This window comes from Quercus suber, unplaced genomic scaffold (assembly GCF_002906115.3).
Source record: "Quercus suber isolate HL8 unplaced genomic scaffold, Cork oak 2.0 scaffold_7, whole genome shotgun sequence".
Taxonomy (NCBI): domain Eukaryota; kingdom Viridiplantae; phylum Streptophyta; class Magnoliopsida; order Fagales; family Fagaceae; genus Quercus; species Quercus suber.
In genome coordinates, this window is record NW_027069473.1 from 2,955,185 (window position 1) to 3,027,273 (window position 72,089).

The 72,089-nt window shown below is 36.4% G+C and overlaps 3 protein-coding genes and 1 long non-coding RNA gene across 4 annotated transcripts; 3 read left to right on the forward strand and 1 right to left on the reverse strand.

Annotated features, from left to right (window-relative positions):
• Positions 1–24,219: 24,219 nt before the first annotated feature.
• Positions 24,220–42,176, forward strand: LOC112036226 (uncharacterized). The gene is made up of 14 exons (XM_065774645.1): positions 24,220–24,653; positions 24,741–25,381; positions 25,676–25,836; positions 26,118–26,178; positions 26,758–26,823; positions 27,088–27,173; positions 27,459–27,522; positions 28,760–28,972; positions 39,488–39,553; positions 39,980–40,059; positions 40,139–40,262; positions 40,715–40,779; positions 41,239–41,301; positions 41,666–42,176. Exons 1-11 carry the CDS (start codon positions 24,512–24,514, stop codon positions 40,251–40,253), a joined length of 1,695 nt encoding a protein of 564 aa, XP_065630717.1. The 5' UTR covers positions 24,220–24,511; the 3' UTR covers positions 40,254–40,262; positions 40,715–40,779; positions 41,239–41,301; positions 41,666–42,176.
• A 1,241-nt stretch (positions 42,177–43,417) lies between these two features.
• LOC136068025 (uncharacterized) lies at positions 43,418–44,744 on the forward strand. Its single transcript, XR_010629420.1, has 2 exons — positions 43,418–44,011; positions 44,520–44,744. It is a non-coding gene; the product is annotated as an uncharacterized LOC136068025 (long non-coding RNA).
• A 108-nt stretch (positions 44,745–44,852) lies between these two features.
• LOC136068234 (probable E3 ubiquitin-protein ligase LUL4) lies at positions 44,853–45,200 on the forward strand. The gene has a single exon (XM_065775119.1). The coding sequence runs from the start codon at positions 44,853–44,855 to the stop codon at positions 45,198–45,200; it is 348 nt and encodes a 115-aa protein (XP_065631191.1).
• Positions 45,201–66,215: 21,015 nt separating this feature from the next.
• On the reverse strand, positions 66,216–66,786 carry LOC136068236 (uncharacterized). Its single transcript, XM_065775124.1, has 2 exons — positions 66,388–66,786; positions 66,216–66,335 (listed from the first exon to the last, which is right to left on the reverse strand). Exons 1-2 carry the CDS (start codon positions 66,784–66,786, stop codon positions 66,216–66,218), a joined length of 519 nt encoding a protein of 172 aa, XP_065631196.1.
• Between the last annotated feature and the right edge of the window lie 5,303 nt (positions 66,787–72,089).

Below are 72,089 nucleotides of genomic sequence, written 5' to 3' on the forward strand. Positions count from 1 at the left end.
GCTATAACATCTCTACTAACCAATTAACTACTTCAGGGCAACAATCTCGGTCTCTTCACTCTAGAACTTAATTGAGCCAAAACACAACAACATAACAATAACAAAAAAGGTCCATTACAAAATGCATGCAAACTTCTACATTCTCTACTTCTCTTCAGCAAATATGGCCTTTTTCTTAGCTTTTGCACAGGCAGCTAGAGCCTTTCTCTCACTCTCCTTGGCTTTGGCTTCCTCTTCAAGAGCCTTTTCTGCCATTTGCCTAGCTTCTTCTGCCGTTTCCAGAGCTATCCTTTTCCTCTCATTGGCAAGTTGGAGAGCACTTTGAAGCTTAGACATCCTCTCTAGAGCCAAAGGTGTAGTTTCATTCCCACGAGGACAAGTTGGGTTATTAAGACAAACAAAGAAAGGACAATTAGGACCAACTTTATAATGGCTACAACCTAAGAACCTCCTCCCAAAATTGTATAAACTCAAACTTGTTCTCAAAATACAAATCTGCTCATTGCACATATGCCCACATGAACCCGAGAAACTACCACTTGATGAAGACATATCAACAAAACATGATTTCTGGGAAGTAAAAATTTAGACTTTCACACAGTAAGTTCACACTTGAACAAAATCTGAAACCCTAAATCAAGAATAGACATAAATGCGTGGGTGGGTCGCGATGAACAGCAGTCACACATACCTTACCTAGCTTCAATGATGCAAAACAAGTGATTTCTCCCCTTCCAGATGCTCCAAACCACGAAGAACAAGCTGATCTCACCTCAGGTCTCTCTCTCGAAATTTTTTTGAGTTTTAGGCATTTTGATTCGCGTTATGTTCTGTTTTGGGGTTAAAATGTGTTTTTGTAACAGCAGAGACTGAGGATGGAAACATACCTTAGGTGGGTTAAGTGACACTTTTCAAACCACGAATAGGCAAAGTGATTTTCGCCCAAACCACAGGTGAGTTATGTGTAATTATCCCTAAAAAAAATGACTTTGATTTGTCAAAATATCAGACTTGCTTTGTAGTATGTAAAAAAAAAAATGGTTTTTGATGATAAAAATTCAGATCTGTTTTGTTATATAAAAAAAAAGTAATTTTTGATGACAAAAATTCAAATTTGTTTTATTGTATATTTTAAAAAAGATTTTCTAAGAAGAAAACTTCACTCATAATCTAAATTTATACAATCATGAATTAAAATAAACATAAACATAATAATACACAATCTTTTTCTCTATTTCAACAATTTGCATGTATTAAGAAAATTAAATTTGAAAAAAAATTTAGATCTGCATCTCATAAAGATGCAGATCTCTTTTTTGTTTGAGAAAACTCAGATCTACATCTAAGGAAGATGTAGATCTATTTTTATATTGAGAAAAAATTCAGATCTACATCTTATAAAGATGTAGATCTATTTTTTTTTAAGAAAAAATTCAGATCTACATCTTATAAAGATGCAGATTTGTTTTTTTTTAAAGAAAAAATTCAGATCTACATCTTAATACTGAGGTTAAGACTTTGGTGAGTAGTTGGCTATTTGTGACTAATTGGGAGACATTTATAAGCTGTGATTGTGTAAAGGAGGGAAAGAATGTCTAAGGTTAGGTGAGTGTGGGCTAAAGGGAATGAGTCATAAACTTAAGGAGAGCTGAATTGCAAGCAAAATGGCCAATAAATCAGAAAGTTTCAGAGGGAGTAGCTGTGTCTTTGTGAGCTAAGGTGCTTATGTTTTTATAATGGAGTTTAAAAAAGCATTAATTAACAAGAATCCAATAAAATGTAGGACTGATCAGAGGCAGGGAATCAGGTTTAATCAACCTAGGATTTGGCTAGAAGTAGGAGATTTACTTTTGAGGCTGCCTTGCCTCTTTGGGTAATATGCCACATGGTGGGTTTTTGGGGTGTTCTACATTAAATGTCAAGATCTTTGGAGCCGAGTTTAACCAATGGGATTAAGGCAAGTATCAAGAACATATTCTAGTGTTGCAACTGAGATTCAAACCCCAAGAAGTAGGATTCAACACCCTAAGCTAGGTGTCAAACTCTAAGTCCACTTTAGGGGGTTCCTCTGGAGATCACTTTATGCCTTTCAAACCATATGTTCCCAATTTTTCCCCTTTAGGATTCATGGGCTTGGCACATGCCACGTCTTGAATGTTTTTGACATTTATAGCATCAATTTGTTGAGATTTGGATAACTTGGTTTTAGCCCCCCCCCCTTCTGCTGGAGATATAGTTTTGAGGAAGATGATGGAGTTCCATCACCCTTTAAACTTCAGCTAATATCACAACCCTTAGGCACTGTTCATGTCAGGTAGAGGGTGACAAGATGATAATGGGACAGCCCCTAGTTCATCCTCAAAGACTTGATTCTCTTGTAGGGGACTCAGTTGTACCTTGGTCAGGGATGAACAAGGGCTAGCTGTCCACTTTCAATCCTCTGCCTCTTGCTGAGGTCTTTTGGATTGGGCTTGCTCACGTGGACTGGTTCCTTTGGGCTGGGTTGTGTGCATCCTACAAAATGGATATCAACAACACATGTTGCCATGGGTTTTCATTCCTCATGGACTTTAATTAGTAAATATTTTTTGGGGTTTCATAGATACTTGCAATGGGCCTTTAGGCAATTAGTTATAACGTTTAAAACAATAGGACAAGTTTCAAAATACCTTCATGAATAACATTTACTATGATGAATTCTATATCATAAGTAATATTCATGGTTTCTAATAATCACATCATAATTTAAATGATAAACTTGTGGGATTGAATATTTACCATGAGTGTTGAAGATATATATTACGGATGTTGTGATGCAAATGATGACCATGTGTTTCATGGGTTTATAATATGGGAACATAATCTTTAAGATAACTTCCTATGAGCTTTTATAAGACGATTGTCATGGTTTTCGCCATAGTAATATTTAAGAAATAATTATACCATGATGTTTATCTTTGCCAAGCGTTAATAATCTTGGGCTTTTTGATAAAATAGTACCAACGTAAATTGGACTTTCGATATTGCCAGCGAGAATTGTGCTTTTGATATTGCCAATAAAAATTGGGCTTTTGATATTGCTAGTGGAAACTGGGCTTTTGACATTGCCAATAAAATTTGGGTTTTTGATTTTGCCAGTGAGAACTGAGCTTTTGATATTACCAATGAAAATTGGGCTTTTGATATTGCTAGTGAGAATTGAGCTTTTTTGATATTGCTAGTGAGAATTAGGCTTTTTGATGAATAATTTGCCACAGGTTTGAATCATGGGCTTTGATTATGGGGTTGAATCCCATTGATAAAATAGTATTGCCATGAATTTGAATCATGGGTTTTTTTTTTTAATATTGCTAAGTATAAAATTCTTGGGTTTTAGAAAGAATTATATTTTATCTCGCTCAATAAATAATTTGGGCTTTACGAAAAAATATTAGGTCCTGTAGTGTTTTGCATTCGTAGCCCAATTTTGTGATAAAAAGGAGAACGGTTGTGTGCTAGCATAGCAATAGTCAAAACATATTTAGGCATGCCCAATAATTTGTTTGTGACATTTGAAAAGAAATAAATAGGTATTATTTAAATAATATTAGGTGTAAAAAAAAATGTACCCCAAGAGACATTAACCAACAACTAATCACAAAATTATTTAATTAATTTTAATTGTTTAATCAATTAGAATTAAATTAAATTAATCATATGTGGTCGGTTCCACCCAAACAAAATGCATGCAGACCGTGCAAACTTGATCATGTGATATCTTTCAATCCGACAGTCCAATTTGGAAATCGAACACACCATCGTGACCATTAGAACCTTAAGATCATTTTTATGATATGCAATGAATGAATTAATGCATGTAATGCAACTCTAAATGTCAGGTATATGATTGGTCACTCTAGCCATCTTCCTTGATTAAATTATGGGTGCAAAATCGAGTGTTTACAAACACACCCCCATGGTTGTAGATATATCTAGTCAATTGAATGGCTCTTTCCAAAGTTTTTTGCAATTCTAGGAATTTTCCCAGTGTCCTCTAATATAAGGTCAATGCAATGTGAAGCACATGTAGTCCAATACAAATTTGGCCTTTTTATTTCCAACAACTTCCCAGCCAACACATAATTAGATCCATTATCTGATACTACTTGGACTACATTAGCCTTCCCAATCTATTCTACAAATGCATCAAGTAATTCGAAAGCTTTTTCCCCAATTTTCATAAAAGATGATGCATCAATTGACTTCACAAACATGGTTCCAAATGGGCAATTCACCAAAATGGTCATCAAGGTCCTATTGGTTCTACTAGTCCACCCATCAAACATAATAGAACGACCATATTTCCTCCAAGATTCCTTGTGATCACTCAATAACTCATTTGTGTAAGCCATCTCCTTTTTGAGAATTGGAACTCTTAACTCATGGTAACTAGGAGGCTTCATATTTGGACCATATTGCCCAATAGCTTCAACTGCCCATTTAAATTCATCTAAGCGAGCAACATTGAATGGTATACCGGCTAGATAAAATAACTGGCCAATATACTGACAAGCTTGTGCTCTTTTCTCTTTGTCAAGTTTATCATTGATGTTAGTTTGCTTCATCTTACCATGTTTCCTAAGTGCAACAACTTTTTCTAGCTTTAATGTCACAAAAGAATCCATGGGACCTTTCAATTTTTTAGACTTTGACATTAATTTCACAGTTTTCACTTGGGTGCTACTACCAGCCCCTCTCTTACTAGAGCATGATTTTTTCCCTTTTTGGATAACTTCTACTTCCTCTATCTCATCATCATCTACATCCTCAATTTCAATCATATTATCTACATCATCAAAATCAAGCATCTTGTCATAGTTCTCCTTCTCACTCTTCTTCTCTGCCATATAATGCTCAAGCTCTTTTCTAACATGATCAGGACATTTTGACTTTTTAGTGTTTTTAAAATTCCCCACTTGATATTGCTTTGCTCTATGTATCCCTCCCTTTGTGACTTTATTACAAAAAAGGCAAGTCACTGAATTTTTGTCTTCAACATTAGTAAATAATTATATTTTCATGACTCTAAAAATTGAGTGAAGTAATGAGTTCGAGAAAAGGGAAAAATACAGGAAAATAAAATAAAGAAAAAGATAGGGGAAAGTTGCTAGTCTGAGAGAGAAGGGTAAAGGGAAAAAAAAAAAAAAAACAGAGAAGGAAGAGTTGTTGGAGATAGTCAGAGTCCAAGAGAAAAGGGTAAGAGAAAAAAAAAATAGAGAAAAAATAGAGACGAAAGAGTTGTTAGAGATAGTCAGAGTCCAACAGAGAAGTGTAAAGGGAAAAAAAAGCAGAGAAAAAACAAAGAGGAGAGAGTTGCTGGAGACAGAGTCCAAGAGAGCATAAAAAAGGAATAAAAAAAAAAGCAGAGAAGAAATAGAGAGGAAAGAGTTGCATGCTTTGAAAGTGTGGACATAAAGCATAGAAAAAAAATTACCTAGGTAGTGAGAGAACTCAAGAAAAAAAAAAGAGTGTAAAAAAAAAAAAAAACTAAAAGAATAGGAAAAAATTACCTGATGTTGGTTGACTGCTATCAGCCATTGGTCCATTCTCTTCCAAACCCTAGAAGAAGAAGAACAAAAACCCACTGCTTTGCTCTGAAAGTTGATGAAGTGGAGTGGTTCTCGAAATTTCTTGTTGGATCTTTTGTTTTATGCTATTTTTATTTTAATTTATTTGATATAGTGGGTAACAGCTCATCCCCACTAAGGTAACAGTTTTAAAACCAACATTGCACCCCTTTAATTTTACAATACATGCCATTAATGGCTGTAAAGTGCCAAATTTACTCAGGCGCTTGCCTCTCGCGTAACAAAATATACCTAGGTGAGCACCTAGACTCTAGAGGCGAGCGCCTCGCCTTAGTACCTTTGAGGCGCTTTTCTAGTGCCTCGCCTCACTTGGGCACCTAGGCAAGCGCCTGGAATGCCTTTGACTACACTGTATGTAACACATTAAACATTTCAATCATTTCTTAGCTAACATGTTGACTGCAAGAAAAATAGCACACAATTGATTGAAAATGACAAGAACTTTGAAAAACAACAACCAAATAGAGGGAAAAGAAATCAAAGAGAATAAGAGAGAGAGCCCTCACTAATGGAATCTTGAAACCTTCAAAAAGAAAGGACTTGAGTACCAATTCATATATCTAACTTCCAAGTTCCAATTAGCACATTAACTAAGGAAATGTTAATCAAATACAAAATTTAATACTAGCAAGTCTAACTCTAAGTTCAGTTATCCGAGGGAATTAAGCAAATGAAAGGAAATGTTAATCAAAGAAGCAACTTTCAATCATTTTCCTTTTCACATTCCCAAGAACCAAACACACTAAGAACACTATTTACTAACATAGATGAAAATTTTTATTTTGCTTTTTACTATCGGTTGGGCCAATGAGCCCAGCACAAAATGTGGGTGGTAGTGAAATCAACACCAACCCAAACCCATGTTCATGCAACCCATTGCCTCAACATAACCCACTTCAAAAATCCCAACTTTCTTTTTCTCTCAAGAACCACCCAGCAAATTCCTTATTAAATATCAAAAACCAAAGTAGATAATAAATAAACTTTTCAAAAAAAAAAAAAAATGTTGATCGAAACTCTTAGACTTCTAGGCAGTTTAGAACCAAGAAAAAGAACCCTTTAGAGCTTAGAGCCCAGGGAATTGAATATATATATATATATATATAAATAAAAAGAGGCTCTAAGGTCTGAGAAAAGTAGGGTCTTCTCCAAAAAGATAATCTAGGTGCCCATCAAAGATCTACATACAAAGCACGACATGTAAATTTAAAACCAACAAAAACCCATAATTTTTCTCATAAAGAAAAGGCTAATAGAATTAGGATTGTATTGCAGAAAATTAAGTATTATAGAATGTAGCCAGTGATCATAACTCCACCACAAGTCAATCATAGAAAAAACCTTAAAAGTCTAACACCACTAAAACAAAAACTTGATTTGCAAAATTCATCATCCAATCTCAGAAACAAAAACAAGAATAACACATTGATTATAAGAATTAACTTCTTCAATTCAGAAATATGATTACATCACTAATAAACCTTTGAAAATTAAACCTACTTGAATCTAACACAAAAATATTAATTCAATGCAAAAAAATAATTAAAAAGAGAGAGAGAAGGGATATACTTGAAATAGAGTGCAATGAGTGATCACTTTGGAATAAAAAACCTAACAAAATGAAATAATAATTTTGCACTTGAATCAACAAAAAAGGAACAAAAAAATCATGGTAATCATTTCCAAACAATAATTTCGCATTAATTGAATGTAGAATTGCAAAAAGAGTTAGATCTTGTTATGTAGTTCTTAACTTTTACCAACAATACTCCATCTATAGTTGGTTGAACTGTTAAACTATATAAAAATTCAACTACTAAAAACGTGAAGTTTATAAATCACACACCAAAGCCTATATTCACCAAACTTGACCCTAAATCACACACCAAAACCGAACCCTAATTGTCACATTCAATCAATAAAAACAAAGACAACAACAAAACCAATGCACAATATTCAATCAATACGATTGTGTTGTGTAAATCAAGATACGAATTTAAATAATGAGTAAATTGTTTTTTTTTAAATTACATCGGAAGATTCGCTAGAGGAAGTAACAGAAAGTACTGCAGTTCTCGTTAGTGCTGCTGACCTTACCGAAATATTCCTTCCTCTGATCAGAGATTCACGCAGACTCTAATGATTCATCTTTGCACACCAAATTTTTGTAGAGAAAATGCTAGAGAGAGAGAGAGAGAGAGAAATTGAATGAAAAGGAAATCAAAGAAAATAAGAGAGGAAGAGCCTAAATAATACTCTGAGATCTTAGAATCTTGACAAAAATAGAGAGGATTTTTGTTTTCTAATCTTGTTTCAAGGGATGTATTTGAAAAATCTTTAAAAAATTTAGAGTGAAAATTCGTGGGTGTGCCTGCCCATTTTACTGCAATTATTTCAATGGTGAGAAATGTATTTCAAGAGTTGTGTTAACTTATTTCAAAAGTCACCCAAATGTGCCACATTAGTGTTTGTTTGGAAAAACTTTGGTGAACCCTTGAAAAAATAAAACTAGTTATAATTTTTTTCGCTAAGAGTATTCTTCCACCTCAAAAACTCATGAAATTCCATTATATTATTGACATTTCCATCCCCAAAACCCATAATTCATCATTCAATCTCCTCCATAACCCACAATTATCACTACTTACACAATTCTAAGTATCTCTATACAGATCATTGATCATTACCACTAACGAATATATGCATTCAACAACACCATACAACTACTCCATCATCATCATAATTCATAAGAAGAGTTTGTTGGGGTTTTCACCAAATCAAGGAGTAATAACGATAGAACAAAATGAATACAGTAAGCAAACTGAAATTATGATTGACTTGGAGGCACAATTGAATGTTATCCTTAGATAATAATTGTCCCCATACACAAGTTGCTAAAAGGTTTTTACAAACTTGTCCCTACGATACAACCAATTTTATTAGGTTCTACAAATAGCAAATTTGGAGAATACCCACAGGATTTCTTGTATTTTCAAGTGAACATAAACCTCTATTTATACTCATAGAGTTATATTTCATCAAAAAGCACGTATGGAGAGTTAAAATATTTCATAAAACCATTTACAATGCTTGAAACCTTTTCAAACATTCAAGACAGTTATCAAAAAATTATGCAGAAATTCAGTTTTCACTAGTCTCGATAGATCGAGAGGAATTGAGCATCGATCAAAGTCTCTTTTCAATCAATCGAATAAGAATCGAACACTGATCGAATCAAGCCAAGACTCTATGATATTATTCCTAATCACTTCGAAGTTTTTTCATTTTTTCTAGTTTAGCTATCTATGTTTTTATGTATATACATCGTCCTTAGTACTCTGTCACTATTTCAATTAAATATATATTTTTTTTTCATTCACATTTACAATCCCTTAAAAAAAAAAATCACAACCCATCCCAACCACTTTTTTTTTTTTTTTTTTTTTTTGGTTAGTTTAAACTTGTCGAGTCTAACAATGGCCAACTTGGTGTATCATCTGGCGTATTCAACAACGCAAATGCAATGGCCAAATTTTCACTGTGATATACAGTAGAAGAGTGTGTCTTTTCTTCATCCCCATCTGTTACCTCTAACGTTTCTAGTGTGTCATTTGGTTTAAATGAATAAACCTTGTTTTTGATGTTAATCCAGCTCTAATCATTTTATTTTTTTGAGTTTCTCTTCTTTCGTCATTTTTCTCACCCTAGAAACATCCTTCGATCTACCTGCAGAGAGGTACATATTCAACACCAAGACATAGGTTTCAATGTCTTTTGGTTTGAGCTTTAGTAATTGTTCAGCAGCATAAAAACCCAATTCTGAATTGCCATGACTTCTACATCCAGCCATCAAGATCGACAATATAAACTCATTGGGCTCAAAATCATTTTTCTTCATAAAATCAAAAGCTTTATTTAACTAACCCAACCTCATAAACATATCAATCAGGCATGCAAAGTGGTCCATTACATGCTTAATCTTATATACTTTTTGCATCATCTCAAAGTAATTGAGTGCTTCCTTGACCATTCCAGCATGGCTAGTGGCTACAAGCAAATAGAACACCCATAAAAGTAATCTAGTTTGGTCTAACACCAGCCAGTCTCATATCCTTAAAGAGATGGGCTAAGAACTAAGACAAAGAAAACTCCAATTACATATGGAAGCTATTACAAGAATCTAGATGGACCAAAAAATGGTGAACATGCTCCTCTACAACAAAATCTAAAAAGTTTAGAAACACCGTAACAACAAAATCCTTACATTGAAAAAAAGGTTGCATGACCAGTTTGCTACATTGCGATAATATTCACCAATTATTCTTCTCTTGACGTTGAATGATTTCTTGGCGAAGTTGGCTAATGCATTGTTGCTGCTTTGGATCCAAGTTGGTAGTATCCATTATGGCAATTTCCAATTCTTTTGTCTTTTGTTCTAATTGAAGCCTCTCTCTCTTAACACGAATCAATTCTTCAACCTCCATTTTCTTGATCTCTACAAGTTCTTGATGCTTCATTTTCTTAATCTCTATGAGTTCTTGAGTTTGCCCTCTCAAGAACATCTTTTTTCTCATCAAATTTTTTGTTCTTCTTTTCTGCCATGTCATTCAGTACTCCTTCAAGATTCAAAATCAAACTATGATTTAAGATTAGATGCTAGGTTATGAAAATGAGAAGATATTTAATCACCCACTATACATGATTGAAGTTGGTCTTCTAGAAATTAATTGGAAACTCAAATTTTGATCATGAACATGTTAAGGTTCACAAAAATCAACATGTCATCTTGTGAAACATTTTTTAGTATATATATTATACGATTTGAACATGAGCTCAATAATAAGATAACTGTATGTCTAACAATGCCAATAACATTTACTTATTTGCTACACGCCAATGTACACTATAAAGAATACAACTAAGTTTTAAAGTACCTGATGAAGCGTAGGTTAGTCAGTCAGAATGGGCAGAGGGAATCAATCATCAACCTGTATGAATGTACCCTCAAAATGGTCACCGGTGTGGTGCCTGCCACAACATCTCCGATGCCAAAGTCAGTGCGAGGTAACTCTTTACAAAATGAAAGTAGAACTATAGAAAATAGCAATGAAATTATCTTAATATTTTTTCATACCTCGTGTTGACACTGTAAAGGCCTTTTATATGTCTTCCAAACTTCTTCTAGCCGTTGGGGGTAGTTATGGTGACCTTAATGTCTCTCTTTTGTCATTTGTTCTAATTGAAGCCTCTCTTTCTTAACACGAATCAATTCTTCAACCTCCATTTTCTTGATCTCTACAAGTTCTTGATGCTTCATTTTCTTAATCTCTATTAGTTCTTGAGTTTGCCTTCTCAAGAACATCTTTTTTCTCATCAAATTTTTTGTTCTTCTTTTCTGCCATGTCATTCAGTACTCCTTCAAGATTCAAAATCAAACTATGATTTAAGATTAGATGCTAGGTTATGAAAATGAGAAGATATTTAATCACCCACTATACATGATTGAAGTTGGTCTTCTAGAAATTAATTGGAAACTCAAATTTTGATCATGAACATGTTAAGGTTCACAAAAATCAACATGTCATCTTGTGAAACATTTTTTAGTACATATATTATATGATTTGAACATGAGCTCAATAATAAGATAACTGTATGTCTAACAATGCTAATAACACTTACTTATTTGCTACACGCCAATGTACACTATAAAGAATAAAACTAAGTTTAAAAGTACCTGATGGAGCGTAAGTTCTTCAGTCAGAATGGGCAGATGGAACCAATCGTCAACTTGTATGAATGTACCCTCAAAATGGTCATCGGTGTGGTGCTTGCCACAATGTCTCTGATGCCAAAGTCAGTACGAGGTAACTCTTTACAAAATGAAAGTAGAACTATAGAAAATAGCAATGAAATTATCTTAATATTTTTTCGTACCTCATGTTGACACTGTAAGGGCCTTTTATATGTCTTCCAAGCTTCTTCTAGCCGTTGGGGGTAGTTATGGTGGCCTTAATGTCTCTCTTGGTAACGTTTAGTGTCTTATAATGTAGTTTCAATATGCTCCAACGGATCATACAGTTGGTTCAGTAACCATTTCATGTTTAATTGGCTGCATTGAATGGCCCGGCTAACTTCGTCAGTAGCGTGGATACTTACTTCGTCTTGCCTGAAGGGGTCCTCGTTTATATTGATGGGATCGTCCATGAGAGACGGACTCGTAGGTCCCGTCAGCTGTCCCCCGATTTTGTGTTTGTCGTGTCACGACGATCATAGAATATGAGGGGTCACAGGTTGCAAGTGACTCTTAGGGTTTTGCTCCGTATTAAGTGCAAGGTGGTGGCGCTTCACAGATCGTGGCATATGTGCCACATGCTGATTGGTGGAGTTAATGCTCCAACAAATGGGACTATTGGGTTTTCCGCCGGTCTTTCCGTTTTTCGAGCCTTTGATTTTAAACTTCTCCCCTTCTCATTTTCTCTTTTCACTTTTCTCGAAAATTTTCAATAATTGCTTCTTCTCTGTTAGCCTCCTCTTGCTACCTTTCTTCGAATTGGTGTGCTGTTTGGCAATGCTTCTTAAGTCCGCCATTGTTCAAGGTACGTTCCTTTTCTTTTCTTGCTTTTCTTTTCTTCGTTTTGCTGCGATAACGTTTCTGATTTCCTTCTTTTTTTTTTTCTTTCCTTTTTCTTCCTGTTTGCTTTCAATTTCCTTGGGGTTTAGTTATATTGTTCTTCCCTGTGTTTCCTTTTGGATTTTCATGGTTGGTAACTCTGAGGTTAGAGTTGCTCGCCCTTCAGTTTCTTTTCTTTTCGCATATTTTGGGGGGTCTTTAGGCAGTTTTCCAGGCCTTGAATGCTTTGTTTTTTAGGGTAGTGGTCTGAGTGTGGTATTAACTGAGTTATTGCCTCTAATATGACAATCAATTGACTGGTTCGAAGGTCAGAAGAAAGGGAGAAAAACGATATCTGAAGTTAGATCTAGTGATCTCGAGACTAGGTTATCGTCTAGCAACGATCCAATGGAGGGGGATATAGCTGTCTCTACTCCTCGTGTGGTTAGGGCTTTTCATGCTCTTGAGGAGGTTTGTGGGTTGGATGCTGAGACAATGAGTAGATTTAAGAACAGGTTTCAGTTTCTAGAGAGGGTTCGTGTTCGTCGGCCTAGTGGCGAGGATAAAACTTGTCACTTTTTTCTGGTGAGGTGTGCTTCTACGAGGCTGCCTTCACTTGTGGACTTAGATTCCCCGTCCATCCCTTCCTAATGGAGCTTTTAAATCATTTTGGGATTGCTCCTAGGTAGCTAATGCCCAATTCGTGGAGGATAGTGGTTAACTGTATGGAAATATGGTTGGCTGCTAACGGGGATATGATCAAGGTAGGTGAGCACGTCTACCTATATCGTTTGAAAGAATCCAAGGAATATGGATACTACGAGTTGGTACCTTGGGAGAGGAGGACCATGATTGTTAGAGGGTTACCTTCATCCTTTAGGTATTGGAAATCAAGATTTTTCTTTGTGTTTGGGGATGATTTTGAGACCCTCTCTAGCTAGGATTGGGGTGATATTCCGAGGTTGCTTCGTCAGCAGGGAACCCTGACTTTAGGTGCATCAGTCTTTCTTTCTGTTGCTTTAGTTTTGCTGTATTCGTTGTTATTGTCATTAACTTCTTTATCCTTTTTCTTTCATAGTGTAAAAACGGCCTAGACTTAAGGGCAGGTACAATGAACGGGTCGAGCAGGCAATCAAGTACGCCAAGACAATTGAGAGCTGGGACGACTTGGTAGATCTGCGTACCCTTGCTTTTTACCACCTTGGTCTTGATCCGTCTTCTTTCGTCTTACGCAACATTGAGATTGAAGGAAAAAAGAGTAAGTGTTGAATTCGTTGGTACCAATCTTTTTTTTTTTTTTTTTTTAAAGCAAGTGTTCCCTTCCAGCAGAAATGACGATTAAATTTAACAAAGATCTTTATGCGAAGATGAGGTCAAAGAAAGACGAGCCTTTATCAAACCTGGGAAAGAAAACAGTGTGCATCACTGGGAAGGGTGGCCTCATTGCTCTGGCTGCCTCCGTCAATCCAATCGTTTCTGTGGGTGAGATGACGAGGACAGCTTCTCCTACGACATCTGTGGAAGAAATAGGTGGCATTCCCGTCTCCAAGAGGCCACGACTATTTGAAAAGGAGAAGGAGAAAACTGACCCTCGTTCATCTACAGTTTGGAATGATGAGAGGACGGCTGTGGACTGGGCCTACGAGGTGATAACGACTGCAAATTTAAGGACCTTGTCTGGCGTCCCTTTCAATGTGGTTGCGGCTCGCTATGTCCATAAACTCGTCTAGGTGTTTTGTCTTGGGTAACTTGGACTTTTTTTTTTTTTCTTGGCTGACGTCTCTGATCTTCTTTTCAGGTGTTAAGGGAGAGTCTTCACCTTACCTCTGAGTATTTTACTCAGGAGGCTAAGGTGGCATCCCTTACATCTAGGATAGAGGCTTTGGAGGCGGAGAACTTCACTTTGAAGAAGGACCTTATTGATTCTATGGGTGAGGCCAATACTTTGAAAGAGCAGGTTAAGAAACTGAATGACGACCTCAGGGTTGAGCGTCAATTGACTATAGAGAAGGACGAGCAGTTGCTTGGAGCCAGGGAGAGTTTTAAGACCATCGCTGCTAGGTCCGTTGAAGCCTTTCAGACCACTAACGATTACAACACTGTGCTCCTCAGTTGGCATTTTAAAGGCTTCGAGCTCCTGAGGAGATACCTCGTGAAGTACCCTTCTGGAGTGGTCATGGAGAGGCTAGATTTGGAGGAGGTAGACCAGGAGATGGCTGCCAACAAAGCTGCTCAATCTTCTGCAATTGAGCCTAACGCCCCTGGGGACGCTCCTGCTAATGATGCTCCTACTGACGATGGTGCTGCCCGAACCTGATACTTAACAAAAATTTTCTCTTTTTGGATGCCCTCTGCGTTTTGGGCAGTTATGTAAATCTAATTTCTAAACAATTTTATTTTCGTCCATTTTGGGAACAATATTTTTAGCCTAGTGTTTATGGGCATTTAGTTGTAAAAACGATGGTAATTTGCTCGTTCGTTTTGGGCTTTAATTTAATTTGCACTTACTTCTCTACACTTACCTGCACTTGTGATTACACGTTCTTTAGTTTGAGATATGCTGGTGAAATCGCCCTCGTTACGTACTTGACGAAACTTTGACTTTCCCTTTTCTCTGTTAGCACCTCTTTGCCTACTATTTTGTTAATCTCTTATAACTGGTACCTCGGCATTACCTTACATCCATCTAGGGATCCTTTAATAGTCAGTAACTTACATTCTTTAGGGACTTTTTAATTGTCAGTAACTTACATCCGTCTAGGCGGAATCTTGTTACTTAGCCTGTTTTGGCCTTTGTGACTTACATCATTTTAGGGACCTTTTGATCGTCAGTAACTTACATCCGTCCAAGCGGAATCTTGTTACTTAGCCATTGTTGGCTTTTATCCCTTTTAGGGATCTTTTGATCATCTGTAACTTACATCTGTTTTGGCGGAATCTTGTTACTTAGCCATTTTTGGCTTTTATCTCTTTTAGGGACCTTTTGATCGTCAGTAACTTACATCCGTCTTGGCAGAATCTTATTACTTAGCCATTTTTGGCTTTTATCCCTTTTAGAGATCTTTTGATTGTCTGTAACTTACATCCATCTTGGCGGAATCTTGTTACTTAGCCATTTTTGGCCTTCCTACTGAATTAGATCTGTTTGCCACAGAATCATTAGCTGAACAATTCATTTATTAATTTCAATAATGAATACATTTAACCATTACATCTATTGATGGTATTTCTTTAAGTGTTCAATGTTCCATAGCCTCGAGAGTCTTTGTCCGTTTAGGGTTTCTAGGTGGTAGCTACCCTATGGTGAAATCGCCCTCGTTACGTACTTGACGAAACTTTGACTTTCCCTTTTCTCTGTTAGCACCTCTTTGCCTACTATTTTGTTAATCTCTTATAACTGGTACCTCGGCATTACCTTACATCCATCTAGGGATCCTTTAATAGTCAGTAACTTACATTCTTTAGGGACTTTTTAATTGTCAGTAACTTACATCCGTCTAGGCGGAATCTTGTTACTTAGCCTGTTTTGGCCTTTGTGACTTACATCATTTTAGGGACCTTTTGATCGTCAGTAACTTACATCCGTCCAAGCGGAATCTTGTTACTTAGCCATTGTTGGCTTTTATCCCTTTTAGGGATCTTTTGATCATCTGTAACTTACATCTGTTTTGGCGGAATCTTGTTACTTAGCCATTTTTGGCTTTTATCTCTTTTAGGGACCTTTTGATCGTCAGTAACTTACATCCGTCTTGGCAGAATCTTATTACTTAGCCATTTTTGGCTTTTATCCCTTTTAGAGATCTTTTGATTGTCTGTAACTTACATCCATCTTGGCGGAATCTTGTTACTTAGCCATTTTTGGCCTTCCTACTGAATTAGATCTGTTTGCCACAGAATCATTAGCTGAACAATTCATTTATTAATTTCAATAATGAATACATTTAACCATTACATCTATTGATGGTATTTCTTTAAGTGTTCAATGTTCCATAGCCTCGAGAGTCTTTGTCCGTTTAGGGTTTCTAGGTGGTAGCTACCCTGTCTAGAGTAATGAATGACTTGGTATGGTCCTTCCCATGTAGGGATGAGTTTTCCTTGAGCTAGATCTCTGGTTGCGAGGGTTACTTTACGTAGAACAAGGTCGCCTATGTCAAGTCGTCTGGCTTTTACCCTTCTGTTGTAATAGTCAGTCATCTTCCATTAATACTCTGTCATTCTGCTACATGCTTTGTCTTTTACCTCATCTAGACAATCCAGGTTGACTTGCAGACAGTCATCATTGGCTTCTTTGTTGAATACTTCTCGCCTAGTGCTGGTTACTCCTACCTCGACCGGGATCACTGCTTCAGTGCGGTATGTGAGTCTGAAGAAGGTCTCTCCCGTCGGGGTCCTTGCTGTGGTTTTGTAAGCCCACAAGATATTGGGCAGTTCTTCAGGCCAGGTGCCCTTCGCGTCGTCCAGCTTGGTTTTTATGATCTTGAGTAGCGTACGGTTCGTCACCTCCATCTATCCATTCGCCTATGGGTGTCCTGGTGACGAGAACTAGTTCTTGATGCCCATGCCTGAACAGAAGTCCTTGAAGCCTTGGTTGTCGAACTGTCGTCCGTTATCTGATATGATCATCCTCGGAATCTCGAACTTGCAAATTATATTCTTCCACACGAAGCCTCAGATCCTTGCCTCTGTGATAGTCGCTAGTGGCTTTGCTTCAACCTATTTCGTAAAGTAGTCAATAGCAACTAGTAAGAATTTTACTTGACCTTTGCCTCGGGGCAGTGGGCCGACGATGTCGATTCCCCATTGTGCAAACGGCCATGGGGACGTTATCGTCGTCAGTCTCTCTACCGGAAGTCGTCAGACATTTCTGAACCGTTGACACTTGTCATACTTCTTGACGAACTCTATTGTGTCCACCTACATAGTAGGCTAGAAACAGCCTGTTCGAATAATTTTGCTTACCAAGGATCTAGGGCCAGCATGGTCCCCACAAATTCCTTCATGTATCTCTTCCAGGATGTACTTAGTTTCTTCTCCATTAACACACTTCAAGTAAGGCATGGAGAAGCCTCTCTTGTATAAGGTGTCATTGAGGATCGTAAATCTAGCTACCTTCTTCTTGATCTTCCTAGCCTCGTCTGTATTCGGGGGGAGGTGTCTGTCCTGGAGGAAGGATATGATGGGTGTCATCCAGCTATCTATGCTCTAGATTGTGAAAGTTGGAACTTCTTCAATGCTGGGGCTTTTTTGGATTTCTATCATTAAGTCCACTCTCGTCGTACTTTCTTCTGACGATGCTATCTTTGAAACTTTGTCTGCCACCATATTTTGGCTCTTGGGTATCTGTACAAACTCCACTTTATCGAACTTCTGAGCTAGGCGTTTCGTCAGCCTGAGATACTTCTACATTCTCTCTTCCTTCGCTTCATATTCTCCCTCGATTTGCCCAATTACCAGTTTTGAATCATTTTGAACTAACAAATTTTTAGCTCTAAGCATTTTTCCAGGTCTTAATCCCGTCAGAATTCCTTCATATTCAGCCTCGTTGTTGGTGGCCGAAAATTTTAGCTGAACTCCAAACTTTAGTACTTTTCCGTCTAGGGTGGTTATGACGACCCCTACTCCCCCCTTCTTTAGGGCTGACAAATCATCAATCTGTATCATCTATTTCTCGGCCTCGTTAGTGAGATTGTCCTCGTCCAGGGAAGTGAACTCAGCGATGAAGTCCACCAAGGCTTGTGCCTTAATGGCTGTCCTGGGATGGTACTTGATGTCAAATTGGCTGAGTTCAATTGCCCAGTAGACCATTCTTCCAGCTGCTTCAGGCTTGTTCATGAACTTCTTGATAGGCTGGTCTGTCATCACCAGGATTGGGTTTACTTGGAAATACTGTCTTAGTTTTCGAGAGGCAATTATTAGCGCAAATGCAATCGTCTTAATTTTTGGATACTTGTGCTCAGCCCCTTGGAAAACTTGGCTGACATAGTACACCGGAAGCTATTTCTTGTCTTCTTTTCGAATCAGAACTGCACTCACGGCTGTATTTGATACTACCAAGTACAAATATAGGTTTTCCCCTTCTTTTGAAGGACTCAAGAGGGGTGGGTTACTCAGGTAACACTTTAGTTCCTGAAATGCTGCCTCACACTCGTCTATCCACTCGAATGCCTATTTCAATGTCTTGAAGAAGGGGAGGCATTTGTCCATCGCTCTAGAGACGAACCTGTTAAGAGCTGCAATTCTTCCTGTGAGCTTTTGGACTTCCTTGATGGTCCTGGGTGATGCCATATTGATTATGGCTTGCACCTTCTCCGGGTTTACTTCTATTCCTCTTTGGGACACCATGAATCCCAAGAATTTGCCTGAGGCTACACCAAAGACGCACTTATTAGGATTAGCTTCATCTGGTATTGTTTGAGGGTGGTGAATGTCTCCTTCAGGTCATCCAGGTGGGCGAGTTCTTCCTTACTCTTGATGAGCATGTCATCCATATAAACTTCCATATTCCCGCCGATCTGTTTGCTGAATATTTTGTTCACTAACCTCTGGTAAGTAGCTCCTGCATTCTTTAATCCAAAAGGCATTACCTTGTAATGAAAGCAGTTTCTCTTGATCTTTCTTGACCATTTTTATCTAGTTGTATCCTGAGAAAGCATCCATGAACGTCAACAACTTATGTTCAGCGGTAGAATCCACAAGCTGGTTTATCCTTGGTAGAGGAAAGCTATCTTTCGGGTATGCTTTGTTTAGGTCTATGAAGTCTACACATATTCTCCACTTCCCATTTATTTTCCTCACTAGGACTGTGTTTGCGAGCCAATCAGGATAGTATACTTCTCGGATGATCCCTGCCGTTAACAATTTGTTAACTTCGTCTATAATCGCCTGGTCTCACTCTGGAGCGAAAACTCTTCATTTTTGCTTGATGGGCTTCCTTTCTAGGTCCACGTTCAACTTATGCAGAATGAGTTCTGGAGATATACCTGGCATGTCCTCGTGGCTCCAGGCGAAAACATCTTGGTTCTCTTTTAGGAACTGGATGAGCCTTGATCTCATTTCAGGGCTTAATGTTGTTCCTATCCTCATCGTCTTAGTTGTTTCTTCATTGTCCAGCTCCACCGTTTCTAGGGCTTTCATTTTGTCTCCTTCGTTCTCTTCAATCATCCATGTGTGGTTCTCCTTCGCAGCCATGATGGCCTGGTAGCATTCTCTGGCTAGGACCTAATCCCTTTTTACTTCTCCAACCCCGCTATCCATAGGGAACTTCATCTTCAAGCAATAGGTGGACGTGGCTGCCTTCCATTTGTTGAGTGTGGGCCTCCTAATAATCACATTGTAAGATGAGGGGCAATCTACCACCAAAAAGTCTATCTGATGGGTTAATTGCCTCGGGTAAGTCCCCATCGTTACCATCAACGTCACTATGCCCTTGGGATATACTCTGTCTCCACTAAAATTGACGAGAGGAGAGTCAAATGAGCGCAGCCTCTTTGGATCTAACTTCAGCTATTGAAAGGCAGGGAGGTAGATGATATTTGTAGAGCTACTGTTGTCTACGAGGATTCTTTTGGTGTTGAATCCTTCTATGGTTAGCACTATAACCAAAGGGTCATTGTAAGGTTGCTTTACTCCCCGGACATCTACTTCGTTGAAATACATATCCTGGTTCGTCCGTCATTGCTTGGACGGAGGTATCATGTAGACGCTGTTCACTTACCTTTGACATGCTTTCCTGAGGGACTTGAATGACCCTCCTATGAACAGTCCTCCTGCTATGGTGTTAATTTCCTCGATAATATCCTGGGAAGGTTAAGAGGTGTTATCTTTGTCTCTGGACGAGGGCTCCTTCTGATTTCTATTGTCGTCCCTGAATTTGTTAGGTTCCCCTTTCTTCACATATCTTTGTAACTTTCCTTTCCTTATCAACTCTTTTATTTGCTCTTTAAGGTCCCGACAATCTTCAGTGTAGTGACCATGATCCTTGTGGAATCGACAGTACTTGTTCTTGTCACGGACGTTAGGGGATGAATGCAGAGGCCTTGGCCATTTAAGGAAATGCTCGTCCTTAATCTGCATTAAAATTTTGTCAACAGGCATAATTAAAGGGGTAAATTTTACCGTTTGAGAGTTTTTATCATCTCTCCTTCTGTTTCGGTCATTAGTCTAACGATTTGGATGTTCCCTTTTCTGTCCCCTATGCTCGTCGTCCTTCCTTCCTCTGCCTCCTAGCTTCTCTACATCCTCTATGGCTGCTAATGCGTTTTCAGTATTCATGTATTTTTGTGCTTTCAGGAGCATCTCTGCCATTGTTCTCGGAGGATTCTCTGCGAGTGAAGCCACGGGTTCTTTGGATCTCAATCCTGCCTTGAAGGTCGTTAATTACACGTTGTCGTCAGCTTCGTCCACCTCTAAGGTTTCACGAGTGAAGCACTTAATGTAAGACCTCAGGGTTTCCTTATCTCCCTGCTTAATGGTAAGCAAGTAGCTTGCTGGCCTCTTGGAACGCTGCCCCCCAATGAAGTGACGTAAGAAGGCGTTGCTTAACTGGTCAAAATTGTCAATGGATGACGTTGGCAACTTTGTGAACCATTCCCTTGCAGCTCCTTTGAGAGTAGTGGGGAAGGATCGACACAGTACCTCATCAGGGGGTTGCTGGAGGCCCAGCATTGTTTTGAAAGTATTAAGATGATCCTGAGGGTCCTTTAACCCATCGAACGGCTCAATTTGGGGAAGGTGAAACTTCGTTGGTATTGGGCACTCTAGGATTGTAATAGTGAACAGTGAATCCGTGGCTTTGACCAGTTTATCTACGCTCCGGTCTGTTCTCTCCCTGATGGCATTTCTTAGCTCATCCATCTCTTTCCTCATCTCTCGGAGAAGATCTAAATTTTGTTCGTCAAGAGTAGCGGTCCTTTGCGAATTATTTCTTCTATGGCTGTCTCCCTCATCCTCTGGATTGCCCTTGGACTGATTCTCCTCCTGCTGAAGCCGTAGCTTCATTTCTTGATTTTGTCTAGTAAGTTCTTCAACGGTGGCCGCTAGAGCTTGGACTTGCTGAGCCAACGCTGCGGAATCTTGATTGGACTTCATTTGAAAAATAGGAACTGTGTTTTCAAACTGGAATATGAAAAATGCTGAGAAACGTCCCCACAGACGGCGCCAAACTGATGAAGCATAAGTTCGTCAGTCAGAATGGGCAGATGGAACCAATTGTCAACCTGTATGAATGTACCGTCAAAATGGTCACTGGTGTGGTGCCTGCCACAACGTCTTTGATGCCAAAGTCAGTACGAGGTAACTCTTTACAAAATGAAAGTAGAACTGTAGAAAATAGCAATGAAATTATCTTAATATTTTTTCGTACCTCGTGTTGACACTGTAAAGGTCTTTTATATGTCTTCCAAGCTTTTTCTAGCCGTTGGGGGTAGTTATGGTGGCCTTAATGTCTCTCTTGGTAACGTTTTGTGTCTTATAATGTAGTTTCAATATGCTCCAACGGATCATACAGCTGGTTCTGTAACCGTTTCATGTTTAATTGGCTGCATTGAATGGCCTGGCTGTCTTCGTCAGTAGCGTGGATACTTACTTCATCTTGCCTGAAGGTGTCCTCGTCTATATTGATGGGATCGTCCATGAGAGACGGACTCGTCGGTCCCGTCAGTACCTATTTCTAAAAAAATTAAAATTAAAATTAAAAGTACCTAAATAAAAATAAAAAATAATAAAAATCTTTTTTAACAATGCTTATAGCATGTGTAAGGATAAACATAACAACCATGTGTGGAGACAGATGTGGAAGGGGGTCCCTGTTTAATCCAAACCCAAATACACGGTGCATCATGTGGGTTCTTGATTCATGATAGGCAGTAAGGACATGTAAAATATAAGTAAGTGCATGCATATTTGCAAATTAACTATACACACATACGCGGAGAGAGAGAGAGAGAGAGAGAGAGAGAGAGAGAGAGAGAGTCATACCTTAATCAAATCAAATGGAGAAGAATTCTAAAGGTAGGCCCTTCTATGCTCCTACTTTGAATGTCAAAATCAAAAGATCTCAAATAAATAAAAAATAAACACCAATTAATTTTCTCTATACAACAAGATAAGAGAGATTTGCAATATAAGAGACCCAGAGATGTAAAGCCCATGTTTATTGCTGCGACTTAAATAATGCTCTCAAGTGCAAGATTGTTGTGAAGTAATAACTCAGTAAGTCTGAGGTCGAATCCACAGGAAAAAAGGAATTGACTAGCAAACCACGAGAGAAAATAAGTAAAATGTAAAATTATATTGAAGAGAAATTTTGATAGTTTGGTGAATGTAATTTTGAATAAGAGGAAGTAACAATATATTAAGGCACTACAGTTTAGGGATCCACACACAGCACATCTATTGGTAGTCTTAACGATATTTATATTATAACTCAACTAAAATTTATATGAATGCTGATCTTAGTAAGATGATTTAACAATAAGAACTCACGAATTAATTGTCTAAGTTAGTTTCATGAAATTGATTGATTTTAGGCAAAACAAAATTAGTGAATTAGTAAGTAGAGAATACTAAGCATTTAATGTGCCCAGAGTCTACGATAAATTAAAAAATTATACAGAACTAAATGCTTTTCTAAATGGGTAAATCAATCAAAAACATAACATAAGAACATACCAATAAAAACGGTTGGTTTCACCTCCTGCCTTAGCAAGGCTTCTAGCAAGCCATATAAATAAATAAAATTCTAAAAACTGTAAAGAAACTTTAAAAAAACCTAAATTACATTTTACGGCAGCTCCCCTCTGAATTTTGCCCTAAAAAGCTTTTAAATATGTTAAGGAATTCTATTACAAATTGAATTCTCGTTTGGAGAAAATCCCAGCTTTTCATGCTTCACTTAATTGATGTTTTTGGCCCATTAAAATTCAGAATTCGGACATTTAGTAAACTACAAAGTTGTAGCCCTATAAGTTAACTTTTTAGCCCAACTTAAATCATCTCAAAAGTTATGCCCAAAATACTAACTGGTGCGCAAGTTGGAATCCTAGTCCGAATTAGACTTGGATTTGGTACAAATTTCCTTTGACTCCTTATTCCAATTGGACTCAAATTTAATTGGGTTGTCCTTCTTTAAATTCATTATGGCCATTGTCAAAGTAAAGTCCATTAGCCTTGTTCTTTGCATAAATCTACTTATTTAATTCCATTCTCCTACAAAAAACAAATTCGTGTATCAAAATTCAATTAAGCATGAAATTAATTATTCAACATTATTCCAAAACTAAATATAAAATGCATGAATTAACTCAAAATATGTATAATAATGCTTTATAATAATGATATAGATATGCAAAATTAAGCTATTATCATTTATGAAGGTTATGCAAAAAAAAAAAAAAAGGGAAAGAGAAGCAATTTGAAGATGCTATCATGCAACTTTTTTTCACAATAATGTGAGTGTACAAATGATTTCTTATATTTATAATGAAATTGGTTTAAAAAATATCTTATGAGTTGAGTTTTGAGTGATGGTCCCCTTTAAAGGTCTTTTCAAGATCCTTGCCAAAATTCAAAATGTCTCTAACATAATAGATTGGGTATATATGTTTTTAATTTGAAGGAGGAGAATGGATAATAAGGATGTAGAGACGCGTAATTGTGCAGTAACTAGTTGTTATTGGTGATATTTAAAGTTAGTGGAAATGTCAAAACGATTGTGTTGGGTTGTTTTATTTTTTATTTGCTTAACTCAATGCAGCCTTCCTAATAATGGATTTCTTATTCATGAGAGATTTTACCAGTTGAGTTAACTGGAATCCATATCTATTTTCAAATTAAAAAGAAAAAAAGCTAAAAAAAATTGATTGTATCTTGTGTATCATATGCTTGCTGATATGCACACTTCATAAGATTAAGCTAAGGAATTTTTTTTTAAATTTTTTTTTAAACAAAAAAAAAAAAAAATTGAAAGAAAGAAAGGAGGAAACCCTTAAACCCTTACCCTCAAGATTGAAATTCCCCCATGAAAATGAAAAAAAAAATAATCATTACTCAACAAAAAAGAAAAAAGGAGAGAATTTTTTTTTTGGTTGTTGAGAAAAAAGGAGAGTAAATTAATAAACAGAATGCAAGAGCAAGAGCCCCGGTGGGTTGGCCCATAAAACGTAAAACCCTCGTTGTACGAGACTCTCTATTGGAACTCAGGGAGGAAGGGTAGAGAGGAGAGCGTATGCATTTGAATTGAAATCACACAAGAACAAAAACCAAATCAAAAAGAAAAATGGTGAACAAAGCATGGAGAATAATCCCAAGACCACTACTTGAAACCGTGTTAAACAACCACGCCCAGCATCATCGTGTTCCTCAGCCACTGATCCTCCATGGTCCTCGTGGTGTTGGCAAAACCACTCTCATCCTTGAACGTAACTTAAAAAAACCCACTATATCTCTCTCTCTCTGCATATTCTTTATTTTTGTAAGATTTCTTGCTCTTATTTTTCATTTTTCAGGTCTACTCGGCGAGTGGAACAAAGGTCCTCACCTCACTGGCTATATAGACTTTGCTGAATCCATCGAAGACCACCATCCACAATTCAACAAGTCATTTCCATGGGCCTCATGGTCGAATTGTCCACCACCCACTTTGTCAAGCTGCCGAACCAAGCTCGAACACACCCTTGAATCAATGGTTGAAAAGGGTGTCAAGCTTGGCACCATTAGCTCCCGCCAAATATTCACAACACTCAGCAAATGGCACGGCCTTAACACCGCCCTTCGCCGCGTAATTCAGAGTAACAATGCTGCTTCTAAGTCTGCGGTTGTTGATAAGGCCTCCCCTTCGGTTTTGTGGGATCGGGCAGTTTTCGCGCTATCTGCTCGATGTAATGCCCAAGAGATTGATGGGGTATTGGGTTTGAGTGAGAAATGGAAGGGCTTGTCTATAGAGGAGGCTTCATATTTTAGAGAGGCGTTTCTGTCGCTGAGATTGGCGAAGGAGGTGATTACAGTCCAACATGGGTGGAGGGCTAATGCCATTGCTCATTTGAATCGGACTGGTGGGTTTTCGAGGTCTTTAGCACATTCGTGTACTGATTGGCCGTGTTTGTTGCTCGAGTTGTTGTCACAAGCTGCTGAAATTGATCATTTTCAGGTGATTGACTAAAATATTAGGCACATTCTATTACATAGGCCACCAAATAATTTAACATATAGAAAATCTTCATTAATGCCATTGTCAGTGTGTGCTAATTCTAGGTGTGGTAGGCCTGTAAGCTAAATTGGTCTCTAAGGCAATTTATGATATTCTTTACTCTGTTCATGCTTGACGTGTAACTGTAAAGTTTGTGTGAAAGAGGTTTATGATGGTACATTTGTGTGGTTTTGACTAGTGGCTGGTGCTATTGTGAAGCTCTAATCGATAGACGTTTATGTCTCATATGGGCAGCCCAAGCTGGTTATCAACAATATTGATGTTCTACGCAATGCTACTCTAAATGATGATTCGTCAGTCTCTGCATCAATGTATCATGACAGTCTGATATGGAGAATGATTGCTTTGGGTGCAAATGAGCGGTGCCTGCCCATCATACTTGTTACATCAGATAGGTTAGGTCCATTTCTGTTCAGCTATGCTATTTTTTACTTGCTCTTTAAACCATAAGGCTTAAATTCTTTCATGGCGTGGTAGAAGCATTCTCCCCATTCCTTAATGCTTGTGCTTAAAGATTGATTTAAGGGCCAAATAGTTTGCCAATACATGCATCCATTTTCTTGCTTGCTTACTTCCTATTTGTTTTAACATTCTCTGAGGTTTTTGTAATACATAATATTACTTTTTGAGAATTTTTATTTCCATTTTAGAATTCTAATCCACCAATATGCCTCAGCTACTATTCATACCAAGCCTACCTGGATTTTGGATTTACAGACATATTCATCTCTCGTGAGGTACTTAAACTAAACACTATTAAACTCTGTGTGTGTGTGTGCCTTCTCTTCTCTGATGCATGGAAGAAAAATTATGGGCAGTTCTTTACTGCTTTACCATTTCATATGTGCTACTCTTTAAACTGTCTCTTAATTCTCTCTCTACCCCCCCCAAAAAAAAAAAAAAAATCCCAGTGAAAATGAGTTTCTGGTGCAAGCTTTAGCTTATGAAATTGCTTTAGTGTTGACAACTCAACTTGAAATAGTTCATGATTGTATTCCATGCTATTATTAGAAAAAAAAAAAAGATTGTATTTCATGATGATACAGGAACGGTCATTATTTGGATGCTTTCTCACAGATTGGGACTCCTTATACACATGTACACATGAATGCTCGATATTTTGTTTGTTGTCTGCGTATGTCCTTGTTTATGTGTGCTTCACTTTGGGTTTTGACACTTGATCTGCACTTGTCTTTGTGGGATATTTAGCAATTGACTTTTGTTGTTTGATGATACACACACACACACACACACACACACATGTGCCTTAATGGTTCTTGCTTATGTTACTCATTTCAGTTTTATCCTATCTGCAGATGTTTGGATGGACTCCCCAAGAAGCTAAAATGCATATGGTTACTGATTATTTTAGTCCTTCAGAGGCAAGCAAATTCTGTCTATAGTTCAAGTAACAACATCTCTAGAAAAGAAATATGGGACAAACCTTCCATAGGGGCAAAAAACAAAGAAAGAAAAATAGACTGAAAGTCAATTAGATTTTGCTATCAGAATTTACATTTCCCCTCCACCTCAGCTGTCTTCACCTTATTTTCCTAATTACTGGCAACTTGGTGAATTTTAATCTTTTCTTTTGGTTCTTAGTGCGTTTAAACTTTTATTTTTTATTTTTTATATCAAAATTGCAGTGGACAGTGATTGCTGAGGTACTTGGACCAATCCCTCGACATCTATTTGAGCTTTATGCTCTTAAACAAAGTGATTATTATCAGAAGTAAGAATGATTTTATCTTAGCTTGCCATTTTGTCAGCTAGTAGATATTGATAAGTCATATCCTGCTTTAAGAAATTTTGGGTTCCAGCTATATAGGGAGATTAGCCTTATATGAAAATATTGAGAATCATTGATCATAATTGAAAGTGGACAGTTCAGTGTCATGTTACAGTGTTAAATATGCAAATTAACATCTTTGTGCCTGATATCATTGAGCTTGTCATATTCTTATTTAGCTGATGCTACCTTCTATTAGTTCATTAACCTGTTTATATTCAACTGTAGGGTGATGGGCGACAAGGGTAGTACTTTTGAGGACATTGTAGATGCATATTTAGCATATTTGCAGGTAATTTTCACAAATGAACATAGCTTTGCATCTCATTTCTTTTTGAACCCTAATATTGTATTCTTCTAAGATTTGTTAGTTTTTAATGAATCTTGAAGGGCTACATCTATAGTAATTATTTAACTGACGAGCACAGAGGAAAACATCTTGATGCTTGGCTAAGCTATTTAACATGCTAAATGAATAAAGTTCAACCAATGAAATAAGTTTTGCTGCTTGCACTTACATAAGCTTTTGTTTCTTAAATGGAGTTATTGGCCTCATCTCTATGATCTTAACTTCATAGGTAGATATAGAGTAGGCTTACAGAGTAATGGTGGAATAGTTAAAGCTTACTGTGCAGAACATGATAAGAAAGATTAAGGTTGCAGCTTGCTAAAATTTCAGCTCTAAAATTCAATCTCACTGACACAGGGCAAAGGGGAACGCAATCAAATCTGATCTGGACAGCTTTGGTTGTGAGGATTAAGGGTTAGTTTTTAGTGGGAAAAGGGATGAAAAATAATAAGGATTATGGGGTTTCTAATGGGGAAAAGGAATAGTAGAATTTGGATCCAAATTCTGGTTGCTGTTCCAGTGCTATTCCTAGTAGAACTTGAACTTCCTTAAAACCTAATAAGAGTCTGACTCCTTGGGCTTTTACTTCTAACAACTAAATAACCAGACTTGAATAAAACCCAAAATAATACTTAATGAACCATTAGTATAACCCAAATCTGAAAATTATGAAATTACAAAATTACCCTTGAAACTTAAAAAATAATAATAATTTGAGATTGACTTCTCACGGTCTGCATCACTTACTAACTTGGTGCTGTTTGTCACTCTCACTTATCTAATCCACACTAAAACTATTTTGTGACATAATGAAATGAAACTAATTATTATAGGATAAATTTATTGTGTTTATGCCAAGGCTGTTTAAATAAAATTCGTATGCTTTATCAAATCAAGTGTTGCAGATTTCTATTATCGTACATGTGTATTACTTATGATTTATGCATTTATTCAACTAATAATTATAGGATAAATTCATGGTGTTTGTGCCAAGGCTGTTTAATTCAAATCTGTATGCTTTATCAAATCAAGTGCTGCAGATTTCTGTTATTAATGAGCTGTTATCGTATGGGTATTACTTAGAATTTATGCATTTATTTTCCTGTTCTTGATTACTTTCTTAGTTTCTTTTGAATGGGCATTAAGAGGTGCCTCATTTGTTCATTTTACTTCATTTAAGATTACTGTGGTGAATCCTGCTATGGATAATGCATTGGAACTCCTGAAAAAGTTTGCTGTTGATGCACGGAATGGAAAGATTTCAAAAGATAAATTACGTTTTGGCGCACCTTGGAGGCATCCTCCCAAGACAGATGACCCCACCCAGTGCATGGAGTGGGCAAAGCTTCAACTGATGGATTTTGTTCAGTGTCTGGTCAATACAGAATTTGGGGTAATTTTTCTTTTTTCTTTACACGTAATCTTCTTTTGTTCTTTATCTGAGTGAAACTAGTTATGTTATTAAACCATGGTGACCATTTAGGATTGGAAATTTGCAACCTCTTCTATCTAAATCATGTCATTAGAAAATTTATGTACATGTCAACATGTATATGATCTATTTAATAGGTATTAAAAGGTTCTGGCAAATAGGTTGAAGGGGGTTTTGGGTGCGGTAGTGTTGGAGTCGCAGAACGCCTTCAATTATGGGAGGCAAATCCTGGATTTGGTCCTTATAGGAAATGAATACTTGGATAGTCATATGAAAGCAGGTTGACCAAAAGTGTTGTGTAAACTGGATGTGGAGAAGGTTACAATCACGTTAATTGGGATTTCCTGTTGTATATTTTGGAATATGGATTTGGAGTGAGATGGAGAAAGTGGCTTGCATTTTGTATCTCAACAGTCAAATTCTTGGTGTTGGTGAATGGTACACCTACAGTTTTTTTTCAAAAGTAGCAGGTGTTTACATCAGGGGGATTCACTTTTCCTCTTTTTTGTTTGTGATTGTCATGAAGGCTTTGAGTAGATTGATAACAAGTGTGGTGTCTGAAGGATACTTTAAAGGCTTCACTGTTGATAATTGGAGCAATGAAACAATGATGATCTATTATCTTTTATTTGTGGATGAAACTTTGATTTTTTGTGAGGCTAACTCTACCCAAATCCGTTACTTAGGTGCATCCTTACTTGTGTTGAGGCGGTTTTGGGGTTTAGCATTAATTTGGGCAAGTCTGAGATGGTGATGGTGGGAGAGGTACAAAATATTCAGGGGTTGGCAAATGATCGTGGGTGTAGAATTACATCTCTTCCCATGAAGTGTTTGGGATTACCTTTAGGAGTGCCCTTTAAGGCGAAATCTATTTGGGATCCTATTATTGACAGGATGCAAAGGAGACTAGTTGGTAGGAAGAATTTATCTGACAAAAGAGGGCGGCCTCAAACTCATCAAGAGTATGCTTTCGAGCCTTCCTACTTATTTTTTTCTCTTTTCCCAAATATAGGAGTAGAAAATAGACTGGTAAAAAATTCAAAGAGACTTTCTTTGGGGTGGTATGGGTAATGAATTCAAGTTTCACTAGGTATATTGCAATACATGCTGTCTTCCTTTTATGGACTGCTGCTAGGGGTGGGATTCTCACAATCGATAACCTTGTTAAGAAGAAATTGCCCCTTGTTAACTGGTGTTGTTTATGTCGGAGTGATGAGGAGACTGTGGATCACCTTTTGATCCATTGTAAGTTTGCATCTGCTTTGTGGAGTGAGGTTCTTATTATGTTTGGGGTTCAGTGGGTGATGCCAGACACTATTGTTTCTCTTCTTTTTGCTTGGAGGAATTGGTTGGGAGCTTACTCTTCAAAGGTTTGGAATTTGATACCAGCATGCCTTATGTGGTTAGTTTGGAAGGAACGCAATGCCCGTACTTTTGAGGACACTGAGAGTCCTATAGATAAGTTGAAGACCTTGCTTGCTATGACTTTGTTTGAGTGGTCTCATATTTGGGGGCTTACACATTGTAGTTCCTTGTCTGATTTTCTTATCTCTATTAGTCTTTCCCTATGATTTGATTGTATCTGTTTCAAGGGCAGTGTGTTTACAATCGTAGACACATTGTCCTTTTTCATCAATAAAACTCTTATTATCTATCAAAAAAAAAGAAAAAAAGAAAAGGGAATCAAGAAGGTAATTCTCTTTAATTAAGCCTTGTTGAGGAAGTAGTTGTGGCATTATGAGTGTAAAGAGAAGGCATCCTGGAGGTGGGTTATAGACTTGAAGTATAATTCCGCTTAGTGAGTTTTGGTGTTCCTAGGAGGTTCAGGGATCCTACTGTGCGAGTTTATGGAAATTGATTAGAAGAGGATAGGATAGTTTCACGAGATTTGTTAGATATGATGTTGGGGATGGCTCAAAAGTCAAGTTTTGGCATGACTTGTGGCTGGGGGAGTCTACTCTAAGGAGAGATTTCCAAAGTTGTTTCTTTTTGAAGCTATTGTGGCTAAACTATTTTGACTTGGTTTGGATTTTCTTGGTGTGACAAGAAAGTCAATTTCTTATGATAGAAGTAATTTGATTTTCCTTGTCCACCAAGAAATAGGTATTGAAGCCTTATATATAGATAGTGGTTGGTAACTTTAGCCTAAGAGGTGACATAAGACAAATTGTGGAATTTGTTTGCGTGTGGGGTTGTGTTAGGAATTAAAAGGTGGTTTAATGAGTTATTTGATGGCTATTTGGAAGATGTGGGGTTTTAGGATTTTGATAGGAACAAGAAAGGATTTGATTTGGAGTTAAAAGAAAAAATTAAAAAAAAGAGAGAAATATACGGTGTTCAAGGATTGTATGAACAGTACTAGTGAATAGTAGCATAATACATATGAGAAGATAAGATGAAGAGAAAGGAAAAAAAAAAAACACATGAAGACCAGCATGCCTCAATGATCAAAACACTTAATCTTTTTATTAATCATCTAGCTGTTTTTTAAGTACATTGAACACAAATATATTTAAGGACTCTTTCTTGTACCAGTAGTATTAGAACTTCTGATTCAACTAGTAAATTAAAAACCTAGTAAAAGACTAACATGGACTCAGAGAAAATAAAACTAAGATACTTCAGGTCTCCTAGAAATATCTTAATTCACTTTTTTTGATAGGTAATAATACTTTTATTGAAAAAATTGAACATCATGTTCACGATGGTGAATACTTTGAACAAGAAACAAATACAATATAATCAAGAACTAAAAGAAATAGAGACTAAGAAGTCAAATAAAGAAGTACAGTTCATACACCCCCACTCACGAGCCCCAAATAAACAGAGTACCAAAGAGGAGAATGTTTAGATGATCTAATGTTCTCTCTTTGTCTTCAAAAATACGGGCATTACGTTCCTGCCAAACTAACCACATTAAACCTACCAGGACCATATTCCAAATGGTTGAACGATGCCTTCCAAACCAGTTTCTCTAGATAAAGAAAAAAGAGTTGACTGACCTTGGCATTACCTACTATATCCTAAACACTACAAAAGCTTCACACCATAAGGCTTGAGAAAACTTACAATGAAGAGGAAGGTGATCCATTGATTCCCCATCACAGCAGCATAAACAACACCAATTAGCCAGAGACTGACCTCTCTTAACAAGATTATCAATGGTGAGTATCCTGTCATTAGCTGCTGTCCATAAGAAGAAAGACACCCATTTAGAAATATATTAATTCACAAGGATTGTGAAAATTACAATTTAGCCATTGAATATAAAATTGACCATAACTAGTTAATAGACATGCAAATAAAAAAACTATTTTAACCCTAAGACATATAACTAGATCTTTAAAAGCATCTGACTTCAACTGGACAAATGTGGGCCCATAAATTAAGTCTTGAATAAACAAATTTGCAAAGTAGTAAAAAATCCATCTTCCATGGCTGCATCATTCTCCCTAAGTTGGAAAATACTCAGCATCAAGCTTAAAGTGTTGAAGTATTCAATTGTTGCAAAATTTTCTTGGTTCCTTCAGAATCTTGAGAATAAGCTTTGAATCTTGAAACCATCGTGAACTAGGATAAATTTTTTCCCGCAAGAGTCTTGTCTTAGGATATGTGATCTGATACAAAATTGATGTATGGCATATTGGGGAATTTGTCTGTGTGCTTGTGGTGGGTTTAGGGTTAGAAAAATTTATGGATCTAGGGCTTGGAATTGTTGAAAAAGGGGTTATGGGTTGTGTTGGGAATTAAAAGGTGTTTTGATGAATTATTTGATGCCTATTTGGCAGAAGAAAGTATGTGGGGGGTTTTAAGTTTTTAATAGGTACAAGAAAGGACTTCATTTGAAGTTGTATAGAAGAAGGGAAAGAGAAAAAAACATGGTGTACCATGTACAGGGGCTGTATGAACAATACTAGTGAATAGTAGCACAAAAAAAGAAGAGAAAGGAAGAAAAGGACACATGAAGGCCATCATGCCTCAATGATAAAAAAATTAAATTTTATTAATCATTTCTTTTCTTCTTTGAGTACATTGAGCACTGATATATATATGAAGTCTTTCTTGTGCTAGTGGAATTAAGATTTCTAGTTTGACTTGTAAACTAAAAGTCGAGTAAAAGTTGTGTTTATAAGAGGGTGGGGGAATTTCTATAATTAAGAGCACTCTCTCAAGTATAACTATGTATTTTTTTATTATCACTATTTCCAATTCTTGTTAGTGTTGCAATTCGTATGGAGAAAAGATGTGATTTTCTATGAGGTGGTTAAAATGACGAGTTTAAATTTCATCTGGTTGATTGAAAGATAGTGTGGGAGCCACTGCAATTTGGGGGCTTAGGAGTTCAGAACCTTGTGCGCTTTAATTAGGCATTATTGGGAAAATGGCTTTGGTGATATGCTACGGAAAAGGATTCCCTTTGGAAAACAGTGTTACATACTAGGTATGGCATTGATTGAGGTAACTGGGTGTGCTGGATGGTTAAGGAACCTTATGGCGTCAGATTTTGGAGACATATCTCTACTGGACGGTTATGTTTCTCTTCTTTTATTCAAGTTTGAAGTTGGTGATGTCAATTTGTTTGCTTTTGGGATGATGCTTGGTGTGGGGGAGTGCCTCTTTGTGAGGCACTCCTTACCCATTTCACATTGCACAACACCAAGAGGCCTTGGTAGGGGATCTTATTAGGGGAGTAATGGCAGTTTGCTTTGGGATATCACATTCCTTATGCCTTTTCAGGATTGGGAGTTGGAGGCTTTGCATTCTTTTTTTGCCTTATTTATTCTTGTAAGATTGGTGGTGGTGGGGATGATCAGTTAGGCTGTATTCCCTCAAGGAACAAGGGATGTGAGGTTCTTTCTCATGGCCGCCCACATCCTCTCTGGTAGAAGAGTGTTTAGAGAGCAAAGGCTCCTCCTGAAGTTGCTTCCTTTACATGGACAACTACTAGAGGTAGGATTCTTAATATGTATAATCTTTGTAGGAGAAAGATTTGTGTTGTTTGTGCAAGAAAAGCGGTGACTCTGTGGATCATTTTCTCCATTATGAGTTTACTTCCCAGCTTTGGTCCTGGTGTTTTGTCTTTTTGGTCTCCATTAAACCGTGCTAAGAAGGGTGGTAGACAATGCTGGTTTGCTTCGGGGCCTTTTGGTAGACACCAGAGTGCTGCTGTATGGAATGCAGCTCCTTTGTGCATTATTTGGACCTTTTGGAGAGAATGTAACAATTGCATATTTGAAGGGATTGAGCATTCTTTGTTGGACCTAAAGTTTTATCCTGCTATGCATCTTTTATGATTGGATGGCTATTTGGAGTAGTCACTCTTGTTCTAAATTTATTGAGTTTTCAAATGCTTGTTTTTTCCCATTAAATAAAATACTTACTTCTTTGCTGAGGGTGCTACATTCAAGGATAGGGCAATATGGAACCCTATTCTTGAAAAACTTGAGCAAAGATTAGTGAGTTGGAAATAGTTGTATATTTCAAAGGGAGGTAAGGTTACTTTAATTAAAAGTACTCTCTCAAGTTTGCCAACTTATTTCCTATCCCTCTTCCCTATTTCGTAAATATTGCTAACCATATTGAAAAGGTTCAGAGGGATTTTATATGAAGTGGGATTGATGAGTCCCCTAACTTCCGTTTGGTTAAGTGGGCTCAGATTTGTAACCCATTGAAGTTTGGTGGATTGGGTGTTCGGAATTTGAGAATTTTCAATCAGAAGTTGCTTCCTTTACATGGACAACTACTAGAGGTAGGATTCTTAATATGTATAATCTTTGTAGGAGAAAGATTTGTGTTGTTTGTGCAAGAAAAGCGGTGACTCTGTGGATCATTTTCTCCATTATGAGTTTACTTCCCAGCTTTGGTCCTGGTGTTTTGTCTTTTTGGTCTCCATTAAACCGTGCTAAGAAGGGTGGTAGACAATGCTGGTTTGCTTCGGGGCCTTTTGGTAGACACCAGAGTGCTGCTGTATGGAATGCAGCTCCTTTGTGCATTATTTGGACCTTTTGGAGAGAATGTAACAATTGCATATTTGAAGGGATTGAGCATTCTTTGTTGGACCTAAAGTTTTATCCTGCTATGCATCTTTTATGATTGGATGGCTATTTGGAGTAGTCACTCTTGTTCTAAATTTATTGAGTTTTCAAATGCTTGTTTTTTCCCATTAAATAAAATACTTACTTCTTTGCTGAGGGTGCTACATTCAAGGATAGGGCAATATGGAACCCTATTCTTGAAAAACTTGAGCAAAGATTAGTGAGTTGGAAATAGTTGTATATTTCAAAGGGAGGTAAGGTTACTTTAATTAAAAGTACTCTCTCAAGTTTGCCAACTTATTTCCTATCCCTCTTCACTATTTCGTAAATATTGCTAACCATATTGAAAAGGTTCAGAGGGATTTTATATGAAGTGGGATTGATGAGTCCCCTAACTTCCGTTTGGTTAAGTGGGCTCAGATTTGTAACCCATTGAAGTTTGGTGGATTGGGTGTTCGGAATTTGAGAATTTTCAATCAAGCTTTGTTAGGGAAATGGCCGTGGAGATTTGGAATGGAGACAACTCACCTTTGGAGGCAGGTTATTGACATTAAATATGGGAATGATTGAGATGGCTGGTGTACAAATTACAAAAGGAGTATTGGAACCTAATGGTGTTAGTCTTTCGAGAACCATAAGATAAGGCTGGCCCAAATTTTTCTAAATCCATCCATTTCAAGGTTGGTGTTGGTAATAGAGTTAAATTTTAGCATGGCATCATTTGTGGTTAAATGGGTTGTACTCTTTGAGAGGCTTTTCCAGAACTCTATAGCATTAGCTGTAAAAAGGAGTCTTCTATTGCAAATGTTGTGCTTTTTCCTAACCAAAGTCTTTGTTGAGATCTTCAATTTTCTAGATCTGTCCAAGATTGGGAGTGGAACGTTTAACTAGATTTTTGGACCTAATTTATTCTATGCCTCTTAATGGTGAGGGACATGACAAACTTTGTTGGAAGCCGGCAAAGAATAAGGGTTTTAAAGTGCGAGAGTACTATTTTTCCCTTTCCTTGACTCCTGACACTCTTTTGCCTTGGAAACCTGTGTGGCATTCAAAAATCCCTCCTAGGGTTGCTTATCTCATGGACTGCAGTCTTATGTAAGATTTTGACTCTTGATAACTTATGGAATAAGGGTGTCACAATTGTGGATTGGTGCTGTATGTGTAAAAGGAGTGAGGAATCGGTGAATCATCTTCTTCTTCATTGTCCCATTGCTTTAGAGTTATGGTCTATGGTGTGGGCTTTGTTTGGTCTTCTATGGATTATGCCATAAAGTGTCATTGACTTATTTTCGGCTTGGCAACGTCCTTTCAATAGACATTGATATATAGATTTGTGGAGGGCTATGTTACATTGTGTATTATGGCATATTTGGTGAGAATAGAACACAAGATGCTTTGAGGGAAGAGGACGGTCTATTCTCGAGCTTAAATCTTTCCTTCTTCACTCATTGTTGGATTGGAGTTCAGTTTTTAATTCTTTTCCATGTTCTAATTTTTTAGATATGCTTGATGATCATTGTAATTTAAGAGATTGATTTACTGCTACCCATGTACACCACCGGTGTACCTGGGTATTTTGATTAATAAAATTTCATTATTTATCAAAAAAAGAAAAGAAAAGAAAACCTAAGATACTTAGGATCTCCTAGAAAATTCTAAACTAAACTAAACTATTCTAAATACCATTAATCATAGTTGTTAGTATCATAAGAATATACGATACACAATACGTATTGAATGAAAAATGTACCATATCATAGGTATGTATCGACCATGCTTATGAATCATATGATACATAGATGCATGTCGATGAATTGTATAATATTGTATGAATAGTATCGTATCGGATGATACATAGACCTGTGATTTTAAAGTGAGTTTTGATTCACCACTTTGTCTCTTGCCTACCTATGGATTCAGCTGTTGTTAATTCTGTGCTTTGACTTAAGTCTAACAAGTTATTGGACATTTTTAAACACAAAATTATTAAGCTACTTGATTGAGCACAATGAAATAATATGTTTGTGAGCTTTTTTCTTTCTTTTCTTTTTTCTTCTCTCTTATAGAATCTAGACCGCACATTTGGCATTTCACTTTCATATTTACAAATTTCTTTTCTAATCAGCAATAAAGCATTAAATAAGAATATAAATATATATTTTTGTTTTGTTATTAGTCCTAGAAACTCGAATGACAAGATGATATATATAGAAAAAGTTATTGAAATAGAAGAATAAGAAGTGATAGTAATTGTTGGAGATGATGAAGAACATGCCAGTGAAGAAATGATTTTTTAAGATGATGATAACATTGACTAGGACTATGGAGTTAAAGTTGATTAGGTAAGAGGATGAATATGATTAGAAATAAATTATTATTTTGGTTTATATATTATCATGTATCACCTTTTAGTTGATCAATTTGAATGTGGATGCTATGAATATAATTTTAATTTGATTTATTTAGTTTTAACTTTGTGAAATATTATTACATAAGTAATTAATACATTAGTTATTAGTTACTTATCAAAAGAAAATATATATATTAAATTAGTCATTTATTGAATATGTTCCAAATTTATAATAAATACACCTTTTATATATGAATATGTATAATATTTTTTTTTTATAAATTTTATAAAGTGTTTGTGTATCTTACAATACGACACACAATACAAAAAATAAAAAAATTGATTCACATTTTGACAACTATGCCCTTTGTAGGGATGTTAAGCCCAAAACTCCTAATGTAAATTTATTATAATGGGCCCATAGCCCAAGCCCAGGATAAGGATTATTCTGAATAGGAGTAATTTCCAGCAAAGAAGACTGTGTTAGTAAGAAAAAGGTTAGGTTTTGGTTTCAGAGGCTCAAGGAAGTAGTGGCTGAGGATAATAACTCCTCGGTAGTTTGGAGCCGAGGTCAGAAGAAATAGCTCACTAATGCAGGAAAACCTTCCAGGAGGTTCTGTCGGTATGAATAGCCATCAAAGGGATATTAGACTGAAGGAAGTCCTAAGATATCTTAGGAACAAAGCTGTCATCACCGCATTTAATGTTCTGCAGTTACTTTCCTAGCTGCATTAATGTGGAGAAGACCCTTAAACAGGGTGAAATTGGTTACCCCAAGACATATAAAACCAGAGAGGGTGTCTGATGGGACGGACACTCAAGTGATGGCTCAGATACTTAACAAATGTAGGATCAAGATGCTTAAGAAGAAGATATATAAGGGAGGAGGCCCTTCAGGAAAAGGGGATTGGAAAAATATAAAGGGAAACTCTATAATATTTAGTAACAAAACTTGTAACCGAATTGGAAGATAATATAAGAGAACAGTGCATATTGGAACTTGCCGAGGATCATTTTTCTTCAATATAATCCTATTTCGTTTCATTCTCTTATCGTCTGATTGACTCCAACGTTTGTTTGATCTACAGCCCAGTTCTCCAACCCATTTCTCTATAAATTCATTGTTTTTTGGGCTTTTTGGGCTTAAGCCATTCCATATAGTGGGCTATAAGCTCAAAACAGGTCCTTACAACCTTAATTCACATGGATTGCAAATATTACAATTTCGCACTTGAATATAAAATTGACCATAAATTGATAAACAAAAACTCATATAAAAAATTGTTTAAAAACCCTAGGACACATGTAAGTATATAACTAGATCTTTAAAACCACATGACTTTTACTTTAATTGGATTTCAAACGTGGGTCCCATTAAGTAAGCCTTGAAAAGACGAATTTGCAAGGTAGTAACAAATTAATTTCCCATGGCTACATGAAGAGGTCTTCCCATTTGGAAGAGGAGAAAGAGTCTTTGAAAGAACATGAGTGAGTGTCTTCGACATGTAGTTCGGTAGTTCTTTGGAGGTTGAAAGATACCCATGTGCATGAGTTAATAGTTATGAGTTATCCTATTGTTTGATTGAGAGAGTGCCATTGCATATATTGAGATTTTGGGCTTGTGATAGTGTCAAGTTTGTGAGTACTCAAAGATTGTTTTGGGTGTATTGTAATTTAGTTAGTTTTCAAATGTGAGGTTTTGAGTATATTTGGTTATGTGAAGGTTGTGAGTGTTGTTTGTGGGAGTATGAGTTTTGTTTGTTGTAGTTAGTTACCTGGTTGCAATCCATATTGTTGATGGTGAATTTTGGTTAGCATTGACCACATTAGATATGATGTCTTGTGCGTTGCTTAAATTTTTTTTATTTGTGTGAATGTGATTCCACTAGCTTCCAGTCAATATCAATATTTTAATTTTTTTGTGTAGTGTCAATATCTACAATATTATCATTAGAAATAAATAATAAATATTCTTAGCTTATTGTTGAAGGATGCAGTAAGTTGCACTTTTGATCTGCTGTGCTATCCCTCCATTGTTCTCTGTTGTTTCTTGTTCCTCTTTGTAATTTGTGATTTTTTTTTTTGGTGCAGGTTAATTATCTAGCTGACTGTAGTCTTGAGATCTTTGATGATCCCTCTGCTGTTGCATTGGTAGAGGTACTTGTTTATTGATTTGTTTGTTGAATTCATTGTTTTTGCAGGTTTAAAAAAAAAAAAAAAAAAAAAACTGGTTTTGAAAATTTGAATTTCTGGGCACTGGGCATGTTTTTAAATTTCTTGTGCAAATCCATATTAGTCCAAACTATAAATGTTCAGTTGAACTTTAACTTCTCTCTCAAATTTTTGTGTTACTGAGTTTTTTTCCACTTTCCAATGAATATTTAATTTATATAAAATATTCAAAAACCCTTTGATATGAAAAAGATTAAATTTCCATTTTTACTTCAGATATTCAAGGGGCTGAATTTCATTATAATTGTATATGATATATATTCAGGCTAATCTCTCTACGATTCTGTCTCTGAGACATTTCCAAATAGATGCATTTGGCAAAAGTTGATTCCATGTATTTTTTTTCCCTAGGTTGGTTTGCTCTATGCCCAACGTGATCCATCCTTTATTCGGCCCATATCTAGAGGGATTCAGAGGTGTCTTGTGAGATGGTAAAATATTTTCTTGGTACTGTATGTACTCATAAATGACCATGCCATTGTTATATGCACTTATGCTGGTATCTCGCAGGCTTGTCCAGCAGCGGATGCAAATGAATTTCCAAAATTTGCTTCAGTATCTGTGGCAGCGAATAATACGTGGACGTAGCTATCGTCATTTGATGCTAGAAGCAGGCTATAAATAGAGATTTGGAGTATGTGCAATGTCTAAATAATTCATTGTCATTCAAATATTTTGCCACGATGCATTTTTATTTATTGGCCTACCACACAAGTGGATTATATCCAGCTAAGAAAATACCTGAGTGCATAGACTTGAATGGGTTAGTTAATTCTAAAGTACTGGTTTGGTGGCATTAGAGGCAGTTAAACTCTATTTTTATTTTTTCTATAGTGCACTATATTTTCATATAAATGTAATCATGGAGAAGTTTTGAGCAGTAATGGTCTAGGGGTTGTTATAAATGTTCTTATGTACTTAATTTCCTCTGTTTTTGTGTATGTGTGTGTGTTTTTTGTTTGGTGCGAGGGAGGCAGGGGAACTGTTCTTAGAAACTTGTAGAATGTTTTAATTGATTTCTTAGCTAACCATAAGGGCCTCTTTCATTTCATATTATAGTTGACAATTCTGTACCGTACGTTTCAGGTTTCCTTTGGCAAAGATATGTTCAGTTAGTGAGGCAGGTACCTTTTTCAGATTCACGTTAAAATGTAAGTAATTTTTGGTTATAACTGTTTAATATTCTAATGAATAATGATCAAGTTCATTTGATTCATGCATTTTCTATTCACCAGGAAGGCAATCTGCGTATGTAAGAGCCTTGAAAATCTTGGCTTCTGTTGTATACTTAATTTTGCCGAATTATTTTGTGCATTAGTGGGTATTTAGTGTATTCATCTGATTTTCTAATGAATAATGATCAAGTTTATTTGATTCATGCATTTTCTATTCACCAGGAAGGCAATCTGCGTATGTAAGAGCCTTGAAAATCTTGGCTTCTGTTGTATACTTAATTTTGCCGAATTATTTTGTGCATTAGTGGGTATTTAGTGTATTCATCTGATTTTCTAATGAATAATGATCAAGTTTAAGCCTCAAATAACTTGCAATGGCATGTTCTGACTTTTACATTGAACAGGCTGTTAAACACTAACACTTCTTTTTGTCAGTTTTTATACCATGCAGGCACTGGCAAATCTGCCACGGCTGATTTCTAGCAATTTTGATATACTGTAAGATTTTCCTCCTTGTCCTTGTGCATAAATTTTAGACGTTGCATATGCTCACCAGTGGTGATTCATACCTATTTACATCTAAAGTATAAACCTAAAAGGACGTTTTGTTTGTCTTTGCCCAGCTAATGATGCTTCCCTGTTGTTCAACATACTGACAATGTTTTCCTACCTTTGCTTGTATTTTTATTCTGTAACTGTAGTGTCGAAGTTCACCAGGAAAAGGGTTAAAAATAAAACAGCTGCGTATTAATAAACATCAAATTATAGTAACTAGGTCTCTTGCATAACATTAATTGTAATCTTCAATTCCCTACAAAAGTGGCACCAAGTATATCTGTAACATAAGTTTCCTCATATGTAGGGTGCTCGAAGACAAAGTCTCGTCTTTACAATAGATTGATGAAGACATAAAACTCTTTAAGACTCCATCAACCAATTTACAATTGGCTTTCAGAGATGACCAAGTTTTTAATAAGGTGAGTCTTGTTGTCACTCTTCCTTTAAATTGATCAAGGACCACAAGAAAGAGTTCACTTGAATGTATGTATGACTTGTGCATACATCCTGAGCGTATATATTTATTTCGGTCTCAGGGGGGACTCAGTTTCAAAATTTTGAATGTAACAAGTATTTCCTTGTGAATTGTGAGCCATCTTAGCAGGATTGTTGTTTAATTCATGACTAGACTAGTTTTCCAGACCCAACAAACACTACTTGTCTATGTTAATTGCACAAGCCTTGTATTTGGCTCCTTATTTCATTGCATGTTATAGCTACCATTTGTCAAATTATGAGATATATGCTGATACTCTTGCTTTGGCTTCCATAATGTAATTTAAATAAATATCTAGACTACTAGAGATTTTGTTCTTGCCTCTTGGAAAGCTATTTAGGTGTATTATTAGTAGCAGTAAAATGTTGCACATCTCTAAATAGGAAAATCCGATAGATGAGAAGGAAAAGAAAAATGTCAAACAATATATTCTTCACCCGACAGTGATTACTAGTAGTACTGATTAGTATGTTTTTAATCACCAGGCCATAGTGCCGGGATTTATGGCTTTTTATTTTTGTTTTGACTTTATGGTAGATGCTCGACAGCGAAGAGCATTATTGCATTGATTAGATATTTAAATTTTGACCTTACAACTTTTGCGAGAAATTCGTGGATCACTTTTTTTTTTTTTGCTTCTAAAAGGTGCCCCAATTTTTTGCTTCTATATTTGTCCGATCTTCCATTTCCCTCTGATCATTCACGACTTTTACATCTTGCCAGTAATGGTAATAATAGATAACAATTAAAGGTGAATTGGCTAACTTACAAAGCAGTAGTAAAACAAAGCATCATAATTGCAAGGTACATGAATCACCTAACCTACTCTACTCTACTGTAGTGGTGAGTTGAGGTAAGGTCTATCTATTGGTTGGCGAATGGAGCCACTCTATGCTTACATGCACAATCTCTCTATTCTCTGCAAGTTTAAGCCGTAAAATGTATAGAGTGGCTCATTTTCATATGCGTCGGTCTGGCGTATTGTATAAGATAACATTCTCAGAAGTCAGGACTATAGTCAGTGGTTTGCCACGCACGTCTTCTGAAGTTTGCTCTATAGTCTATACGTAAAAGTGGATATTTCGGCGTCTACAAAGCAAGTCTTTGGCATGGCATGTGCACCTGACTGATTATGCATTACAGCACCATGTGCTCAAGCGGATCAACTAATCATATTGATCACATTACATTTAGATTGGTCCACTCTTAATAGTGAATTTATCATCTCAAAAGCTATCTCATAATAAAAGGATGCATGTTTCTCAAAAAATAAATAAATAGCTTAATGATGCTCGAGACATATTTATTTTTTATGGGGGTTAAACTACCATTGAATAGAAAATTGTTCTAAATTGGGTGAGGGTAAGGGTTCTTTCTACTACATAGTGTCAAACTTAGACTGATTTATCAAACTCAATTATAAAGATGATTTTGTGATATATATCTCATTGAAAAGCTTGTGAAAGTGTGTTATTGTTCCCCCTCCCCGCTTACAGCTCTCTACAAATTAAGATCAAGATTGCAAGCCTATTGACTTAACTTCGAAATCCAATTCTCTAATAAAAAATCCCACAATAATGAATTTAATTCGATATATGTATTTTTGATATCACTATTCAACATTAAGAATTTTAATTTAAAAGGTTTAAAAAAAAAAAAATCAACGTACTTTTAATTTAAAAGTATGTTGATTTGTAAAACACCTTTATTTGCGCAGCAAGCAAGGTAATTTGATAAGACACAACACAAAGCTCTATCATTGAGATTTGAGGGTAAAGAAAAAATGGAGATCCGGATGAAGCCTATACACAAGTTTTGTGTGTTTGTCAAAGTTCAAACACTACCAACACAACTACACAAGGTTATAGGTCAAAGAAATGTCTGTGTTCTCTTCTGCCAGCAAGACCATCATGCTTGCGGGTCCCTTCTTCAATTTTGGTAATGTGGTCCGCGTTGCAGTTTTTCTTCTCTTCTCTTCTCTTCTACCAAAATAAAGCAACATCCTATTCGTTTTCCTTCCAACAACAATTGACAATTGAGTAGATATATCAGTTTTGTTTCTTCCTTGGGCAGTCCTCTCTCATGCTCTTCCAACATCAAAGCTGGCTAAGGCCTTGAAGTATTAGAAGAAGCCACCTCTCGCTTAATTTTCAAGTGAGTGAAATTAAGTACTTGTATTCTTGCTCCATCTTTCGAGAATCTTAAACGGTTTTTGGTGTTTTTATTTCTTATATAGCTTGATGATTCACACTTTGTCTGTCCATTTCTTGTTTTCAGTTGATCATAATATGCTCAAAGAGCTAGAGAGAGAGGGACAGAGAGAATGCTTTCACTCATATTTTTTTCAGCCACGCTTTATCTTTCATTAAATCTTCTATTTAATGTACTTGCACAACACAAAATTCTACTCTGACCACATATCTTCTTTCATGCATCCTGTTCTATTATATATACTTCCTTTTTTGGGGTTTCTTTAATTGATTTTTTTCATTTACTATAGAAATGAGCATAATGGGACATTGTTGCAATATCTACATGCACACATTATTCCTCATCCATATACTTGTTTATCAAAATTATGTTTTTATTAGTTTTAAAATTTAGTTTTCATTTTCTTTAAGAATCAGCATAATTAATAAAGAGAACAAGCACTATTATTAAGCTTGCAGGGAGTTGGGGAGGAAAATAGAACAAAAAAGAAAAAAGAAACAATAAACATAAGTTGGTATTTTGGGAGAAAAGGAGAATGGAGGGCAGAGATCACGGAGGAAGATGGAGAAATCTAAAACAACGGCTAGGATTCAAGGGAATGGGGTGCTGTAGGGCCTCGTGGAGCCCGACTTCTTCAACTTTGGCCATCCTAGAAAACCATCATGAAGAAGAAGAAGGAGAAGAAGAAGAAGAAGAGTTGGATTTGGTGAGCAATGCGAATGTGAATGTGAATGTGAATGATGTTCATCAGGCACCTACTACAGCTACAGGAATGAACCTAGCAATGGCACTAGCGGCTGAGCGTAATTCAAGGGATGAGAATGTCAATGTGGGTCACCCTACTACTCAAGTTAAGACTTTGATGAGATTGATTGAAGAAACAGACGGCGTTGATTGGAGGAAGAAAAGGAGAAAGGACAAAAACAACAACAACAACAACAACATCAACAAGGGACTCGACGACACTAATTCTAATTGGGTGTGCTGCGTCTGCATGGAGAGAAGTAAAGGCGCTGCTTTTATTCCCTGTGGCCATACCTTTTGTAGGGTTTGCTCCAGGGAATTGTGGCTCAACCGAGGCTCTTGTCCTATTTGCAACCGCTCAATCCTCGAAATCCTTGATATTTTTTGAGGTACCATTATTAATTCATTTCTCATTCCTTCCCTTCAATAGTGATAGCCAGGGATAATGCTATTCTTTAGCGCATCTCATGTTTGTGATTTGAAACATACCCCCAAATTTCAAAAAACAGAAGAAAAATTCTCATCTACGTACTATTTGGCAACATTTTCAATCACATGTTATGACTTATGACAACGTGTTTCTCCAACATTCCTCAATAATGTGGAGTAAAATTACAAGTCATTGATGTCCTCACTAATTTTTGGTCTGCTTACGTAAGTATTCTATGATCATGCCGCTGATTATGTGTTAATCAGCTCAAAAACAGAAATACTGCTACTCCACGTGTTTATTATTAATAAAAAGCATTAGTACATCAACTTTGTTAGAGTGCCGAGTCTACAAAAGATTGCATAGGGTACTATACAAGAGTGCTGGGTTGCAAAAGATCCCATACATATTTACTAGATACAAAAGATGGACATTGGTTATATTCTTCTAATTTGCTCTGTTGCTCCCCTATTTGCAATGGATGGACGGTCCAATTTTGACCTAGGAGGATTCTGCAATAAAATATTGAGGAACCTAGTTCTAGTCCTATGACATCATTCGACGTTATAACCATTCATAATCAATATCCAGGTTTATAAATTAAAATCCTAATTCCTATGCTAGGTGTAATTTCTGCCTAACAGCCCATAGTACAGGAAAAGATATGTACACCCCTTTGCTGGGTCACAAGGCTCACAATACCTTTTGTTCTATGTAATGTGTATGAGAAAACTAAAAACAAACAGAAATTTTTGTCTATGTTAAATATGATATAGAAGTCTCTAATTCTCCATATATTCCTTTTCGTTTTCAATATCCCTAGAAATGGCGATGTATTCTTCACACACACAATACGTGAGTAGATCGAATAATTAAGGTTAAAATATTGTTTTCTTCCTTAAACTTTGCACAAAATTTGTTTTTGGTCCCAAAAAGTTTGTTTTTTGGTTCCTAAGTTTTTGCAAAAGTTCCAATTTATATCCTCTTGTTTGCTACAACTAATTTTTATCCCATTAAGGGTGGAACTAGAAATTTAACTTGGGGGCCAAACGTGTTAACCAAAGAAATTATGAATTCAAAAATGAAAAATATGATGATTAAATATAATATAAAAATAAAACTAATAGGACAAAATTTAGTTACAAAACTGGTTGTAGTGTAAAATTACAACTTTACTCAATAGAATAAATATTACTACATATTTTGAAAATCAAACCTTTTAATTGCATGTTCTTTATACTCTTAATACAGAAACTGGACAAAGTTTAACTACAAAACTAGTTGTAGTTTAAAATTGTAACTTTACTTAATAAAATAAATATTACTACATATTTTGAAAATTTAACTGTTGAATTGAATGTTCTTTACGCTGATACACAAGTCAAATTTTGTGTTGAATATTATTTACTATATGATCTGTAAACTTATATATTTTATGCATAATTTTAAATTACAAAAACTTACAATTTAAACAATTTATTGATGACATAGTTATTGATCATTAATTTTTTAGAAATTTTGTAAGGATGGAGGATATAAGAAGAATGTGTAATCTAATAGTAGATTTATCAAAATTCATCTCTAATAAAAAGATACTAAGTAAGGTTGTAGCCTAAACCTACAACTAATTTTGTAATTAAACTTTATTCAAATTGGTATACATTCAATGTTAACAAAATCTTATAGCTTGTTTGGATGGAGGGAGAGTAGAGGGGAGTAAAGTAAAGGGAGGGAGAGTAAGTTAAATTACCTTATTTGGATGTTTTTTAAACGAGGTGGGAGAGAGATTTTGAGAGGTTTGAAGGGGTTCTAACTACTTCTAACATCTCATTTTTAATTCTCCCAAATTTGAGAGATTTGGAGGGAGAGTAGAGTATAGAAATACTTGACCAAATGAATTACCAAATTTACCCTTACCATATTAACAAAATTACAAATTATGAAAAAACTAATTATTCCCTTCTCATTTACTTAATTTTAAAAACATCCAAACAAAATAAATGATAACTCTTCCCCTTTACTCTCCTCCCCTTTACTCTCCTCTCCCTCCCTCCAAACTTCCAACATAACATTAATGAAAGAACATATGGTAAAATACAATGACCTACTCTGAATTATGGGATAATACCAAGCACATCCAAAACTTCTTAAAAGTTACCAATCTGGTCCATAAACATGAACAACATGATACTTTGTTTATGCACTCTTTTCCAAAGTGCAAAGCTATGTACTGTGATTTCTGCAAGAAGACTACAAAGTCAATTGCATTAACACCACAACATTCCGTGTTTCATCAACACCACACCAACAATTTTCCTAGTTTTTTCTCTTAAAATAAATTTTTACAAAAAATATTAATAATTTTGTGTTTGGTAGCCAAGAAAAAATCAAAAGAAAAAGTAACATAAGTCTTCTCCATTCTGTGTTTAGTAGCCAAGAAAATCAAAAGTAAAAGCCACATAAATCAAAAGGACAAGCAATACAAAGTGTCATTTGCTCTTTAGACTCCTTTAGTCAGTGTTTGGTTGCCGACAAAAGCCAATGGAAAAACCTCATCTCCTTCTCAAAGAAACCCAAGAAAACCTGAATGGCCTAAAGCCACTAGGTTAAAAATCAAACATCTATTACCCACGTCGATCAAACCCAAATTCACTTATCCCATCGAAAATTGTAACCCACCGCCATAGGATTTCCATTGACAAAATGGAGAGATGAGGGAAGAAGAAATGGGAGAAAGAAGATCCCTAAAGGCTAAGATTTGACCAGACAAAGGAAAAGAAAATAGAAAGATAAAGAGAGAGAATCAGTTAAGAATAGAGGAAAAAGAAAAGAAACAAGAGAGAGAGGTGTGATGTCGATGAAAAGAAAGGGGGGAAAATAAATTAATTAAATTTTCTGAAGAGTGCAAACGACGTTACCGTTTGTGTTTAGGACCAAATTGATTATTTTTAATAAGTTTTGGATATACTTGGCAATACCCTAAACCTCAGGATAGGTTACCGTATTTTACCCAAGAACATGCACTAAATATTTGTTTCTTAATAAATATTTTAATCATTCATTTATCAAAACTGAATTTGAAGTTATTTTAAATCATGAAAATAATCTATTATTGATTCTAAACTAAATTTGCAGTAAGTTTCCTTTCAAGGTACAAAGTTAAGTTAAATAATTCTTTTAATAACGTCTTCTGATATCTATAAGATTTTGGGTTCAAAATCTCTTGTCGGCATTTTGGAACCACGTTTAAGGGATTCCTTTTTGTAATAACTTGGTGTGTATGATTGCACATGTTTAAGGGAATATTTAGATACTCGAAGAGGTCTGGACAAAGACGAAGCCAGAACTTAGAGTTAGGGGAGGCGGCTATCTATTTGCTATGCTAGTTGTGTGTCATGATTTTGTTGTTGCTTAGTCGTTGAGGTTTTATTTTTTATTTTTTATTTTATTTTTAATACATGCGTCTGCTACTAAGTAATGACAAAATTATTTTGGGTGAAATTGATTTATTGGGCTTAATTTTTTTTAGCTTTGCTATTGGTAATTTTTGTTGTTGGGCTAATTTTTTGGGGTTGTATATTTTGTTTTAGATTCTAGATCTATAAAAAAAAATTTATGGCTTTTAAAATGTGGAAAATGCTAAAGTTACAATTTTTTTTACAAATAACTAATGTGATGAGTGATTATTGATAAGTAAAAAAGTGATATAAATGGTGGGCCCAGATGTGAACCAATAAAAAATTATTACCTCAATAGTTTGTAAATATGTGGCTATATAATTATTCTTAAAGGAATCAATGATATTGTTAAAAGGGGTAAAGTGTAATTTTATAAAACAAAAATTACTAAAATTAGTATTACACGTTCCCAAAGCCAGTGAGTGGCTTCCTCCCTGGGTTTGGATACCCTTGTTTGTTATAATAATAATACTAATAATAATAATAATAATAAAAACTTAAATAATATTTAAGTTAGTCCAATGATACTCTTAAAAAGCAATGGAATTTGTCAATTAGCCTAATAGTTATACAGGCAAGGTAGTTTTTGTTTCTCAAATTTGTTTTTTGTATATATTTAAAATCAAACTAAACAATTTTTGCGCACTCATTAAAGTTTAAAAGATGATAAATTCCCTTAAAAATATTATTTAGTGAATATACACACGTCAAAATTGATAGTTTTGTATACAATATGTTTATAAATTATAAATTATGACCTACTCTAGTATTAAAACATAAAAGTTTATATATGTATATGTGTGTTTATGTGCGTGTGATAGTTTGTCTTGACTCTTGACTAGTATATTAATACCACAATCCCTCCTCCCCCCACTCCTAACAAAACAAAAAATCCTAACTCTGCACATGGCATTACTTGAACCCAAAATTATTTTTTTAGGAAAAAGAAAAGTTTAAAAAGCGAAAAATCTTAACTCTGTGCATGGTATTACATGAACCCAAAATTATTTTTTAAGAAAAAAGAAAAGTTTAAAAAGCGTATATGGGAATTTGGATCAACACGGGCTTGTAATTGGTAACTTCCAACAAATAACCAGAACTTGGGCTTGATCCAGAATCCTTTGAACTTCAGAACATCAATGTCCTAATCTACTTTACTGATTGTGGGCTCATTTTAAGGTAGCTCGGACGAGTCCTTATTGATTCACCAGCTTCAACTCCCATTGACCATCTCCCTCCCCCAAAATATAAAAAACAAAATATAAGAATGTCATTTTGGTCCTTAGTGTCATAGTTAATTTGGTCTTTATATTTTGATAGCAGTCAATTTGGTTTTTATTATTTTTAACTTGCAATTGATTTAGTCCATACCATTAACTCACTAATGAAAAATGCTTACATGACAAACAGTGTGTACACTTGACACATAGTAGCTTACGTGGCATCTAAAAAAAAAAAATTAATGGCTATTTAAAAAAATCCAACATCGGCATTTATATATATATATATATATATATATATTTTTTTTTTAAAATTTGAAATATGAATTTTAAAATAAAAAATTTTAATATCAAGATCACAATTTCTTCACTTTTTTCTAGGAGCCAAACACATCAACAATGTTTGTGGAGAAAATCTGTAACAACTTGTAAGCAACCAAAGTACCAAACACATCTCCAATAGCAACTTGCTTGTTCATTTGAAAAGCTCAAGAAATTAACAAACAAAATTCAAACAGAGAACCTAGATGGTGAAGAGAATGTTATGATTCTAGTGTCTCACATGGATTAAGTGTAAATTTAACCATGTGTTTATAAGTCCTTGGACGCCCTCTCCTTGTAAGCCGGTTTTCAAGGTGAGTTCTGCTTGTAACAGAGAATTCCAAACAAACAAAATCAAAATGTCAAAACGAACCATCAATGACAAGCTCCAAAATGAATAAAAAGAAAAACCTCAGCCCCATTGGACAAAACATTAACCAAAATTAGCATCAATTTTGAGAATAAGAAATGGTCAATCTGTTCATCTTTGTGTTGGATTCAATGTGGCTAAGGCAGAGCTTTTACTGTTGAGATCGATCTACTACAGCTGACGCCTATCTGCACCAAGAAGTGGTCAAACTACTCATTTTTGGTTCTCTCATCTATGCAAATTTCTCTCTTTAAGCAACAGTGGCGGTCGAGCCATGAGCACCATGGTAATCAAATCTAGATCCATGAGCGTTGCAATAGCCCCTCTAGTGGATCTAGGTTGCGACAGTTCTAGGTTTGCCATATGAGCTGTTAGGTTAGATTTTGGTTGCAATGGATCTTAGGGTCCGTTTAGATATAGCTTATTTTGCTGAAAACTGAAAACATTGTAGTAAAATAATTTTTAAATGTGTAAATAGTACCATGGGACCCATTTTTAATATTTTTTTCTGAATAAAGTGGGATGTAGGTCCCATGAACAGTACATGAACAGTGCACAATGTCTCCTGCACAGTGTAATCCGCATGCATGAATAGTGCACAATATTTCCTGCATAGTATAATCCGCGTGCATGAACAGTGCAAGTTACTGTTCATAAGCCTAAATGCAATGTTCATGTTCCATGAACAGTGCAAGAGGCGCTAAAAAAAAAAAAAAAAAATTCAAACGCAGGGGGAGAGACGCGCATCCCAATGCTCACTTAGTTGTATGAAAAAAAAATTTTGTTTGATTGGTGAGAAAACATGGAACAAAGGAGATATAACTTTTTTGATTTTAATGTATATGGAATAAACTATTTTTGCCCTCCAAGAAGAGCACTAGAAGCTCATTTTTGCCAGCCAAGAACAGCAGAAGAACACAAGAAGCCCGTTTGATGAGGTTGTTGATTTTTTTTTTTTTGAAAAGCTATGAATTTCTTTTTTAATTCTTGTGTTTTTAACTTTTTGTTATTTGTTTTCATTCAAATGCTTAGGTGGCTTTTTAAATATTTAATTATTTAATTTTATATTATTATGTTCTTCATGTGTGCGCTAACAATACAACCATTTGCTACGTGACATTTTTTGTTAGTCAATTAACAGGAAGGACTAAATTGATTACAACTTGAAAATAACAGAAACCAAATTAATTGCTACTAAATGTAGGGACCAAATTAACTGTGACTCTAAAATATAAGGACCAAAACAGTGTTTTCGCCAAATCAAAAAGAAAAAGAAAGAAGGATTGACTAACATTAACATAGTCTCTCTCTTTTTATTTTATTCTATTTTATTATTATGGGTATTATTTTATTTATATATATATATATATATTTTTTTTTTTCATTTGTAAAGAAATCATAACTTTTCCAAATGTAACATAGTCATAAGAAGGAAAGAAGATAACATAACTTCCAGCTAAATGTAATCTTTAGCACTTTTTTTTTTTTTCCTGGTATTTGTTTCTATTAATTTCTATTGTTTCTCTTTTGCTAAGAACAATTAAGGTTGACATTCAAAACATATAAAGACCCTTAACTCTAGTAAATAAAAAAAAATTAAAAAAAAAAGAAAAGAAAAAGAAAAAAAGACCCTTTACTCAATTGGAAACAGCAAGAATTCAAATTTCAAATATTCACTTCCATTGCAAAAATTGAATTAAAAAAGGGGGGTGGTCTGCAGACCAAATATGATCTATAACGGGAAAAGATATTTGGTATCAAGTGATACTATATTAGAGGTATCAAAATTCAATAAGTGTAAGACATGTCAGTAAAAAATAACTAATCCACTAACAAATAAAAGACATATGTTGTGTCAGCTGTGAGAAGTTATTTTTGTACATATGTTTTTCTTTTATTAAATTTTAATACAAATGATATAGTATCATTTGATATAAAATATTTTTTTTATAATGGATAGGTCCCGGCCCAAGATGGAGAAGCCGAAAGGAGAGGAGCGGGGTTCAATATAAAGAACATGTTTAAGGTTTTCCGCATAGAATTATCACCGGTGACAAGAAAGTCACTTTGCCGTATTCTCTAGTTGGGACAACATGTCAGAAGCAAAGAACGAGGCAACAACAACAACAATCACAATGCCTCATTTTCTAGGTGAGATTTGAGATATTACAAGTTGATACTGTCACATTGCCTATTTCGTTTCAAATGTTTAGTCCAATGGATTGAAGATTTACTTTTAGTTTTTGGAGAGCACCATAAACGTGCACATGCAATGATCTGTAATATATCTTCAGGATCACTTTTTATTTTATTTTATTTATGTAAATATTTTTTTAATAAGAAAATAACAACTTTCATTAAGAAGAAAAAAAATACAATATATTTTAAACTAATAACGACTCAATCATATACGAGTTTTCCTCAATTTTTAGAATCACATTAATTGTAAAATATTGTTTTCACTTTTTTATATATTATATTATATATAAAATTAAAAAAATTATATACGTTCAAGATATAAATAAAGTAATTATATATATAAAAAAGGATACAAATAAGTATTTTATAAATTAATATACGTAAAGGAAAGTTCTTGTCAAACCTGAACCTAATAAACACGTGCCAATATTAAGAAAAATATTAGTCACTTTTTATTTATCCTTGATCAATTATCATGGAGATACTAGATAAGTGTAAATGAGAATAAGGAAAAAAAATTAAATATCCATTGTAGGGACACAATTTGCAGCTCAAATTCAAGATGTGTGGGATATTGGCCCAGTGAGCCCAGTATAATAAATTTGTAGAAAGTGGGTCAAAGAATTAGGCTCTAATGAATTTAACAATGGCTAATATGGATTAAAAAGATGATCGAGCAAGAACAAGGCACCTAGGACTGAATGGATTCATTGTCCGAGGAGTCGAGTCTTAGAGGGCGTTTGGCCTCTGCGTTTTCAGTGTGCGTCCACGTTTGAGTTTTTCCTTTTTTTTTTTTTTTTCCCGGCCAGTGAACAGTAAAATCACATGATTTTACTGTGCAGAGAAAAAAACACTATTTATGCACTGTTTAGCACTGTTCACGCACTGTTCACGCACTAAAAAATATTAAAAATGGGTCTCACGGTACTATTTACACATTTAAAAATTATTTTGCTACAGTGTTTTCAGTTTTCAATTTTCAGTTTCAGCAACAATAAGTTCAATCCAAACGGACCCTTAGTATAAATCAATAGAATTGATTACAAATGCAACTTTGCTTGCTACAGTATTCTTTCTCTATTTTTTCCAATCTCCCTTCCTTTAAGGGTCTCTCATATTATATATCTCATTCCTGGTGATCTTGGCCCTCCATTTGTCAATCGTCCAAGCCACTACTTGAGTGCCCGTCCCATCAGACACCCCTTCTGACTCTCTATGAGTTGCGGTAGCCAAGGAAGTAATGTTCAGGAGTCTTTTCCACATAAATGCAGCCAAAAAAGTAGCTGCAGTGCATTTAATGCAAAGGTAGCAGCTTTTCCTTAGATATTTTTGGGTTCCCTTCCTTCTCGTGTGTTTATGAGGCACGCTTCTAACACTAGAGCTTCTATGGAGGTTATTTTCGTCGCTGGAATATGTATCTGAGCTATATTTGTCATGGCCGAGGAGGAATTCCTTCTCGGACCACCCTTCTACTCCTTTCCTACTCATGAGACTCTAAACTGGAATCAATCATAACTATTTGTCCTTCCTCGAACATGATAACGTCCTCGGATAAGGCCCAAGGCCCAATATATAATTTTAGGCCCTTATCCCTACATTAGCCCCTCAAAACTCCGGTTTTTCTCTCTCATTCAAGGAGAAAAATGTGGGGTTTTTATTTTTAAGAGACAAAACCATTTATTTCTTTGGTTCACACATGCGGGATTGCCATTTTTACACGCCCCATAATTGCAACCGATGCTTTGAAGCCCGCGAGGCGTCATTAAATTCTCTAGGCAGCGCTTTGTTCTCCAAATCTAACGGCGAGGCGCAGATCCAACGGTTGATCTTTCTCCTGGAATTTTGAGTGGGATAATTCCCACTCATTTTCACCCTCTATATAAAGCGTTAAAGGAAATCACTTTTCCTTTACTTTACGAATTCTCAAGTTCTCCAGAGATCTTAAGCACTCTAACTTACTAAGCTCTGTACATCCCCAAGCTTCCTAAACTCATTTCCTTAGGAAATTGCCAAAAGATTTTGTAAAAGGTTGAAGATTTGATACATTCACTTGTTTTTGTAAGTATCTATTTCTTCAAACTTTCTTTTTCCCTCGGCCGAGTTCCTTGGCCTTCTTCCTTATTAGAAAACCTTCTCATTTTCATCCATGTTTGCTTAAATGGGTAGATTTAAGCACTTAGTGGATTCTCCGTCTGGTATGGAGGGTTTTAGGGCCAAATATCGTATCCCACAGGGAGTGGGCTTACAATATTGTCCTCCAAACCGAATACTTACTAATAGAGAGGTGGTGAAGTTGTCATTCCAATGATCACCTTTATAGAGGGAGGAATGACACTTCCTATGGGTAGGATAATCAGAGACTACTTGCTTAACCACAGGCTGTATCCTCATCAGTGCACTCCCAACATATTTAGAGTCTCAGGGAGTGTAGATGCCCTAAACGACCAGATGAATCTTAGGCTTATATGGCACGATGTTGCTCACCTGTATGAGTGCCATTCTCTCGCCGAGGGATATTACCTCAAATCTCGATTCGAAGAGGTGAGATTGATATCATGCCTTCCCAAGTCCAACAAAGGCTCGAAAGATGATTACTTGGTTGTCTTTGGGGAGTGGCATGACGGTCTTCACTACCCAGTTAGGGTGGGAACACTAGTTGGGGTACCCCAGGATCAGGTCCCTTGGTAGGGACCTTAGTTTTCTAAGCTTTTCTTTTATTAATTCCAAGCCATCCATCTCCTTGGATAATAGTTGTCATTGATTTGACCAAAATTTCCTTTTCGGATGTTTTTGCAAACAAAGACCACGTCTCTTTGAAACTTAGCCACGTCAAAGTTCCAGGGCTTAACTACTTGCTGAGGTCAGAAATATTCGCAAGTGAAGACAGACAGTTACGGGCTGCTCACTTGATCTTAGATTACGAGCCCTTGTCATGCATATTTCAAGATGCAGGCCAAGCAATAAGAGTAGGTAGCCCCAAGCTTGCTCAAATAGACGTTGCTCACTTATACAAGTGCCATTCTCTTGCCAGGGGATATTACCTCAAATCTCGATCCGAAAAGGTGAGATTGATATCCTGCCTTCCCAAGTCCAACAAAGGCTTGAAAGATGATTACTTAGTCATCTCTGGGGAGTGGCACGACGATCTTCACTACCCAGTTAAGGTGGGAACACTAGGGTGGGGTACCCCAGGATTAGGTCCCTTGGTAAGGACCTTGGTTTTCTAAGCTTTTCTTCTATTCATTCCAAGCCATTCGTCTCCTCGGATAATAGTTGTCATTGATTTGACCACAATTTCCTTTTCGAATGTTTTTGCAAATAAAGATCACGTCTCTTCGAAACTTAGCCACGTCAAAGTTCCAGGGCTTAACTACTTGCTGAGGTTGGAAATATTCGCAAGTGAAGACAAACAGTTACGGGTTGCTCACTTGATCTTAGATTACGAGCCCTTGTCACGCATATTTCAAGATGCTGGCCAAGCAATGAAAGTAGGTAGCCCCAAGCTTGCTCAAATAGACGTTTCTAAGCCTGGGTTCTTGGCTCGGAGAGACCTTCCCCTTGTTATGCTGCCACCCAATCTTGTTCCTCAATAAGTAGCTACTCTGGGAGAGGAGTCAGCCTCATCTCGCCATTCCTTAGACACTGAGATCGACCAATTCCACTTTGGAGAAGAGTAAGGGGCATCGGAAAGGCCAGTAGAGCTCTCAAACTCTGAGACTGGGTCTGAAAGATTTTCTACTGTCCATCATCCAAGGTTAATAGTCGCTTGGCTCGACACTAGTTTTAACGAAGAAGGAGGTATGTACCTAACGCAAGGAATCAGTTTAAGGGGCCTAATGGCTAGTAGGAATAAAGGAGGGTTAACTTCAAAAGAAGTTCCTAATAAGACCCAGGTTACTCCCAATCCTCCTCCTTCTCCCCCTCAGCTCCTTACTGACCTCGGACTGAAGGTCGATCCAAACTTAAAGAAGAAAAGGCTAGTAGAGGACCTAGAGGAAGGTGAGGTGGCATGTCAAAAGGGTGCCAAGCAACAGAAGAAAGCCAAGGATCCCCAAGACAAGAGGGCCTAATCTGTGGAGAGCTAGGGGGAGGCTAAAGTGAGTCGAGGGCAGCACTCTTGGGCCTCTAGGCTAGAGGCGGAGGGTGTTCCCATTTCTTGGGATGCCACGATCTGGAAGTCTCAAAGGGGGCATGCCCGCATCCTTGCCGAGACCCTAGACCAGCCCCTCCTCATTCCTAGAGACATGGAGGGTCTCAAGCGTATCAGGCAACCTGACCTCTTCGTGTCATTGAAGAGGGACCTTGCAATGGTAAGTCAGTCAGTATCCTTTTTCATTAAATACTAAGCAGCATGTCTATTTATGTGTGTGTGTATTCTTTATGACCCCTTTGCTATTTTCATGCAGATTACCCTGCAAATTTATGTAACCGAGGAGTGAGTTAGGAACAGTCAGGATGAGGTTAAGGCTGAGGACCACTCCCGGCTAAAGGTTAAGAAGCAGCTAGGGGCTTTAAGGCAGGATCAGGTTGAGCTGTCCGAGAAGCTAAAAGAAGTGGACAAGGCTTGCCTGGGTGCCTTGGCGGGTCTAAAAACCACGGAGAGGCAAGCCAAGGATTAGCGCCAACAATTGCATATAACCGAGATAAACCTGGCCACAGAAAAGCAAACTGTTTTGGATCTTAAGGCCGAGCTACAAAAAGTCAAGGATGGAACTCGGGTGGCCATGGTAGCCACTGAGGCCACAGTGAAGGCATCCTACGAGTGTGGGGTGAAGGACACAGAGACCTAGCTAGCCGAGGAGATGGTCGTAGTGTGTAAGGACTATTGCGTTCAATCTTGGGGAGTTGCGATGGACCGGGCGGGAGTCCCTGTAGACTCCGAGCTAAAGAGGGCTGAGAATATCTTCTTCCCAGTGGATATTAGAGAAATTCTAGAATCGGACCCTCTTCCTGAGCAACTCCCTACCACCCAGCTCCCTTTCCTGATGCTGAAGTTTCTAAAGGGGCTAGAGCGGGTAAGAAGGCTTAGTCACTGATGAAGGCTAAGCCCTCTAAGGATGCCATTACAATTGAGGAGGTGGTTTCCCAGGCCAAGGATGCAGAAGATAAGTCTAAATCTAGTGATGTCGACTCCGAGGCTGCTAATCCCAAGAAAGACCTTCCCCAAGCCAAAACCTAGATGTAGGACTTTTTTTTTTGGTAGTTTTTGTTCGCAAATATATATATATATATATATATATATGTTTTTGTAATGGCAATCTGCCATCAAACATAATGTATTCCCATTTCTGTTTAATGAAAACGTTTTTCCTTTTATCTCTCGTACGTTTACTTTTATGTGCTTCGAAGCTTATTACTGTTGTAAATAGTATTGAACTATTGCTGTTTGTCTTTAGTGAAAACTAACAATAACATATTGCCTATACTTTGAGTGGTTTGATCAAGCATCAGCAATAAAAAGGGGATAGCGCACATTTGTGTCAAGAGCTGATCCTCCTGCAATAAAGACTGAATCTAGTGTAGATAAAAACACACTCTGTAAAAATATTCTTCATTCTACCCTACACTTGGATAAATAATCAAGGACTTCGACTTATTGAAAGCAATTAATCCGAGAAGTAGAGTATAACCTTGGAACTGTTTTGACACTTAATAAAAGACCAGTAGCTAACGTAGTGTTAGTTTGTTAGTTTTCCTCAAGTATGTGACCCAGGGGATCAGTCTTGAGTAGGATTCTTTTTAGCACTTAGAAAGATGTCACAGATTGTTAATTTTTATAAAGCATCTGATCTGAGGACTCATGCATGACTAAAGTTCTGTTTAATCACTTATAAAAGATGTCACAATGTATTAATTTATCCAAAGCATCTGGTCCAAGGACTCAAGCATAACTAAGGTTCTGTTTAATCACTTATAAAAGATGCCACAATGAATTAATTTCACCAAAGCATCTGTTCCGAGAACTCAAGCATGACTAAGGTTTTGTTCAATCACTTATAAAAGATGTTACGGTATATTAATTTTTCCAAAACATCTGGCATGAGGACTCAGGCATGACTAAGTTTTTGTTTAATCACTAATAAAAGATGTCACAGTGTATTAATTTCTCCAAAGCATCTGGTTCTATGACTCAAGCATGACTAAGGTTTTGTTTAATCGCTTATAAAAGATGTCACTGAGTGTTAATTTCACCTAAGTATGTGATCCGAGAGACCTGACATAACTTAGGAACTGTTTAACACTTATAAATGATGTCACAGTGTATTAATTTCCCCAAAGCATCTGGTTCAAGGACTCAAGCATGACTAAGGTTCTGTTTAATCACTTATAAAAAATGCCACAGTGAATTAATTTCACCAAAGCATCTGCTCCGAGAACTCAAGCATGACTAAGGTTCTGTTTAATCACTTATAAAAGATGTCACAGTGTATTAATTTATCCAAAGCATCTGGTCCAAGGACTCAAGCATGACTAAGGTTCTGTTTAATCACTTATAAAAGATGCCACAGTGAATTAATTTCGCCAAAGCATCTGGTGCAAGGACTCAAGCATGACTAAGGTTCTGTTTAATCACTTATAAAAGATGCCACAGTGAATTAATTTCACCAAAGCATCTGCTCCGAGAACTCAAGCATGACTAAGGTTTTGTTCAATCACTTATAAAAGATGTTACGGTGTATTAATTTTTCCAAAACATCTGGCATGAGGACTCAGGCATGACTAAGTTTTTGCTTAATCACTAATAAAAGATGTCACAGTGTATTAATTTCTCCAAAGCATCTGGTTCTATGACTCAGGCATGACTAAGGTTCTGTTTAATCACTTATAAAAGATGTCATTGAGTGTTAATTTCACCCAAGTATGTGATCCGAGAGACCTGACATAACTTAGGATCTGTTTAACACTTACAAATGATGTCACAATGTATTAATTTCCCCAAAACATCTAGTCCGATAACTCACGCATGACTAAGGTTTTGTTTAATCACTTATAAAAGATGTCATTGAGTGTTAATTTCACCCAAGTATGTGATCCGAGAGACCTAACATAACTTAGGATCTGTTTAACACTTATAAAAGATTGAATAATGAGAAGTATAATGCCTTTGATAAGTGAACATATTGACAAAAGATACTTTCATTAATAATAATACATTTTCAGATTGTTTACATTCCACGGGCGTGTTATTATATGCTTATCTAAGTTTTCTAGAAAATATGCTCCAATACCAGCCACCGAGGTGATGTGATGTGGTCATTCCCAATTGGGTCCTAGCTTTCCCAATGCTAGGTTCTTCACAATACCCAGAACCTTTCTCAACACCAAGTCACAAGGCACTAATGGTCTCAGCTTTATGTTGGCATCATAATCTTGCTTGAGCTTGTGTTGGTAGTATGCCAGTTGGACCATTGCATTTTCTCTCATCTCCTTAATCAGGTCTATGCTTTTTTCCAGCAATCTGTTGTTATTACTTAAATCAAAAGTACTTGTCCTCAGCATTGGAAAGTCAGTCTCTAAAGAGATAACGGCTTTGACTCCATATGTCATTGAGAAAGGAGTCTCCCCTGTCGACTTGCGAGGTGTGGTTCGGTATGTCCACAGGACATGTGGTAGTTCTTGCACCCATTTTCTCTTCGCATCATCCAACCTTCTCTTAAATCTGCTTACAATGACCTTGTTAATAGCCTTGGCTTGTCCATTTCCTTGGGGATAGGCTGTGGTAGAATATCTATTTGTAATTTCCAAGTCACAATAGTATCTTATGAAAGATTTGCTATCAAACTGAACGCTGTTGTCCGAGATGAGGCTATTAGGGACTCCGAATCGTGTGATGATGTTCTTCCATACAAACTTCTTGGCATCCATGTCTCTGATGTTGCTAGAGGCTCGGCTTCGACCCACTTAGTGAAGTAGTCCGTGCCGACCAGCAGGTATCTTTTGTTTCCTGCTACTAATAGGAACCTAAAGGTTCCTAATGGGGATGGGTATGAATTATAAGGGAATTGATGGAAATTATAGGGGAATAGATGGGGATTGTAGGGAAATTGACTTAATTCGAAGTAGTCACCCTCCATAGAGAAAGAGAGAGATTAAGAGAGAGAGAGATGCACTAATGCACTAACAAATTGGTTTATTCTTCATTGATATCTAATATTGAATTAAAATCATGTATTTATTGGAGATTAGCTCTAATCTCATTGGCCCACATGGCTTAAGATAATTGGCTAATTAATTCAACATGTGCACTATGAATTAAACCATGTGTTAAATGAGCTACATGTGCTCAAATCCTAACTAACTCATCCTTATCTCAACTAACTAACTAACTAAAGGGATTACAACAATTGTTACAATAATTATTTCATGTTCCTAACATTTCCCTCCCCTTGAAAACACCTTGCCCACAAGGTGTTGTTGTAGTTGACATCTTCATGAGGGGAGACCGGTCACTAAACCAATAATCCAAAGTATTCTCAGCTTCGAACATACCGACTACAAAATAGTCAATCAAAGCCCATAAATTGAGCAGAGCAATCTCATTCTTAACCGGATCAACAAAGGGACACTTCTAGTGGAACCTTGACTCTTGAATTTTTGGACAATCAAACCCTTGCACCATGGAGCTTAATGGTTTGTTATTTACATCCTACACGCAAGAATCTATGCTATGAATATAAGGGTTGGCAACTTCAATAGTACAACGACCAATAGGAGTAAAGAAATATATTGTCAAATAGCCCTCAATATAATCTTGAGGATCTGGCCACCAAAGTAACTCCAAGCCATTAATTTCAAGGCTTGGCATCAACTCCACTACACTGAAGGTGCTAGCTTCCATGAATGTAACCAAAGAACCTTCTTGGAACAGAAAATTGGGCTTGTCACCAAGACAAAACCTTAAAGAAGCTTCGTGGTACCCACTTATGATAGAAACTTGGCCACTATAAACGTGTCCAAGATAGCCACACATGAGATAAATTTGGCGATCAAAGCAATCGTAGCCAAGATCAACTTCAACTCCCTTGCTTGAAGCTAAGGAGATCCCATGTATGATAGAAACTTGACCACCATAAACGTGTCCAAGATAGCCATGCATGAGATAAATTTGGTCCTGAGCTGGACATGCAATTATAGTCTCTATTGGAGTTTAAGGTGTGCTATGAACCAGAATCTGAACCGCAATAGGACCCTTGCATGGACCATTAAAACTCACTAATTCCTTTAAATCAAGAAAATCTTCAAGATCCATCACATCTTCACTATCATTTGCATCTTCATTGTCAATGATAGTTTTTGTTAATTCAAAACCTGAAACTTTTCACTTGTTCCTTCAAGAAGTTAAAACTCTTCTTCAGACATGTTTTCAAGATTCTCTTGCACTCTTGAAAGTTCTTCCTTCATGGCCATGTTAGATTCAACCAAGGCCTTCATCTTCTTTGAAATATCCTTGGCTTCTTCTAAGGCTTTGTTCAACATTTCCTATAGTTCTTTCAAAAGTTTTCTTTGATCACAATTGTTCGTCTCCGGATCAACAACTCTGATACCATTTGTTAGGAACCTGGAGGTTCTTAATGGGGATGGGTATGAATTATAAGGGAATTGATGGGAATTATAGGGGAATAGATGAGGATTGTAGGGAAATTGACTTAATTCGAGGTAGTCACCCTCCATAGAGAAAGAGAGAGATTAAGAAAGAGAGATGCACTAATGCACTAACAAATTGGTTTATTCTTCATTGATATCTAATATTGAATTACAATTATGTATTTATTGGAGATTAGCTCTAATCTCACTGGCCCACAAGGCTTAAGATAATTGGCTAATTAATTCAACATGTACCCTATGAATTAAACCATGTGTTAAATGAGTTATATATGCGCAAATCCTAACTAACTCATCCTTATCTCAAATAACTAACTAACTAAAGGGATTACAACAATTGTTACAACAATTATTTCATATTCCTAATAGCTGCCTTGGGGAAATAGCCCATTATGTCTAAACCCCATTGAGCGAATGGCCAAGGACTGGATAGTGGATTAAAGGCTTCCCCCAGTTGGTGTATGTTTGGTGCGAATCTTTGGTAGTGGTGGTACTTCTTTACATATTCTTATGCTTCCCTTTGCATATTTAGTCACCAATAGCCTTGAGTGATAGCTCTATGCGCCAAAGATCTGCCTCTGGTGTGGCTCTCACAAATCCCCTCATGTAACTTCTCAAGGAGTAATTCTGTTGCCTCGAGGTGTATGCATAGCAGGTATGGCCCAGAAAAGGAGCGTTTATATAACTTCTAGTCCTCAGACAGCCAAAACTAAGGAGCCTTTCTATGCACTTTGTCTGCTTCTGATTTCTCCTCGGGTAGGGTGTCCTCTTTTAAGAACAGTGCTATGGGGTCCATCCCACTAGGCTCCACCCTAACTTGGTGAACATGAACCACCTCCCTGTTCATCTCTGTGGGCTTGCATTGGTCTTCTACGAGGATGACCTAAGGTAAGCCCTGCGCCGAGGAGGTTGCAAGCGTGGCTAGGGAATCAGCATATGTGTTTCCACTCCTGGGGATGTGCAACAGGTTGAAAGATTCAAATTCTGATTGTAGGTGCCTAACCTGACTTAAGTACCCCTGCATTCTTTCATCCCTTGCTTCAAATTCTCCTTTCACTTGGCCGACGACCAATCTGGAGTCTGAAAACATATCTATGGCCTTTCTGCCCATTTTTCGGACCATGGTCATTCCCATCAGCAGAGTCTCATATTTAGCTTCGTTGTTGATGGTTGAGAATCCCAATCTTAATGATTTCTCGATGGTGATCATTTCGGGGGATACTAGTACTAACCCCACTTCGGAACCCTTCTGATTTACTGCACCATCAACGTACACTTTTTAGGATAGGGAACCCTGTTGGGAGATCATGCTAGATCCGCAAGGACTTGACCTTTGACAGAGGTGTGAGGCATGTATTTGATGTCAAAAGCCCCTAGAATTGTGGCCAACTTAGCAAACTTCCCCGTGTAATCAGCACTCCAGAACAGAGCTTTGAGCCGAAGCTAAGTTAGGATAATAACTATGTGTGCTTGAAAGTAATGGGGGAGTTTGGGTGTGGAGTGTACCATTGCTAAAATAGCCTTTTCCAGCGGTAGATATCAGATCTCGACCTCATGTAGTGACCTACTCACATAATAAACTGGCCTTTGTGTGCTGCCGTTAACTCATATCAGGACCAAGCTCACAGCATGAGGGGCCACAACGATATAAGCAAACAGGACCTTGTCTACCTCAAGGCTGGACATGATACGAGGCCAAGAGAGATAATCCTTAAGCTGTTGGAAGGCCAAGGCACACTTCTTGGTCCACTCAAACCTCTTCCATTTATTCATCAGTAGGAAGAAGGGTCTACACCTATCTTTCGACCGAGAGATAAATTGGTTCAATGTAGCAATCATTTCGGTTAGTTTCTGGACTTCTTTGGGATTCTGAGGTGGTTGTAAGTTGTGGATCTATTTAATCTGGTCAGGATTAACTTCAATTCTCCTATGGGTTAACATGTAGCCTAGAAATTCGCCTGATCCCACACCTAAGGAACATTTGGAAGCGTTGAGGCGCAACTTGTGTTTCCTCAGAATTTCGAAGATGTTCCTGAGATCCCCTAAGTGCTCGGACATTTTCTTGCTTTTTACTACCATGTCGTTTATATAGACCTCAATGCTTTTGCCCAACTACGGTTCAAACATCCTAGTCATTATCCTTTGATAGGTAGACCCTGCATTCTTCAAACCGAATGACATTACCTTGTAGTGGTAGTTTGCGGTGGGAGTGACGAAAGTTGTCTTTTCCTGATCATCTAGGACTAGTGGTATTTGGTGGTATCCTTAAAAGGCGTCTAGGAAGCTCATCCGAGGATGGCCTACAGTTGTATCTACCAGCTGGTCTATCTTAGGCACAGGAAAGGGATCCATTGGGCAAGCCCTATTCAGATCTATGAAGTCCACATACACCTGCCATTTCTCACTCTTCTTCTTCATCACCACGATATTGGCTAACCATTCAGGGTAAAATACCTCTTTGATAGCCCCTGCCTGGTTTAGTTTCTTCACCTTATCTCTGACAGCATCGAAGTGGTCCCTAGACGAGCGTCGATGAGGTTGCTTCTTGGGAGTGACAGAGGGATTAACTTTTAAATGATGATAGATGAAGCTCAGATCCACCCCCAAGGATTCGTAAGCACTTCATGTGAAGACATCAACGTTTTTTATGAGGAACTCTGTTAGCTCTTCCTTCTCTAGAGGAGGTAGCTAAGCCCCGATCTGAAAGAATTTCTTCAGATTGTCACCAATAAAAACCTTTACCAAACCTTCATATTTCGCCTCCTCGTCCGACCCATCGATAGGCAACATCGGAGCTTTTAATTGCTATAAGCCCCATTTGGCATGGGTTGAGGACTCGGCCTCAGGCTGATGCTGGATGGCAGCCACCAGGCATTGCCTGGACACAGATTGATCTCCCAGGATCTCCTTAACTTGGCCCTCAGACGGATGTTTCACCTTTGGTGTAGAGTAGAAGAAATGGCTCCTAGGGTATGAAGCCAAGGTCTGGCCACAATGGCTGTGTAGGGTGAATAGGTGTCTACCATGATGAAGTCCACCTCCATTACTTTTAACCCAGTTTACACGGGTAGCCTAATTTGGCTCTTCGGGATGACGATTTTCCCATCAAAACTTACTAGGGGCGAGTTGTAGGGTGTAAGATCCTCTAGTCTCAAGCTTAGCCCTTATATAGGTCTGCGAGTTGTAGTGTGACCACCAAAACGTCATCATAAGGTTGTATGGTTCCGATCTTATCCTCTTCCAAAAAACCCAGCGTTGGTTGGGTATTCACTCTAGCCCTCTTTGGCTCTGGATTAGGGTCCTCGGTGGTTAGCCGAGCCATATATATCACTCTGGAAGGACAGGACCCGGTCCTTCCTAGTGCGGCGAAGATGACGTTTATCATGCCTAATGGAAGTCTGGAAGGAACATCTCTCCAGGGTTCCTGGCCGGTATGATTCCCTTAGCCATTGGAATGATGCAAGTATTGCTTCAACTTTCCTTCTCAGACTGGCTGATCCAAGTGGTCCCACAAGTTTCTACAGTCTTTTGTAGTATGTCCCTGGTCCTTATGATACTGGTAGTTGAGGTTCTGATTGCCCCTCATAGGGTCTCCTACCATCTTATTTGGCCATTTGAAGAATGATTCATTCTTAATCTTTTCCAGAACTTGATACACCGACTCTCGAAACACCTCATTAACTGTTTGAATATTGGCAGATCCTGACTGCTCGGCAAAGTCCCTTCGAGGCATGTTACTGTTGTAACGGTTCGACCTGAAATCCCTCTTCTCCTGAGGGATACCCTTAGCCTTACCTTTCGCCTACTGCTGGTCCTCTTCAACCCTCTTGTACTTGTCAATCCTATCTATGAGTTGACGTACGCTAGTGACAGGTTTTCCCGTCAAAGACTTCCTTAAACCATGCTCGGTTGGGAGACCGACCTTGAAAGTATTGATGAAAACGTCATCAAAATCACCATCTATCTTATTGTACATTTCTCAGTATCTGTCCAAGTACGTTTTCAGGGTTTCCCCTTTCTCGCATGGACAGGGATAGTAGGGAGTCTAGGGGCTGAGGAACTTTACTACAAGTGACAAAACGAGAGCTAAATGCTTGAGTGAGCTTCTTGAAGGAGTCTATGGAACCTTCTTTTAGGCCATCGAACCATCTCATTGCCATGGGTCCTAGATTAGAGGGGAACACTTTACATATTAAGGCTTCGTCTTTGGAATGGACAGCCATTCTCTGGTTAAAATAGCTCACGTGCTCCACAGGATTCGTTCGACCATTATAAATGGTGAATGTTGGCTGATTGAATCGCCGAGGAAGCCTTGCGCCTTCGATCTTGCGCATGAAGGGCAACCTAGAAATTTGATCCAACGCTTGGCTCATAGCGTCATTTCCTAGGCCTTAGCGAGACAGGCTCTTGTACCTACGTTTGTGACGGTGTTCTTCCTCGTAGGAGAAAGACTCGCTAGGTGGGATCCTTGACCTTCACCTATAACTGGCATCCTCTCTATCATCAAAGGAAGCATCGGAGCTGGAGGGGGTTCGCTTTCACCATGCATGGCACAGCTCTCTCTTCAACTGGTCAATCTCCAGTTGCATGGCCTTGTTACTCTTTGCATGGGAGATATGGCTTCCACCTTGAGGTTAACTCCAATCAGTATGTGTAGTATGCACACTTCCTTCACGATCGCCTCTCCGCTCAAGGTTGACAAAGGGGTCGCCATGCTGGGATCCTATAGACTTTGCTTGGTGTGGACCTGATCCTACCATAATTAACCGCTACACTCACTATTGCACAAGTTCTTCCCATAGATGGCGCCATCCATGATTAAATTTGTACCCTACGTTATTTTAGAAAATTAAGTTTGAGAGTTAATTATTAGGTAGGATTGTAGGAATGTATTGGAAAATTATTGAATATTTCGGGAGTATCATAAATATGTACTCCCCCCTCTTACATGCTTTGTAGGTCTCATTATAAATTTAATTAGTGAGACTCACAGTTATGTGAGAAGGAAGAATATATATTTATGGTACTCTGAAAGTACTCAATAATTACCTAAATGTATTAAACATCCATCTTGCCCAGTTTATGGTTGGTCTTATAAGTTATAGTGGTTAATATAAACAAGCTCACATATCTAGCATACAATTACAAAATGGGAATGCCACAAAAACATAAAAGAAAAAACTGATTTCACGCACGTATATATTTGCAATACCAACTATATATTCAAAACTCAAATTGGTTAGTCATTAACGAAATATTTGATAATATAAAAAGCAAATATAATCAAAAGATAAAAGAAAGATTTCACCATGTAAATCCACATACGTACTAAACCAAAAATAATTTTTTTTCAAAAAAAGTGATCATGTTCACAATAAGAAGATGGTGACAAAGGATAAGAAAATTTCACATACTAAACCATGCATGACGAACATGGTCGTTAACTAGCATCGCTATAGGTCTGTTATATTTCATTTGCTTCGCTGAGATTTAAGCGAACGAATTACAGCTTTTATTTTGACCTAGCTGGCTTTGTTTGGGTTTGAGTGTGAGTGCAGCAGCTAGCATTTTAGTAAATGGAGAGATCCTTTTGTGTGGTGTTGCAGCAATTGCATTTGGTTTGATTATTGGATCTCTAACATTGTGTGCCACAATTAGTTTGTGGAAGACTGGAAGAGCCTTTTGTTTTATGGTCTTTGTGAGAGAGAATTATATACGTATTGGGCTTTTGGGTGGAGTGCGGAGTGCCTCTACATCATCTTTGTATTTTTTATTTTAAATATTTGTTAGAGAAATTTTTTTTCTCATTGTTGTTAGTAGACATAGACCAAAGGATAAACTATGTAAATCTTTGATTTTTTTTTTTTTTTTTTTTGTGTGATTGTGTCTATTTTAGTTTTGACTTGTCTTTGTTCATTATTTGTTTTGAAGATTTTCCTAAAACCCATAATATTTTCATAATCAATTGTGTGGGAGTACTATTTGAAAGTTTTTTCTCACATCAAATTAATATTAGAGCTTCTTCTATTACAAGTTACAACACTAAGCATGCAATAGACACACAAATTTTTGCTCTTGTTAACATAAATATGTTTATGTTATGTTTGAATTTTTTTTTTTTTTGGTTACAATGAGAGAGAAGGAATTTGAACTTTTGGTGTCTCTATTGGAAACACTAAAATGTATCAATTAGTTGAGTTACAAAGATTTTGGCTCAAGTTTTGATTTTGAATTTAAGACTTGCCATTTAATTGTCAAGTGTTTGAAACTATTGAACATAAATATTAGCTCAGTTTTATAATCAACAATACGTGTCACAAACTTACAAATCGATAGAATTAACAATTTAATGATGATTGTTGTGAGGCAATACACATATCATGTTCTCTGCATTATAACTTCCAATGAAATGAATCATAAGTAGTGGAGAGAGAGAGAGAGCAATTTCAAGGCCTAAAAAGAGTTTTGAAATGAAATGTCCAACCCACCACATGGAGATCACATGTTGCTCATAAATTTTGAGGTCACTCGATGATGCACAGAATTGATATTACGAAGGGCATATTTGGTAGACTGTAATGGACACTGTAATGTAATAATAGTTATTCTTATAATTTAGTCATTCTTTAAAATGATAAATAATTATTCCTCTTTAAAAATGTTGTAGTAATTTTTTGAATTAATATATTTTCAAAAATACAAAATTTCCATGTGCACATAACAATAATAAAAATTAAAAATCATACAAAAATTACATCTTTATCAAATTTGAAAAATATTACTTTTTAAGAAATATAATTGTATAATAAGTAAGATATTTCCTAAATATGAATTTCAAGTTTTATTCTAATATTACAACTTACAACTAAACGTATGATTATGTTTAGTTATTCTATTACAACACATTTTATTTTTAATAATAAAAATTATTATTTATGCCATAATCTCCATTAATTCTATGAATCAATTGTTGATAAAATTGAACTATTAAATTCTTTTTTTTTTTTTTTGATAGATAAGATTGAATTTAAATTTATAACATTCGTTTTACGACTCTTAATTATTAGGCTTAAGATACTAATTGATTTTTTTTTTATGTAAACGAAATTCAAATCTAAATCTTTTATTTAATAATTAAATATTTTACTAATTAAACTAATTGAAAGTTTAATTGAAACTCGCGTAGTATTAAAATTCAAACTCCTTTAAACACGTGTTTTGACTTTGTGCCATGGAAAAACAAAAGACTATTCTCAAATAATAACAATTTTTCTTTTTGGGTGGAAAAATAGTACAAATTGAGGATATTAATATAACAAGTAAAACACAAAACGCAAAGTTTGAAGATATCATGTTAACTCGAATTTCCACCGATGAGACTATTATTGTACGTTTTCAGATCCAGCATTAATTACAACATCTTCTATCATATATCTTTGTTATATGTTTTTCTTTCTTTTAGGTGGGGAAAGCCATATGTTTGGTTTACGAAAAGGAAAAAAAAATTCCTTTTCGTAAACCAAACATATGGCTTTCCACCTAAAAGAAAGAAAAACATGTATCGTATGGCTAGGAAATCATTTACAATGATAATAATCTTAGACGCAATGAAGATTGCTATCAAATACTAAATAGCGCTGGCATGTGGATGTGGTACACTAAAATTAGGGTTAGGTCATTTGCCATTTGTCATTTGTCAACAAGTTGTCTTCTTCTTCTTCTTTTTTATTTTTTATTTTTTATTTTTTTTAAACACTTTATGGGAGATACGTAGCTAGTACGTAGCTAGTGTTAGGTTATTTTATTTTATTTTTATTTGGAGGGAAACTGTTAGTTGACCTAAGGACTATTGGTAAGTTTTAGGATTTTGTCCATTGTAATGTCTTCCAATATATTTATCTTGTTAATAAAATTATTTTCTTCTTTTTTTATCTGATTTGTGTGAGTGTTTTTTTTTTTTTTTAATTATTATAAAAAAAAATACTACTTTTAAGGTAGCATAGGGACTAATATACTTATACCAAGTTTTTTTTTTTTTTTTTAACAAATGCAAACATATATAGTTATCTAATCTGCATATGATTGGAATCGCCATCGATTATGCTAATTAGGTCGATCATATAAAAGAAATAGATTATGTATATATATGGATTCTAATTTCATATTTCGCTTAAAAAAAAAACAAACCGTTAGTCTTTATGAGTAAAATGAAGTGCACCCGAAGATTAGGTAGATGTAGGAGGCAAAGACTTAACAAGTTGGTGCCCGTTGTGCATGCCAGTGCCACTGATTAGTGATTATAACATTGACAAGGAAAGCAAAAGCTACGCTACCAAGTAGCTTCGATAATTATTCCTTCGCTAGTAAATAGTAATCTAGAGGAAGCCCTAAGCCTCTAAAATCAAAATGACCATATTCAGCGGAAAAAAAACACACATCATAATTATCATTTTTTAAATGATCTTAATCCAGAATTTTCCTCGAAAGTAGAATGGCCCCCATTTTTGAATCCTAATTTGACTCCAAAATTTATAACTTGATAATGAACGATTTATTATGGGCCCGTCAAAATTTATTTCAAAATCTTGACCGAAAGACTAAAATAGTCAAATTTGACCCGAACTGGTATTAGTTTAAAACTTGTATTTTGCATAGGATCATTAATTATTTAAACATTCCAAGATGGCAAACTGTGATAGGCCAAGAACAATGGAAATAAAGAATATCGTTAAGTTGATTAATACTTCCTCCATCCCACTTTTTTTGTCCTGTTTAAAAAGTCAAATTTTTTAAGAGAACATCATTTATTGTCTTGTCTACTTTTTAAAAATGTATAAGTTTCCAAAACTACCTTTAAAAAAATTCATCAAAAAATTGAATTAGTAAATTAATAAGGATATAATAAGAACATTAGTAAATTAATGAATTTTAGTTTTAAAAACGTGACAATATTTTAAAACATTTTAAAATGAAATAGAGAACAAAAAATGTAATACGGAGGGAGTCACAATAAAGTTTCCAGGCAACTGCCTAGATTTATTTGCCTTTTTTTTTTTCTTTTTTTAATTTTTTTAATTTTTAAGTAGATAGGTCTGGTCAAACAAAACAAATATCAACCATATCCTTGTGATTAGAAAGAAGTCGATCACTTGAAGCCCAAGATTTTCCTCTCTTTATAGGTTGACACCTTTAAGGTCACCACCACTTAATAAAATGATTCCACTAGCCACCATGACAAAAGTTGCCAAATCACATTGGTCAGCCTCCTTTGTCCTGCTTGTCTCCTTCCATGCCTAGATTTTATGAGAAATGTAATAAAACATGTTTTTTTTTTTTAAGACTTAATAGTAGTTGAATTGGTAAAATTTTATTAGTTTTAGTGTTTTATTTGAATTCTTAATTGACTTTATTTTTTTTACAGCCTCCTTTTTCCTGTTTGTCTCCATCCATGCCTAAATTTTATGAGAAATGTAATAAAACATGTTTTTATTTTATTTTAATAGTTTTTTTTTAAGACTTAATAGTAGTTGCATTGGTAAATATTTATTAGTTTTTCTGTTTTATTTGAATTCATAATTGACTTTATTTTTTTTACCTATATATAATAACTTTTCATGTTGTCATTTGTGAATCTTTTTATGAACTTTTTTGTAATTCTAGACTTGTTGAAATTTTA

Excerpts from the sequence above, each read along its gene's own strand:
- LOC136068236 (XM_065775124.1), bottom strand. The coding sequence starts at position 66,786 with ATGAGCCAAGCGTTGGATCAAATTTCTAGGTTGCCCTTCATGCGCAAG. Across the intron at positions 66,336-66,387 it reads TTGGACAGATACTGAGAAAT|GTCGGTCTCCCAACCGAGCA; the intron begins GTACAATAAGAT and ends AATACTTTCAAG.
- LOC136068234 (XM_065775119.1), top strand. The coding sequence starts at position 44,853 with ATGGCACTAGCGGCTGAGCGTAATTCAAGGGATGAGAATGTCAATGTG.
- LOC112036226 (XM_065774645.1), top strand. The coding sequence starts at position 24,512 with ATGGTGAACAAAGCATGGAGAATAATCCCAAGACCACTACTTGAAACC. Across the intron at positions 25,837-26,117 it reads ATACTTGTTACATCAGATAG|CTACTATTCATACCAAGCCT; the intron begins GTTAGGTCCATT and ends AATATGCCTCAG. Across the intron at positions 26,824-27,087 it reads ATTATTTTAGTCCTTCAGAG|TGGACAGTGATTGCTGAGGT; the intron begins GCAAGCAAATTC and ends TCAAAATTGCAG.